The sequence below is a fragment of the Nelumbo lutea genome, chromosome 5, assembly GCF_056320005.1.
Source record: "Nelumbo lutea isolate HS-2025 chromosome 5, American lotus-T2T, whole genome shotgun sequence".
NCBI lineage: Eukaryota > Viridiplantae > Streptophyta > Magnoliopsida > Proteales > Nelumbonaceae > Nelumbo > Nelumbo lutea.
The window spans coordinates 15,198,507-15,254,290 of NC_142688.1; the positions used below are offsets into that span (position 1 = coordinate 15,198,507).

Consider the following 55,784-nt stretch of genomic DNA (forward strand, 5'->3'; position numbering starts at 1 on the left):
GCCCGGCCCGAGGTGGGCGAGGTCTTAGAACTGTACCTCTCGGCAAGCGACGAGGCAGTCAGTTCGGTACTAATAAAAGAAACAGACCGGGTCCAACGACCCATCTATTATGTTAGTAAAATTTTGCAGGGAGCAGAGGCAAGGTACCCGGAGATAGAAAAACTAGCATACGCCCTAGTAATAGCAGCTCGGAAACTCCACCCATACTTCCAGGCTCACACCGTCATCGTCCAAACTGACAAACCTCTTAGACAAGTTTTACTCAAACCCGAGGTTTCCGGTCGACTGATGAAATGGGCCATCGAACTCAGCGAATACGACCTCCAGTACAAACCGAGAACCGCTATCAAGGCCCAAGCTTTGGCAGATTTTATCGCCGAGTGCACTTTCAGCCACGAAGCCCCACAGGTCGAGCCCGAGGTCCCCAGTTCGGGCGAACCCAGATCTCCTAAGCCCATAGAGTCCGAACCCCGTGAAGTAGCAGCCAGTGTGGCATCTCTCTTGGTCAGGCAAAACGCGAACTGGGATGAGGAGCCCTGGATCCTTCACGTGGACGGTTCCTCGAACCGAGAAGGCAGTGGAGCTGGAATAGTTTTGTGCGGCCCGGGCGGCAGAAAATTAGAATACGCACTACGCTTTGAGTTCGCGGCATCCAACAACGAGACAGAGTACGAAGCACTGATCGCCGGGCTGGACCTAGCGCGAAAGGTAAAGGCTAAACACTTGGTCATCTGTAGCGATTCTCAGCTCGTGGTGAACCAAGTTACCGGCGAGTACGAAGCACGCGATCTCTCCATGATCGCATATTTGGCCAAAGTAAAAGAAGCCCTGCTCAACTTCCAGTCACACATCATCAGGAAAATCCCGAGGTCAGAAAACATTGAGGCCGACGCCCTGTCCCGGTTAGCCAGTACAAGTCACAACAATATGAGAACTGTGTACATAGAGGACTTACCTCGGCCCAGTATTCTCGGGGGGACAGAGGAGGTCGCTCCCGTCTTGGAGGTAGAGCCGAGCTGGATCGATCCACTCGCGAGCTTCTTGATAGACGGAACCCTCCCTGTAGAACGCAATGCGGCCAAGAGGGTGCAGCGCCAGGCGGTTGCCTGCGACCTGCCGAAGTCGAGTTCGTACTCCGCGACACTCATGAAGGCCTGTGCGGCGGACACTTGAGGGGCAGAGCACTCGCCCAAAAGGCACTTCGACAAGGATACTACTGGCCAACGATGAAGGCAGAAGCTGTCAAGCTCGTCAGAAAATGCAACAAGTGTCAGAAGCACGCTAATATCCACCATCAACCTGCCTCCGACCTCAAATACCTTGCCAGCCCGTGGCCCTTTGCACAATGGGGCATCGACCTCTTGGGGCCATTCCCACCAGCAACAGGCGGAAGAAAATTCTTTGTTGTTGCAGTAGATTACTTTACGAAGTGGATAGAAGCCGAACCTATGGCAACTGTTACGACTCGAAACATACAGAACTTCTTTTGGAATAACATAGTATGTCGGTTCGGGTTACCTCGGGTACTAATCTCCGACAACGGCAAACAGTTCGAGGATATCAAGTTCCAAGAGTGGTGCCAGAACATAGGGATTCGGCAAAATTTCATGTCAGTCGCGCACCTGCAGGCCAACGATCAGACGGAAATAATGAATAGAGCCATCCTGCGCGGACTGAAAGCACGTCTGGATCGAGCTAAGGGATTGTGGGCCGAAGAGATACCAAGTGTCTTATGGGCTCACCGAACTACCGAAAAAATAGCCACGGGAGAAACCCCCTTCAACCTCACCTACGGCACTGAAGCAGTGATCCCGACGGAAATCGAAATACCAACATTGCAATTAGAAACATACGACGATCGGACGAACGGAGACGAGTTACGTACCAACCTTGACCTACTGAACGAGGTAAGGGATCTCGCGCACATCCGAGCAGCGGCATACCAGCAGCAGGTAGCTCGCTACTATAATAGCAAAGTAAAGCAACGAAGCTTCCGAGTCGGCGACTTGGTCCTTCGTAAGATTATGGTGCCCGAACCCGGCATGGGCAAGCTTGGACCTAATTGGGAAGGGCCTTATAAAGTAAAAAGAGCGCTCGGGGGGGGGCATACGAACTCAAAACCTTGGAAGGCAAACGAGTACCTCGAGCGTGGAACATCGTGAACTTTAGGCGATACTACCTATAAACTACAAAGCGAAGTGGACGAAATCAGGTCCTATGTGCCACGATGCAAGCCAAGAGGAACTTCGGCAAGCAAAGGAGCATATTATCAGCTCGACAAAAAACCAGTTCGCGGCAGAATAGACCACGGAAATTTAATAACCCGGACAGTGGCAGACAGAATCAGTTCGGGGAAGAACACGGGGAAAAAGAGTCCGTTGCAAGAAACAGTACATCGGCCATAAAAAAAAAATTTACATGCCCGGAGCCACTTCTTCGCCATCGGAAGGCACTTCAACAACACTCGAAGGCCCTGCCTCTCCTTCAGAGTCCGGCTCGCCATCGGCAGCATTGGCCATCTCCTGAGTTATACGCGAAGTGTATATGGCACTTACATCGAGGTCGGGGTACGTATTCCGGATCATCCACCGGCTTAACTTGAACCCCCTCCTGTAAGAGTCCACCATCAGATCGTCAAAACGCGGAGAGGCAATGTAGTCTTCAACTGCCTTCTTCTTGGCGTCTTCAATGCCTTGGGAAAAATCTGTGTTCTCTCCCTGATGTCCTCTTGAAGATATTCGACTTGATGCTGCAAATCCAACTTCAAGTCCGCCATATGCTTGACAACTACCCCCATGGCCTCGGCGTCACGCTGAGACCTCGCCTGCCTGGCCATCGCGACGCGAGCAGCCTCTTCAGCAGCGTAAGCAGCCGCTTCAGCAGCTTGGGTATTTGCCTCTACAGCACGGAAAGCTTCAGCAGTTCGCGCCTGTCGCGAGCTCCTCTCCACTTGGGCCGCCAAGGCATGAATTGAAGATTTCACCTACCAAAAGAAACAAGTGAGCAAATAACAGCCGAAGCAACAAAATAAAAAAGTGAAGACGAAATCTAACTCACCACCATGGCATGTGTTACGGCGCGGCAAGCGACCTGATTCAAGGGAAGATCGGTCCACGCCGCGACCTCCTCAGGGAAAGTAGCGTCCCTACTTTTCTGAAGAGCGTAGTTCAGCGACAACACGCTCCTAAACTCCCCTTGAGCTCCTGAGCCTGAGGGCCCAGCCCGCGTATGAGCAGACCCAGAGTGAGCAGGAGCACTTGAGTATGCAGGAGCGCCCGTATGAGTGGTCTCAGCGTAAGGCGCCCCGGCAGTTTCATGCACCGGTGGAGTCACTTCGGGCTCCCTGGGCAGATCCTCCGGCGTATGGTCTAGAACTTGGGGCTCCTCATCCAGGGGCAGCTCGGTACGAGTTCGCTTGGCGACCCGCTTCCTCCTCTTCATACCTTGAAACAAACGCCCCCCACGAGTTCTCTCTGCGTCCATGACACCTGTAGAAATGAGTTCGACATCAGAAAAAATGAAAAGAACAGAGCAAGCAAGAACCGCATAGCTAGAAACCTACTCGAACTCAGGCCAGCTGCAATAAGCTTGGCCTCCGTTAAGTAGTGGTGGCACTTTAAGCCTTGTCGTGCCCATTGTCGGAGGCCCTTCACCGTCTCTTTATCGAGAGTTACGCCTAAATCGGGAGCGGCCTTACCCCACCCGGTCTGAAAGGGCCATCCTTGTGCACTTCGCACGCCGAAGTAGTCCCGCTTCCACGCCGGGACCTTATTAGGAAGATCGTGCAAAAGCTTAAAACCTTGGCGAGGAGAAAGGTAATACGCCCGTCTCCCCCCGGGAAGAGAACCCGCTTGTCTCTTGAGCATCAAGATAGAGGAGAATATCTCTAAGTCCAAGGAGAAGTTTTGCTCGCAAAAAAGGGAAACTGTCCCCACCAGGTTCCGAATAGAGTTTGGATGAAGCTGACCAATGGTGACACCGAAGTGGTTTATGACTTCGACGAGAAGGGGATGGAAAGGAAGTCGCAACCCCGCAGCGAGCTACTCTATAAAAATCACGATTTCGTCAGAACCGTGTTCCCAATGAAAGCTACCCGAAGGAATAAAATATGTGTACCCCCCAGGAAGATTGTAAGACAGAAGTATGGATTGAAGCCTCTCAGGCATCATGGTCGAAGGACCAAACCTGTCTAGCATTCGACCTCGGCGGGAGGTAGACGCCAAACCGCTTGATGCGACTCGGCCTACTGGTTCATAGTCCTCAAGCTCCACCTCAGGATCACTGAGGCAGTCGGGGGACACGGCTCGGTTGGTGGAACCTACGTCGGCCCTACTCGAAGAATCGTCTGAGCTATCAAAGCTAGACATTGGGGAAAAGATGGATTCAGGAAAGTATTCACCGGAAAGTTTGAAGAACAAGCCAAAGAACCGTGAAGACTGTATAACCAGCCTTGACGCGAGCTGGAAAAGACTTGGACGCGAGCTGAAAGGTTGGACGCGAACTCAGTAGACAGACCGCATAAGTGACAACCGACCGGGGTCCCCCACTATTTATAGCTACAGTAACCAAGAATCGACCGTGCAGACCGAAGATGATCCAACGGCCCACGTTCTTACTGACCGCACAATCCTTAAGGTCGAGACGTGATTGGCGCACGTCTTTCCGAAAAAAGCGAAACGTCAGCGCACGTCTTTTTGAAACCGACGTCGCTTCGACACGCGTCTTTTCGAAACTGACGCGCCACACGTCTCCCTGACAGCCGCCCGCGCACATACAGCAGTGGCGCGCCTTTTTGAAATGACCCGCTGTCACGTCCTAGCGGTGCGAATTGGTTTCAAATTTAAAACGCACGCTGTCACAACCACCGGCGTTCTTGAGTAAGCACGTTTCCAGCCTTCTCGGAAACCGAAAGAACCCTTGCAAAAGCATCTCACGCAAAGAAGGTTTGAAGGATGGGACAAATCCACCTACTACCTCGCGAAAACTCCCCGCACCATGGCAAGACCCCCGACGCAAGGAGTGGGGGGCAATTGATGGAGGAGGATTTGGCCCGACCTCTCTATTACGTGACACGTGGTAGAAACAACAGCTCGGCAAAAGGGGCCAAGCCTAGGCGGGAACAAGGGGACACGAGCGGACTAAACTCTCTACCGGGGGCCCGAACTCACCATTCGTAACAGCTCAGGATACACTTCGCCGAACTGACCCACCTTGTAACAGCTCGGGATATATTTCACCAAACTCTCTTGTAACAGCTCGGATACACTTCGCCGAACTGACCCACCTTGTAACAGCTCGGGATACACTTTGCCGAACTGACCCACCTTGTAACAGCTCGGGATACACTTCGCCGAACTGGCCCACCTTGTAACAGCTCGGGATACACCTCGCCGAACTGACCTGCCCTATAGATACCTCCGAGCTCAAGACCGCCTCGCTTAGCACTTCGCATCGCCTGACACTAAGGAAGTTCGTGCCCAAGGGCGCCGCGCCTGACTGACTTGGGATTTGACGTTTGGCGGCAGCACCCTAAACGGCCACCTGCCACCGCCATCTCCAGTTAGATGACGGTTAGGCAGTGACGGTTCTGTCTCAGCAGAAACGACGACGACAGAATTGACAAGCACAAGGGTAATCGTACCTGACCTGACAAGGGCCCCGGGACGAGTGCACGAAGTGATTATAAGAGCCCCCTGCCCCCCGACAACAGAGGTATGCAAACTTTGCGCTATCTAGTATTACCTTGCTTTTGAAGGATTCTAACTTGAGCTTCAGAGTCTCTACACCGGGTTCCTCCCGGAGCTTCCCCATCTCCTCCGTTTCAGGTTCCCTGCTACCCCGTTCAGAAGCAAGGCCGCGGACAGTTAAGACCGGCTGAATCGTGCTCCATCACCATGTATTTTATTAATAGTATGGAATATTATCATTGGTTCTATAGCCCGCTGAACAGCCATGACGTTTAGCTAATCCAACCTCCCCGGTGTATCCCATATTGATCCATAGGATGTCAATAGTCAACAAGCCGTGCTATATCACTAGATTGTCAAAGACTCAAAGCCCTAAGCCCAAGTAAAGGGTTTGGGCTGGAGCAGTTTAACTATTAACTTTCTAGATTGTTAGCTGGAGACGAAATCATGAAGATCAGGTTTGGCTACCTATCACGGTTGGATATTGTGAACGGAAGACTGATGTCTTCACTCGTCATTGGTTGCCTCACCCGATGTTTATGATTTTGTCTCCATTCTCAAGCCCATCCCGTCTGTAGCCAATCTATGCATGCATCATGAGTTTTCAATGAAACTAATGGCATACCGGATGGGAGACCGGAGAGGAGAGTCCCATTTCTTGAACCCGAAGCCTGTATTCGTGCGGTACGGTACTGTGTGTAGCAACTAATGGCATGGCATACCCCCTCCCCACAGCATATACCCAGAGTCTGGATCTACTCACAGCCTGGTGCTTCAAAACGTGAGAACACCATGCATCCTCAAACACATGTGAATTCTATACACGAGTGGAGGAGCCTAACAATCTTTAGGCCTCTCTTCCATTAGTCCCCCTCCCCCCTACCCAAGTCTTATTATTCGGCACTTTCTAGTTTTCTGTTCAATTCCAGCTTAAAGCCCTTGTCTCTCCTCTTTTTTCTCCGGCAGCAAAAGAATGAAACCCTAATGCCCTCAATCGATTGTAGTGTTTTCTCCAGCGACTGGTGATCTCACCGGGGAGAATAGATTCCGGTGACAATACCCTACGGTCATCGATGAAACGAGATTCCAGCAATTTTGCTTATTTCTCTTTTCTTGCACAAACTCTCATCCCTGTGCAACTACAACATTAGTCCATTCAGCATTTGCGCCTATGCTGAATTCAACAAACTACAACTTTTTGTTTTTGTCGAGAGAGTAGTTCTCATATGGAAATAGAACATCTAGAAGAATTAAATGTAAATCCTCAACTTGTTACTCGAGGAGATTCCGTGTAGCCACCATCAAGCACAACAGTAATATGTTAGCAGACCAGATAATTGTTTCAACCGAAGTGATTGCGTTTGCATTTGGGACATCTAGCACTCGTAAGTGGTAAGGGGACATGGAATCTCTACCAGAAGCTTGGAAAGATTGGGAGTGGAGGAAGGAATGGTCATCGGTGCCGTAGCTTGCATGTGAAAAAATAAAAAAAAAAATCCAACGGAGGAAGCCCTGGTACTGTCGTTGGAATCTTTTATAGCCGGTGAGATCGTTGGCTGCCGAGGAGAGCACTGCGACCGGTGGAGGGTGTTAGGGTTTCATTCTTTCGTTGCCAGAGAGAAAAGAGGGGAGGTAGGGGCTTTGAGCGGGAATAGAATAGAGGGAGGGGGTTGATGGAAATGAAGGCCTAACGAATGTTAGGCTCCTCTGCTCGTGTATAGAATTCGCATGGGCTTGGGGACACATGGTGTCCTCACATTTTGTGAGGAGGCACCAGGCTACGAGGAACAGACTTGGACTCACATTCTCACCTTGTATTCGGAACATCTCTTGACAATGTTTCATTATTTCTCGTACTTATTATTGGGAGATGTTCCCAATACAAGGTGAGGATGTTCTGTGAGGCGTAGATGTAAATTCTACCCCTTTCCTCTTCCAAGGTCCAACAAGTCAAAGACATAGCAGCATGCTCGTCCTAATTCTAATTTCTTACACAGAGAGGCCGTGTATAAATCCGTATGCTAGCAAGATCTGAGCCCTAGGATGCTAATATAGTTTTCTCATGTGTGTGAACACGCGAAGTCCGAGTCAATGACTTGCTACATGGGAGAGAGTTGTACAACACACAACTCACAATTCTTAAGTCATGAATTTGAAATTGTTGTCCTTGAAAGTTGAAACAACCATTGATTTTAGTTTAGCTGGACCGGGCTGCAAATAGACCCGATCGGATTTTCAAGATTATAATTTAAATTTAAATTCAAATATTTCATTGGGTATTTGATTTGATCCGAATTATTAGGATATTTAAATCTGACTCTTTCTCAAGGTTCAAAATATCAATATGTTTGATATGCCAATAGAGGCGTATCAGGCTGTATTGGTAGTTATTTATTTATTTTTTGTTTAAATCCGGTTCAGAGGAGACCGTTTAAGATTCTTCCATCCTCTGAATTGGTCAAAACCATAATACACCTTCTATAAGAGTGTATCAGAAAACTTTCAATACGTATCAATACTTTGAACCTTGCTCTTATTAAATTAAATTTAGATTCAAATTCAAATTGGATCTCTAATCCAACTTATTTACAGCCCTAGCTGAAACAAGATTTTTAAAGCAACTGTCAATTTGTCATGCGCATGGACTTTGATAGTTTTTTTTTTGATAGTTTTCTGTTTAGTAGCGCTAATGCTACAGTGGCATTAAAGGAAGCATTTCCTTCCGACTATTCTATTTGGTATTCATTTTTTTACCCCGTTTTAATAGTTCGCAGCCCACGGGTTTTTTCAATATTTATATAAATATGTGTGTGTGATGCACGGTTAACCACATGTCATCCAACTTATGTATGCCCATCTAACACCACATAAAATTAGGACAATTATTTTACACCATTAAGATTTAGGATGTTGGTAAAATCACGATTAAAAGGTATTTCATTAACAAAATTGAATTGAAAGTTAAAAAATAAAATAAAATAAAATGGTAATTCCTGCCGGGGAAGGGACCGTCATTCTTGAGAAGGAGAGGCAATGGTAGCTTGACGATCCTGTTAAAATCCTGAGATGGTCGAGCAATTTGCCTTGATCCATGAATTTATTTGAAGAGGCGAATCAGTGAAGAATATTGACTGTGACACACCGACTCCAGGGAAGTAGCAGAGGGAGTGACCCAGTAATTAGATCAAACGGATCAATGGTTCGACTGTCCAAATAAAACAGCTTTTTCACCTGATCAACGGCTTTTTATCAATTTCTAAATTTTATTAAAATTAAACATAAAATTAAGACCAAATGACAGTTCAAAAGATTCAACCAATCCAATCAACAACAGGTGAAAACACTGATCACATATGAGCATCAGGACGTACCTATGTTTCCCAATAACTCCATATCTTCAGATCTTCAAAATACCCAAATGCCCAACAACGAATATTTAATTTAATCCGCATGGAATAAATTAAACAGTTTCACCACTCACCACCTCCCAAATCCCATCATGATTCGTGGGATTTAGAAATGCCTAGGCCCAACCGCCCAGGTGTAAAATTCGAAATTGATCAAGAATTTCAGATTTCAGAGCAGGTTAGGCTAAAGATTGGTTAGGCGGGCCATAGTTTGCCGGTTTGCCCATGCCCAGACCGCTTTTGCAGCCCTGAACCTTGGCATAATTAAACTGTCCAAAAATTAGTGATCCGATCTGAATCTGATGTTGTGATTCGGGCGTGATATTGACCTGCAGTTATGTCACATTGCCACCCACCTTGCCGCCACCAGTTCATCATTTCCCTACACCGTTTGTAGGGCACAGAATATAGATATGATGGGTGGACCCTATTTGCCACTCTCTACTATTGAGCCACGTAGATATTTCTGTGAGGTCATGCACAATATATGGGATCCGTGCGACACACGGGCTACGTTGGATTGTGCGTGTAAGATTTGAAGCAATATGAACTAATACCATCATAAGCAAAGATTATAATGTTTTAATTATATAATTTATAATTTATATGAAAAATAAATGTATTTTAAATACATTATAAATTAATTATATTTATTTCTTGAAAAGTATTGATAATTAGTACATATTTTCAAAAAGTAAATTTAATGGTTATATATATTTTTTTTATTTTTGTTAATTTGTCATATTTATTGGAAATTATGTTAATCCATTTTTGGTAATTTCTCATATAATTTTTGGTAATTCTGACAAAATTATTGGTACTTTGTTTTTGGTTATTTTCTTGGCTAATTTCTGTTCATTAAATGTAATTTTCTGCTATTTATAGTTTAAATTATATTTAAATATAATTATTTTTAATTATAGTTTAAAAATTAATTATATTACTTACAATTTCAAATATATTTTAAATAATATTTAAAACACAATTTAAATTATAACTTACATTAATTACCAATTTAAAAACTGTTAATTAATGAATTAATAAAAATAGTAATATTTTTAATATATATAGTATTTTAATAAAAATTGTTAATTAATAAATACTATAATTAATAGTACTACAATTAATAAATACTGTTTTTTGATAAACTATAACTTACATTGTATTAATTAATTATTTAATACATTATTTTATTTATAAATAAGATTAATACTATTAATTAATAAAAATACTGTTAATTATTAAAAATATTATAATTATTATTAATACTATAAATTTTAAAATACATTAATTATTATTACTACTACTCCCTCCCTCCCTCCCCTCTCCCCCTCTCTCTCTCTCTCTCTCTCTCTCTCTCTCTTAAATGTATTTTTTAAATGTAATAATAACATTCATTAAAATAAGATGTATTGGAAAACCCAAAGGTCCCTCTTGTGCAACTTTATTAATCTAATTAAGATAAAGAATGATTATTTTTTATATTTTTAAAACAAAAATGCAAAAAATTGAGAAAAATAAATAAATAACTTCTCTCCAAAAAAACACATGATGACATGGACCATCCATATTTGTTATATATATAAAGGAAATTGTTTAAAAATCACCATGATTTTTCAGCATTTCTATTAAACTAACTACAACTTTTCAAAATGTCTAAAACTCACTAAGGACTGTTAATATATTACCATTTTAACCTTCATAAAAAATATAAAATATATGCAAAATAAATTAATGGGTGTTAATATATTATCATTTTAATATTTACACAATTTTCCTATATATAATATCCGATTCTTTTTTGACCAAATTTTGGTCCAAAAAATGAAAAACCGTCGGTCCAGAAAGTGCCTTTTTTTTTTTTGGCTTTGCTTTTTTTTTTTTTTTTTGGTTATCTGTGAAAAATGCTAAGCACGCGCCGATATTTCTTTTCCAGTTTGCTGATTGCTCCGTATGCCATGAATCTAGCACATTGTATGTGGGATCCACTACACCTGGTTATTTATTACTTATTACATTGCTAGTGCTACACTTCACGTTCGTGTACACTGTACAGTGCATTTACCTCACGGGAGACTCGAATCAGAAGATAGACAAGCGTCCGAAACAACGGCACACAGAGGACTGACTGACTAGAGCGGACAGAGGAGCAGTTCGTACCTGGTTTTTTTTTTTTTTTTAGTTAATATTATTTAGCCTGAGCCTTTTCGCACTTCCACTCGCAGATCTCTCCGATTTCCTTCTCTCTTCTCTGATTTCCTTCCTCACTACTACCTCTCATCGAAATCAGCAGGAGAGCAAGAGAAAGGGGGCTCTGCAATGGCGAGCGGTGGCTACGGAGATGCGAATCAGAAGATCGATTACGTATTCAAGGTCGTCCTCATCGGCGACTCTGCTGTCGGGAAATCTCAGATTCTTTCCCGCTTTGCTAGGAATGATTTCAGCTTAGATTCAAAGGCTACCATTGGTGTTGAGTTTCAGACTCGAACCCTAGTAATCCAGCACAAGAGTGTCAAAGCTCAGATTTGGGATACAGCTGGACAAGAAAGGTATAATTCCTGCAAATATCTCATTTTTCCTTTATTCATCTTCTCTTTAATTAATACCCTCTTCTATTCTGATGTTTTAAATCACATTTTTTTTTGTTTTATTTATTAAAAATATCTCTTCGAACTTTGCATTGTTTTATCTTGTGGTTCGCGATAGTATTCTTTCTACTTACTGAATCTGTAGCATTTGGTGAAGTTACTATTTTTTCAATGCTTGGTAGTGTTTTTGGGCTTATTGACTCCAAGATCTGGTGAAGTTTACTTCGCCGCAAGATACATTGTATTTCTTTGCGTACATCAACTCACTAGTTAGGAAAGACCTTTCTTTGAGGGAAGATCTGAGATGCCTTAAATTTATATCATTTGATCTGAAGATCGTTCCTTCCCGCGCTTTGCGATCCAATGGTTCATTAGAAAATTTTGAAATCTAAAAATATTATTACTGAATGCCCAATTATGGATCTCTTATTTTCAAAGGTTGTAATTATTCTGATTTATCAAAAAAGGTTGTAATTATTCTGTATCTTGTACATGTGGAGGATGAACCCCAATCCTAGGTTTCAAAGATTAAACAATTACTCAAGCAGCTCTTGCGCAGACTAAGTCATTTGTGTAAGATCACTCAACTGGATTTAATGTAGTGGTTGTAATTGGCAATACACAGACCGATAAGAGTGTTATTAGAGCTGCCAAAATGCAGTTTGATGTAGGTTGAATTCCTTTGGCTTTTACCTTTTGTAGTTACTCTGTTCCTCTTTCTCCCTCTTTCCTCCGTAATGCATCATTGTCCCACAGTTGAAAGGATTGGTGCAATGCTTTGATTGTAGTGCAAATTAAGAAATACAATACATGAATTGGCAAAAAAATTCGAAACAATTTAATAGGTTTGATTGTTATCATACTGATAAAATCAGAATAGCATGCCATTGATACTGAGAATCATAAACACTTTTTGAGAAGTTTCTGAAGCTGTGATGTAGAAAAGCAAGGTTGAGGGGTTGGAAATTTTGATTGGTAAGGAAAAATAATGGTCTTTAAGTGTTTTATTTACTAGTTGATTAGAGTTATGATGAAAATAGTGACCATGCAGTTTTGAGGTTTGTATAAGGGGGACATCTAAAGCTAGTATGGGATAGCTATATAGGTGTCAGAGTTAGAATTTTGAAGTCAAGAATAATCGGGTTACTGATAAAGTTTTACCAAGAACTATCAAAAAAAAATTCTATATAATGCTAATGAATCAAATGAAAATACAGATTCGGTTCACATGAAGTTCTAAGAATGGGATATTTCTTGAATTGTCAGGCAATAAGATAGGACTAGGTTTGCAAACTTGGTTCCATCTCAACCCTAAACAAATTAGCCTAACTTGACCTATAACATGGATTAGGATTGGGCTAAAGCAAAGGTAGAGTTGTTCTTGGATTGGGGCCTTAAGCAATGCAAGCTCAAAGTGATATGTGCCTATATATAACATGTCTTTACACATATGGCATATGGACTTAATTATTACTCCAAGTGTATATTGATTTGAATTTCTTTTTTTCTTATTTGTTTTGTTTTTTTTTTTTTTTTGCACAATAATAAGAAACTTTGTAGCCAATGATGACACATCCAGGTCTATACAATTTCTTTACTTCTTCAATATTTTTTGGTTACGTAATATTGTAGACTAAGCCCAATTTGAACCAATCTTAGTCAACCGGCCTCATCTAGGTTAAGTCCAAGTGAATTGGACTTGGTTTCAAGGTTGAAGACCTCATGACCCTTTGGTTAAGCTAGGTCAAATGTTCACCATTTCCTTTCTAGGTTTCAGCTTAGGTTGGCTGCTAAGCTGTGATGTAGGGGTGACTTCCCCACAAATCTCTTGTCCATTCAGCAGTTCTTTACCTGACATGTATTGAAATCTTTGGAAAACAAGGTTAGACACTTACGGGTATGTCTATCTTTATCTACTTCTAAAATGGACACCTATTTCAAGCTTATATAAAATAACTAATTGTATATCAGACATTACATGTCCTTTCGCCATTCATGTGCATGTATATACATACATACACATGCATTCATTCATTCATGCATGTCTCTCAGTTGGCACAGATTTATCTATTCCAATGATGCCAATTCCATGCATATATCAAATCCACAGATTCTTTCCTTAATCGTTGTATTGTTTAACTTTTCGTTGTTGTCGAAAGCTCATGTGGATGTGGGTTGGCTTTTATTTTGTGTGATATCCATTTTTTACTATAAATCTATAATCTCTTTTCTTTCCCTTGATTTTTGAGTCATTTGAGGCACTTTTACTCAATATCAAATTATCAATTGACATTGAGGTGCCAATAACAGTAGATAATCTATAATCTCTTCTTTCTTCGTTTTGCTCTGGTTGCTATATGCATGGCATTTTATGCTGCCGTGATATATTCTCTTTTGTATACTATCTATACATATTTTATCTTATCAGAAAAGAAACACTTTTTTGTTGCTCCCTTGATCTCAAATAAGAAGCGTGGACCGGCAACTCAAAATCTTATTTCTACATTGATTATCAACTTTAAGGTGGCCAAGCCTCTGATTATTCACTTGTTGGTGGCATCTTTTAATGGGCAGATACAGAGCTGTAACAAGTGCATATTATAGAGGGGCAGTTGGGGCAATGTTAGTTTATGACATAACTAAACGTCAAACATTTGATCACATACCCCGCTGGCTGGAAGAGCTACGTAGTCATGCTGACAAGAATATTGTGATCATACTGATCGGAAATAAATGTGATCTTGAAAGCCAGCGGGCTGTTCCCACAGAGGATGCTAAAGAGTTTGCTGAGAAAGAGGGTTTATTCTTCTTAGAGACATCCGCGTTGGAAGCAACAAACGTCGAGACTGCCTTCTTGACTGTTTTGACAGAGATATTCAACATCGTGAATAAGAAGAACCTGGTTGCAGGTGAGGATCAAAGCAACGGAAACCCTGGCTCCCTTGCCGGGAAGAAGATCATCATTCCTGGTCCTGCACAAGAAATCCCAACCAAGAGCAAGATGTGCTGTAAATCATCTTGATCGTTCCGACATTTTGGCTTATTCAATATTTTGTTCTACATTTTTATTATCATCTGTAGGTTATCTTTTTGTTTTCTCCTTGTAAATTTTGATTGTTGTAGTTTCCTTTTGGAGGAACCGGCTGATTACATTCTATAAGGTAGGAATTATCGAGATTGCTTTTACTGATCCAGATTCCAGACCTGGAATTGGATTTTGATAGTATTCATCCATGTACGGATTTGTGTTGCACTTATCAGGGGCATGAGCATATACTGCACTGGTCGTCTGGTCGAGCCATTTGGAGTAGCCTAATAAAACGACCTAAAATGTTAGGGCGTTATCGCTGGAAGGACAGAGTGATAGATTAATCGTTTCTAACACATGCTAGATAAGTTACCCTCCTGACTTTCAAATACATTTCTGTCAAACTTTTCAATTCCTTTGAAGGCACTTGGATCCATTACCCAAAAGAACGCACGTTAGGTATGTACAATGAGTGTAGTGAGCACTTAATAGCTGAGTGACATTTGTCCCCGTGTCTTTCATCCAAACGTTTTTATTCTGTTAGATAGAAATTATCTATTATTTTATTATTTTTGTTAAAATAATTAAAAATAAAAATAATGAAAAAGGAAAACCTAAACATGTTGGGAGTTCAGACTTATTTATGTTTTTTTTTTCATTGTTTTTATTTTTAATTATTCTGACAAAGATGATAAAATAATGGATGAGCAAAAACGTTTGGATGAAAGTTACATTATGGGTCCGGATGTAATAGGCACGTTAGGTAAGCATAATGAGTGAGCATGTAATAGTTGTGTAACACGTGTCCCGGTTAATGTGACTTTCATTCAAACATTTTTGTTTCGTTAGACAGAAATTATCCATTATTTTATTATCTTTGTCAAAATAATTAAAAATAAAAACAATGAAAAAAGAAAACCTAAACGAATCTGATAAAATAATAGATAATTTCTGTCTAACGGAACTAAAACGTTTGGATGAAAGGCACATTAACTGGGACATATGTCACACAGCAATTACGTGCCCATTCATTGTGCTTAACCAATGTGCCTACTACATACGGGTCTGCTACTACCTACACCCACCTACAACACACTAACGCAACGGCTTGAGTGCGTTCTGACATGCTCAAAACATGCGAAAGTGGAGCGCACTCCTGTTCGTATATTACATAATTCATAAGGCTCTTTAGGCATTTAATATCATAAAACAAACAACGATTGCAAGAATATAATGATACCCCCCATTCGACCTCTATCCTTTGAGCCAACTTTTCACATGTAGAGTTATTATTGTCATTATAATAATCATCTTCATTGTTGTCTATAACTATATATATATGTACTAGTAAGGATGATGATAGTAAATAATGTGTTTTTAAAATTTTTATATTTTTAAATCTATAAAAATTATTTTTATTTGTCACACTTATTTTTGTTTAATATAATGAATATATGATATTAGAAATGTGTCCAAACATCTTCTACAATTTTTTTTTTTTTTGTATTTTTATACCGTTGTGTGTTTTCATTTTTTTAATTTCTATTATCATTTAATTATGACATCAAGGTTTGACACATTTGACCTAAAAGATTGAATTGTTGACTCTCCACCAAACAAGAAAACAACTTCATTTTTGGATTGATTTTGTTTGTATTTTATTTCCCTCATTAATAAAAACAATTATTCTTTGTCACACTTGTTTCTTTTTTCAATATGATTACTTAACATAAGATATTAAAGATATGTCCAAATGTTTTCAACATAATTTTTATATTTTTATGTTTTTATCTTTTTTAACTTTTATTATTTAATATGACTCTAAGGGTTGACACATTTGACCTAAAAGGTTGAATTGTTGATCTACTACCAAACAAGAAAACAATTTCACTTTTAAGTTAGTTTTAAACTTTGTATTTTATTTCCATCATCAATAAAAAGTTAAAATAAATACTTGTTATCATGTTTAATTTTTAATAGGATTAATATAAACTATTGGAGATGCGCCCAAATGTTCTCTATAGAGTTTCTATATTTTTTACATTTTTTGTTATATATTTCTTAATTTTTATTATTTAATTATGAGATCAAGGATTAACACATATGATTAAAAATGTTAATTTGTTGACCTACCACTAGGAAAATAATTTCATTTTTTGGTCTGTTTTAAACTTTATTTCCAAGATTAATAAAACTATTATTTATCATACTTATTTTCTTTAATATTATTAAGATGAAATATTAGATAAAGTGCCTAAATGTTTTCTTTTTACAAAATTTCTGTTTTGTTTCATAATGTTTTGTGTAATTTTTATTTAATTATGATATCAAAGGTTGACACATTTGACCAAAAATGTTGAATTGTTGACCTCTACCATGAAAATAACTTTTATTTTTAGATTGATTTTCAATTTATATTTCATTCCAACATCAATAAATATAATTATTATTTATGCTATATTTAATTTAAAACATTAGAGATTTACCCAATTTTTTTTCTATTTCCTATTTTTTATTTTTCTATCTTAAAAGTTTTTATTTAATTATGACATAATGGATTGGCCCATTAACTCAGATGGTTGAATTGATTGCTCACCACCATGATGGCAGAATAGTTCTACTTTTTGGGTCAATTTAAAAAATATATTTTATATCATTGAAAGTGTTGGATATAGATCTAATTGATAAAATTATTGGTGAAAAAATAGCTCAAGTATAGGATTATTGAGAGAATGCGAACTAATGCCCTAAATATAAGGTTTAATGAGAGGGAATTAAATGAGAAGAAATGTAGTAGTTTAAGTTACATTTTGTGCCCTCATAATTAATTAAAAAAATATGGGTATTCTAATAAAAAATATGATTCAATGAATGATAATAAGTTAATTCCTTAAATATAAGACCTAATGAGAGGGAATTGAATGAGGAGAGAAATGATTGTTTAAATTACATTTTTGTACTTACAACTAAAGAGGAACCAAATTAAAAATCGGGGTATTTTAGTCAAATAAAAATTTCACTCTATTATTTGAAATTTTGGTGACAATAAAAACCAATACATATCATAAGACATAGTACTATATTTATTTATTTATTTATTTTTGAGGAGATATAGTACTATATTTATCCATACTTTGACTTGCGAGATGAGAAAATATTAAATAGGGGGAAGAAATAAATCAGGGGCATTTTTATCATATAAAAATTTGTTAATATGCCATTTAGATTAATTGTTCAAGATTAAGTTTGTCATTAAAAATAATAATGGCACACATTGATTTGCCTTATGATCACCACTATGTTAACATGAAGGTATATATGTCATAAATCAAAAGTGTCCACAAGGGGGTCAAGTCAAACTTCTATCACACGCTTCATTAATTGTTCAAGATTAACTTTGATTTTTCATAAATCAAAGTATTGATACGTATTCAGCCCTATCAGCCTATACATATCATATTGGGGGCTTTCCGATACTCCCCTACAGGGGTGTTTCAGGGTCTCGACCAGTTCAAAGGGTGGACGGACCTTAAGCTGACCCCTCTGAACCCAAGGTTCAAAGTATCAATACGTATCATATAGGGGGCTTCCCGATATACCCCTATAGGGGTGTTTTAGAGTCTCAACCGATTCAGAAGGTTGACGGGGCTTCCCAATACACCCCAATAGGGGGTGTTTTGGGGCCTCAACCAGTTCAGAGGGTGGACAGACCTTAAATCTGTCCCTCTAAACCAAATTCAAAAAAAAAAAAAACTAAAAGAAAAATAAAATCAGCACATCGATATTTTGAGCCTTGTTTGAACCAGATTAAAAAAAACTAAAAAAAAATAAAGAAACAAAAAGCTATCGACACTGTCCAATATGCCACTGCCAGCATATCGGGGGTATCAATATTTTTAACCTTGGTTAGAATCCCCTACTTAACTATGAACACAATTTTTATGGTATAAAAATTACAAGATTTAAACCTAGGTTTCTAGGTCAAAAAGCCAACGAATCCATTTCACCGTGACTCACGTAGTTGGCATAATTACATTATAAGAAATAATTTTAACTTTTAGACATTTTCTCTTCTTGGTGCTTGTTTGTCGAAGTCAAAAAAGTTCAATTTATCATTGGATTTTGATATGTATCTACATATTATTAATATAATATCAGCAGACCTCTCTCTCAACATGCACTCTTACGCTCTCTGCTAGAGGTTTTACCATTACAACAGTCAATGGCTCCTTTACCAAAATAACCCAAGCACTAATGAGAAGATGACATCCTATAATGTCCGTGACCATACATGAGATAAATTGATTAAATTCGCTTGGGATCTTCTCAAAACATTCTAAGCCTAATCTGTTGGTCTTCTACCACGTTAGCCAGCACAACAGTTGGCTTCCTTGTAGCAGTGCAGGAAGCTAATAGCCCAAGGCCACGACCACATTTCCATGAGTAACCGTCCAATTTGGGCATTCTTATGAATAAATAACTCAACCTTCTAGGCAGATTAACCATACGATACCTACTAGCAAAAAATAATCGAAAGAGAAATTTGGATGTGTTATACAAGGAAAGGTGCACTAGAAGAATGATATACTAGTTCAACCAACAATTGCTTGTGCAACTGTTTCAGACTCTCGGTCTACTTCGGCGGAATTCATGGTCTGTCCTGCCTTTTCCTGCACGATAGAGGGCTTAATTTCTTGCATTAAAGAATCCTCTTTGCCTCCAAAATGTACAGAAAGCCTTTGGAGTAGCTCTTGGCAATCTATTGCTGACACCATAACACTTACGCTTGTCCTGCCCTTCCAGCATCCAATAGCTATTGTTGATGCATCCACTTGAATGGGATCTGAACTTATTTGATCTCCTGCAGTTGATTGACAATATTGTAAGAATATGAAGGAATACAGCACAAAGCGCATATATCAACATTCCTGATTGAATACTTTTGGATGCTATAAACACCTTTATTCAGCACTACTACGCAACAACCCAACATCAGATTTGATGCCTTCTTGCCGAACTCTGCATCAACAAAATCTGCAAATTTGATTGATCTGTACTGCAAGAGGTGCTTGAAGTCAACTAGGGAAGCACATAGGATCTGTTTGGTGATATATGGAAGAAGTAATGGTAATCCCTCAGATGATATCCGAAAAGCACATGCTGAGGAGGTACCTTCCTTTGAAGTTTGGCGCTCCTGAAAAAATGATCAATAATGGAAGGAAATTATACTTCGAAAAAATTTTTTTTTTTTATCAGCAAATTACTTTGACAATTAATCTGAAACAACATTAATAAAAGAAAGATCATCTCCTTAAACATCATGCTGAATGGCTCTTCGAATGGAGACTAAAGTAGAGAACTTTTCCTTCTATTTCCTGTCTTTATTTACAATACCAGTTGAGTTGCATTATCACCTTTAAGCATGAAAATATGAGGCTGTTTTAACAGACAACCATACAATTCCAAATGTGTGGGAATGTAAATGAGGACCCCTGAATAAGTCTCACACACAATAAAAAACAATTTATCCAAGAAAAGTACCCACAACTTTTTAAGGATTATCACCAAAAGGGCAGAATTGTTAATAGCAGCCATTCATATATTGAATTGGACATTAAGTATTATTAAAATATGACAAATCTACAGAAACAATAACCACAATAAAGAACATAAAAACTAAATAGGAACTGTTAAGTGGCACTATGCTATGATAGAACAGGATATGAACCTAAGTATGTTGCTACTAATACTAATAGTCATTGTTATACCCATGATATTTTCCAGACCTATACGTATGGGAGGCACAAGAATCAGTAAGACAAATCTTAAATATAGGACACACTTACAAATGTCTTGAGGCCTACGGAGGTTATTTTAAGTTGCTGTCCAACATGGAAATTCAGTTTGAGAACATCATTAACTGACTCTGAGACATAATAAATTCGCTTAACATGATTTGTATCACTGTTTCTTGTGACAAGATGGCCATTGAGAGGAAAGGATTCTCGAATACCATAGAATTCCTTTATGCTACTGATGGTAGCTTCATCCTTGAAAAAGACAACAGGATCCACTCCTCTCCACTTGCCTTGAATCTGTAATCTTCCCTTGCCTTGTTTTTCTCTTACATGATCAGTCTCCCCACTCCCATCCTTTTGAGTTTCTTCTGGTTCATTGCCTTCTTCACAAATCCCAAGAGAATCAGGCCCTGAATCACCTTCTGGTTTATCCAGTAAATCAACATCTGAAGTTGTCTCAGAATATTGGTTATCTGCACCATCTTCTGATGGATTAATTGCCAACCCATTTGTATCTTTAATGATCTCATCAGGTAACTGCTTGGGTAAGTCAAGGTTCTCAGAGGTAAGCTGTCCATGCTGATAAGTACGATTGCCTAAAGTGGCTGCAAAATGATGAATAAGGTTAATTTTTTGGACACCATAAAAAGAAAAAAAAAAGGTACATTGAAGTACATTACACGAAATGTGTTTTCTGATGGAAGTCAAAGATTAAAGCTACAGTTCAAACACACTTTAAAACAGAAGCTAGAGCACAATATTGGTGCACAACCAAGAGAACTACCAGTATATAGATTCCAGACCGATAAGCCTGCTGAATAGTTTCTACAAGCTTCTTGTGAAAGTGCTGGCCGAAAGATTAAAGAATCTAGGAAGTGTAATTTCCGAAAACCAGTGTGCTTTTATTGGGGGAAGACAAATCTTGGACAGTGCTCTACTTGCTAATGAAGTGATTGATTCAAGAATGAGGGCAGGAAAACCAGGAATTCTATGTAAAGTGGATCTTGAAAAAGCCTATGATCATGTTAATTGGAGATGCCTAAACTTCATTCTTGAGAAAATGAACTTCAGTCAGAAATGGAGAAACTGGATGGAGGTATGTTTTTCTTCACCAAAATTTTCTGTTATAATTAATGAAAATTCATCTGGTTTCTTCAAAAGTTCAAGAGGCATTCACCAAGGAGACCCCTTGTCACCTCTTCATTCCTTTGTGTGATGGAAGTCCTGACCCAATTCATCAATTGGGCAGGACAGGCTGGTCTTTGGGGGGAATTTGAAATTAAGCCAGGGGGTGGAAGGGTCAATGTGCTCCACTTTGCTGATGACACTGTGTTTCATTGATGCTTCTTTTGCTCAATTAGAAACACTAGTGGGAATTTTTTCTTGGGAAAATCTTCTTTGATTCCAGTGGGCAGATGCTCTGGGTTGTAAAGTAAACAAGCTCCCAACTACCTATCTTGGCCTTCCGTTGGGTGCAAAGTGTTCTTCTACAGCAATATGGGAGCCGGTGTTGGAAAGACTTGAGAGGAAACTCACTTCCTAGAGGGCAAAATACCTTTCAAAAAGGGGAAGAGTTACCCTGATTAAAAGCACTCTTGCAAACCTGCCAGCTTATTTTCTCTCTCTCTTCCCCATCCCTAGCACAATAGAAAAGAGAATTGAAAATTTGCAAAGAGACTTTTTATGGAAGGGGTGGGAAGATGAAAAAAAGATCCACATGATTGCATTGGATCAGATCTGTACTCCATGGAATTCAGGTGGTTTGGGACTGAGAAGAATCAAAACTTTCAATACAGCCTTACTGGGTAAGTGGATCAGGAGATTTGGAGGGGAAGAAAACAGCTGGTGGGGGAATCTCAATGAATCCAAATATGGTCTTCAACCAGGAGGATGGGCGACTGCTATCAACTTGCCTTCATATGGATGCTCGATATAGAAAGCTATTTTGAAAACTCTTCCTAGTGTCCTAAAAGGGGTGAGTTTCAAGTTAGGAGATAGGGGAAGAATCCACTTCTAGAGGGACAAATGGCTTGATGATGTACCTCTGGAAGAGAAATTTCTTATGCTCTTCTCAGTGGCTGAGGATAAAGAGGCAATGGTTACTGACTCTTTTGAGTTAGTCCGAGGTAAAGTGGTGTGGAAGCTTAAATTCCGAAGAGGTTTCCAAGATTGGAAGGTGGTTGAAGTTGTGAACTTGCTAAGTAATTTAAATACATTTTCTTTTCAGCCCCATTCAGAAGACCAATGGATCTGGAATTGGACTACTGATGGAAAGTTCTCAGTTAGATCTTTTGCTGATAGTCTGACCATTAGAAGGGCAACTGATTTCCCCTGTAAACAGATCTGGAGCCCTCATTCTCCCTCCAAAATCAACTTCTTGATGTGGGCCTCAGCACTAGGGAAATGCCTAACAAGAAGCAACCTGGCAAGAAGAGGTTTTAGCCTAGATGACCTTAGCTGTGGGATCTGTGGTCTTGAAGAGGAATTCATTGAACATCTCTGTATCATTGCAAGCTTGCCTGGACTATCTGGTCTCACTTCTTAGAGACTGTAGGTGTTTGTTGGGTAATGTCAGGTACAGTGAAGGATATGTTTCATAGCTGGTACCTTCTGGGCCTCTCAAAAAAGGCAAATACACTTGGAGAGCCATACCAGCAGCAGTAATCAGCAATATATGGTCTGAGAGGAATGACAGTTTTCAGAAAAGAGAAGAAAGAACCTGAGGTGTTAATCCAGTGTATTGTGGCCAGACTTGCTTCTTGGCTTCCTATCATCCCTGAGTTTTGTAATCAGAACTTGTTTGTGATGCTTAGCTCAGTTAGTTTGCAAGAGTTATGATCATATCCTTTGGGGGTGAACTGGCGTGTGGTTTCCCCCATTCTTGTATGATATCTTTTCTTCATAAATAAATTTTACCTTACCTCTTTTCAAAAAGAAAAAAAAAAAAAAAAACCTACTAGTAGTGGTTAGCATAACAATCTCCTACAGAAGGGCTGTTTTTGAGTAGAATTCTCAATTGCAGTGTAGTAGATAATAAACACCTAGAAAGGGAAAATTATAGAACTTTGAGAAAATAATGATATTGGTTAATAATGATAATCTAACTGTATAGCCAAGATTTTACAATTACCTAGCGGTCTAGCTGACATTTTAGTTGGAATGTATAACTGACTGTTTTCACACCTTTAATGGCAACTTGCCTAGTAGCCTTAATATATATATTTTTCTTTTGGTTACATTTACCTTACCTTCCCCCTCCTCCAAACCTTTTTTCCCTTTTCCTTTATTCTGGTTGTTGGGTGAGTGGGGGAGCATTTAGGTTGTATTGTTATTATTATTTTTCCAGTAAGCATTTAGATTGCCTAAACATGTTATCATTCTACCAATTGTCTGGTCAAGGCCCATCCTTCTAGGACCAAGCATTCCCTGTCTGACTGATGAAAATAATGTATGGACCGACTACCAATTCTCTGATGATTATGGTATGAGGAAGATGTATGTAGGACAAAACTTCCATGCAGCCAGAATACCATGCCTTGATCTGTTAAATCCTAACCAACGGTCACAATAGATTTCATCACAAGCAACCAGAAAAAAGTCGTTACCAGGCAAAGATGAAAGCTTGCGAAGAACAGCAATAAAAAAGGCTCCTGTATTCTGATCATGAGGCACTATTCTCATGCAACGTTCTAGAGGAAAACTTGATGTTTCTTCATCTGAAACATCACTCTGATTCAGAAAACTCTCCGACAGCCTAATCTCTTGTTTGGATTCTATGTTGTTATCAGTCTGATGTTCATTTGCTGAGCTATTTGGATTTCCGGTTTCATGAGTATTGTCAGATGGAGCTATTCCTTCATGTGGACCATCAGAAACTGTCTTTTCCTCCTTGAAGCTTCTACCTGAAGGAAACATGCTTGACATAATGCCATCTCTTCTGTACTTAGGTACATCTTTGTAAGAAGCTAACCAAATGCCCTTATCTCGGACCTGCCATGTAAACACAACGACCAATGAGACATGTAAAGTTGTTATAGGGCCACATAGCGTGTTTCTTATATATGTAAACTTCTTGTATATTCACTAAGTAGGTGTTTCACATTGATGTGCTTTTTTAATCATTTCATTCCACCATAATCCTTGATGCAACAGTACCCTGATTACACAATGTTTCTGCCACAAATGTGTTTGCTAGAAACAACACACCAGTGTGAAGCTTAGAGTTACCTACTATTTATTGAAAGAAATTCGCTGCTAGTTATTCACTTTTCAATGTGTGAAATCAGAGGGGTAGTGCTTCAATTTCCCCTGATTATAAAAACATCAAGCTTGTCTTCTATAATCATAACCCTGCACATAAATATAGATAATATATTGGGTTGGAATCTTTGTATAAATGGACATCGATGAACATGAATCTTTCCTATTTAGAGGCAAGATGAGTAAAGGATTTAATACTGCCCTTATGGGAAATTGGTTTTGGTGTTTTGACGAAAATCAAGGAGGCTTGTGAAGGAGAATCACCCTTGCCAAATATGGCGACAGAAATCTAGGGTGGGACATGGGAACTGCTAGCCAGCCGTATGGATGCTCAGGGCCTGTTCGTTTCCTCTTAACTTTCAACTCTTAAGAGGAATATTTTAACTTTAAGAGAAAAATGGTTGTTCGTTTCCTCTTATCTCCCATCTCTTAAAGTGCAATCATACAACTTTTTGTTTTCCAATGATACCCCCAAAAAGACAAACAAAAACTCTAATATATGGGGTCAAAAGTTCAGAGGAAAGAAAAGTTCACCAATACCAATATACCTCTTAATGTAATTATTGCACTTTCAGATGTCAGACTTCAACGCAAACGAACAGGCCCTCAGTCTGGAAAGGAATTGAGAAGGCTTATGGTGCTTTTGCAAAAGGGGTGATGTTTTGGAAGGATGTATGGTGTGGTACAGGCCACTGGCAGAAGCTTTTCATGGCCTCTTTGAAGTGGCAGTGGACAAGGAATCCAAAGTATCTGACTGTATGCAGCTGCGAGATGGAAATATGGTGTGGCTTCCTCATTGTAGAAGAAATCTAAATGACTGGGAGGTGGATGTAATGATGGAAATGATGCATTTGCTTAATAACACATAAGTAGAAATTGAGAGGGCCAACTATAGAGTTTGGAAATGGGATAAGGCAGGAAAGTTCACAGTCAGATCTTTCACAATGTTTAACCAGCAGAGAAGAGCAGTTAGTTCTTGCCGACATCATTTGGTGCAAGATGGTTCCCTCAAAAATTGCTTTCTTGGTCTGGACTGCTTATTTAAACAAAATCGTAATCAGAGATAATCTCCTGCAGGGCATGCCTTTGGACTTGACAGATTGTGTTCTGTGAAGATCACTCAGAATCTGTGGACCATCTGCTGTTGCATTGCCATTATTCTTCTGAGGTATGGTCCAGAGTAGCTCAACTTTTTCAGGTGCAAAGCTACAGTCCAGGATCAGTAGCGGAGTTCTTAAAAGGTTGGAGGGTGGAAGGTCTAAGAAAAAGAGGAAAACTGATCTGGAACATAGTCCCAGCAGTGGTGTTTTGGTGCGTATGGCAAGAGAGAAATGCAAGAATCCTCAAAAATAAGAGTAGCTCTTCAGATTCTGTTTTTCAGAAAATTTTGGGAAAATTGCATTCCTGGCTTGTGGGCCATTTGTGCATTAAAAATACAAATTTCAGTTCCCTTTTTGTAAAGCAGGATGGGGGGGGGGATAGTGCTGCCAGGGCAGTTTGTAGATCAGTCCCTATGTACATCTAGGGGTGGACACAAGTCGAGCTTCAAGCTCAAGTCTTTAGCTCGAGCCTCGTAGTTTTTGGGTGAGCCAAGCTCGAAAAGCCAGATATTCAGCTCGGCTCGGCTTGGCTCGAATCCACCCCTACAAAATTCTTGCCTATTTGTTCTAAATGCTGGAGTGGCATGTTTGTTTAAATGAAATCAACAAGGAATACATCAACACCAAACACATTCTAAATAGTCGGTATTCTAGAAGGATAGGAACCAAGATGGTTTAACTGCATATATATATATATATATGACATGCACATATCATGCTTGTGAATGGCTCCAACCAACCGAAGGCATCTTCCCATTCAACTACTGAATTTTCCCCTGATAATTAGCAGGATTGCATAATCAATCCAAAAAATTGAGTTTAAGTATCATTTTAAATTTACCTGTATATGATTATATTGTTGTTAACATGTATTTTCTTTTCCTCATCCTTGTCCATTAACTTTTCCTATCATGGCAACCCATTCAAATAGCACCATTCTACATAGGCAATTTCTATGATGCCAAAAAGGCATGATATTAGAAGAACTTTGGTCAATCAGACCCCCCTCCCCGAATTTTGATGAATACCAGTTGATTGGTTATTGGAAGAACTTTGGTGTTTGGTCTAACCATTTTGTAATATTTTCTTATGAGTAACAAGTAAATGTAGTTTTAAAGAAGGATGTGAGCCTAAACAATTACAAGGCATAAGTAAATCAGCAAGACGCCGTGGACAACTGTAGAGTGAGGAAAAGGGATCAACAGTCCCATCATCAAATTGTATAAAATGTTTACAATCTGAATCTGAATTTTAATAAAAACACATATTTACTGATAAAAAAAAAATATCAGTAAGACGCCATGGACAACTGTAGATCATTTAAATTGGCTCCCCTATACACAAACATACAAGCACATCTATTCCCACAAAAAGGTTCCCACTCTTCATCACTTTCCCCTTTGGCAGGGTAGTAAACAACCATATTATATTGGAGGATGTAGGACCCATCTGACAGGGGTTCATGTTCAACCTGGCAACCAGGGAACAAACTTGTAGTTAGATAGTAGCCTCCAGGGGCCCATGGAGGTATTTCTCATCCAATCTATATAACAATCTAAGATTCTAAAGCTCATAGAAACATATAGCTGGATCCCTGGCTTGAACATGGAAACAACAGCTCAGCCCCTCATATCTTATACAAGTGAGGGAAAGGAAAGGATGATAGAGCCATTACCCTCCCTGATGACTCCACCAAATATTAGATGGTCCCAGATTACCCAATGAATGCCCCTCAGAGTTTGACTTTTTTGATAATTGAAAAGAGATTTATTAACGATATATCAGAAATGATACAACTTACAAGCACCCCAAGGAGAGGCACGAGGTGCAACCTCCCTTGAGATTAAAGTGTAAAAGCTACACCAAAAACATTACAATGTTGTCCAGTACAGATGTTCCCTCAAAACCCATTGTTTAGCAAGATGATCAGCCAAAGCATTTGCTAACCTGCTCACCCAATGTGAGCTAACAGATATGTTAATTGTTAACCAGCTTGCCTTTTTTAGGAAGTCATTATAGCACCAAATGACTGATCCTGGCTCTGCTAACCAGCCCACAACAATCTTAGAATCTCCCAGTGTTTTAAAAGCACAAGGCGCAAGGGTCAATTTGCGCCCAAGGCACTAGGCGAGGCGCATGCCTTTTTGAAGCAAGGCGCAAAAATAAAAAATGCTAAAAAATAAAAATGTCAGAAAAATAAAAATGCAAAAAAAAATATTAGACATAATATTAATAAAAAATAAAACTTTAAATTTTAAAATAAATGTTTAAAAAAAAATATTATCTAGCATTAAAATACATAAGCATAACATGTAAAGCATATTCAAATGTGAATTTTAAAATAAAATCAAACATATAAAACATTTTCAAGCATGTAAAACCCACGATCTCTTTTTTTTCCTCAATTGCATTACTTAAAGTAGTTAATATGATGTAAAACATATTACATTCCTGATAGGGTCCTAAATTCTTAGTTCTCACACAAAAAATAATGATTTTATAATTTTAATTGCTTTTTAAGAAGATATTTTAGTAGGATGAATGAATGAACAACATTACCAAATAGGGTGTTCTCGGAGCTTTAGGACCCTAACATGGACTTGTTTGGGCTTGCCTCAAGGGGCATGGCATGGGGTCCAGGTGCGGAGCCCCTGACCCAACCACTAGGTTCAAAAAAGGCAAAAAAGCATCAAACTTTCAAAAGGCGCACCAAGTGTGTGCCTTTTGGAAGGGTTGTACCTAGGACCTGGGCAAGGCGCCTACCCTAAAAGCACCTCGCTTGTGCACCTAGGCGTGCCTTTAAATCACTAGAATCTCCTTCAATGAGAGGATGTGTAACTCCTATTTCGTTTTCTATCTGAATAGGTTTTCTATCTGAATATCCTATAAAGCCGTCAATAATTCAACCCTGACCGAGTCTCCCACTCCCATTGGACCAGAGTATAAGGCTAAGATGTTGACTGCTTCCATCAAAATTCAACTTTACCCAACCGTAAGGTGGTGGGGTCTAGGAAACAATGACCTTTTCCTTCTCGGAGGAGTTGTTTGCCACTGTTGACCAGTTCCTCCAAAGGTCATCAAAAGTGAACAATTGGAAAGAATCTAGAGTTTAATACACCCCTTGATGAATAAAAGATGTGGTTCCTTTTCTTGGAAAATCCTTGCATTCCTTTCTTCCAAAATTGTCCAAATTGTCGCAGCTCTAATACATTACATAATTCTTCCTCTTCTGTTGGGCCACACAAAAGTTGATGGATCAAAGAGTTTGACTTAATGGAGTGCATGTTACTAAAGTTTTCTTTGGATTGAAAGAGACCCTAGTAGGGGCTGGTCCAGCAAACAAATTGAAGAAGGTTTAGAAGAGAAAAGGAACAAAGTCCAGAGGTCCAATGAAGGAGATATACGAGAAAAAAGATCCCAAGACCCAAGTGTTAGATGGTGCAATGACCCACATGTTATTTGCATCTGAGAGAAAGGCTAAGATAGTTGGAGAGCTGGAGATTCACAAAAAGGAGCAGGGAGGAGTGGAGGAGAAGAATTCCAATGAATCCATTTTAAATAGTAAGGAAGAAAAGGGAGGATTGGTGGAGGTTGAGGAATTAGCTGCAAGAGATGTAAGAAGTGGCAAGAGTTTTGGTCAATTCTTTTGGGGCAAAGAAGAATTTGCTAGACGGACTTTTGAAGCATTTGAAAGGAGCAAGAGGGAGGGGAGTTTAAAGAAGGGTTAGTAGGAGAAGGAGCAGAGGAATGGAACGAGGAAGGAGATGGGCAGGAAGAAGTGTTTGAAGGAGAAGATTAAGGTATGGGCAAGCTAGCAGAGGGTTTTGTGAAGCTGTGGACCTAGAGTTTCAAGAAGAAGATTTTATTTCAGGAAGAGTTATGGAGAGTGTGTTTTTTTTTTCCCTTTAGTTTGATGTAATTGTGTTGTGTTTGGATAGTGTTTTTTGGGTGTTGCTTCATCACCTGCAGATGTTTGTATTAAGTTTTGGAAGCCTTTAATATTTGCCACCATATTATTAGATGCATGTTCAATTTCTCCACTTCGAGATCAAAATGAAGTACATTCAAGGCTGTTTATTAAGTACATTCAAGCCTGACTTGAGGTTTCTTACAATTTTCAATAATTGCCAGATCTTGTTAAGATATCACTATCATCCTCTAAGAAGCCAACATTGTCAATCACTTTCCCATCCATTTTGACTCTTACCACTTTGAACAATTAACATCTTTTATTGGTATTATTTTTCTTTTTCTTTTTTTTTTTTTTTTTTGTGTGTGTAAGCAACATTCAAAAGAGGGAAAACATTTTATTGACCATCTTTCTCTATCTAATTCACTAAAAAAGTTACCTTTTCATCAAATAAATATTTACTCCTAAACAATAACCAAGTATTGCTAACATCAAGCAATAGAGAAATCTACCAAAAAAAGCAACAGAGAAGCAGATCCATACAAAGAAATCTCCTCAGAGTTCTCTAAATTGCCTAAACATCAAGGAAGGTTTTCAACATTTGACCATTGATTTTCTATTTTTCAATTCAATATATTATGAACGGGGGGGGAGAGGAGGAGGAATACTTAGACAAATAAGAACATTTCCCAAATCTGTCTTTGGAAGCCCCCTACAAAGACCTGTATAATCATGCACCAATCATGTTGAACTGTGGTGGTATAAGGGGAGGACGTCCTCCTTTCAGATTTGGACACTCCTGGTTTGAAGAGACAGGTTTTCTGGAGTTGGTGGCTAACTGGTGGGCTAGTTTATCTTTTGAAGGCATGGAAAATCACATTTTCAGCAAAAAACTAAAGGGGCTAAAACAAAAAATAAAAGAATGGGGTAGAGAAGTGTTAAAGAAGAGTGAGAAGAAAAAAGAATAAATGTTTGGAGGTAATTACTGAAATTGACAGAGAAGAGGAAAATGACAACATTGATAAAGAGAAAAGAGTAAGAAGGGATATGGCTAAAAGGGAGTTTGACAGAGTAGCATATAAAGAGAAAATTAAATGGAGGCAGAGGTCAAGGTGTTTGTGGTTGCGAGGTGGAGATAACAAAACGAAATTATTCCATAAAATGGCTAGTGCAAGAACGAGATAAAATACATTAAAAAAATTGTAAAGTCAGGGGGTGGAAAGAGAGGAGGAAAGACAAATTAAAATACGTATAGTGAAGTACTATAAAAATTTGTATATGGAAGAATAGAGATTCGGGCCCATGTTAGAGGGGTTTCAATTAGAATCCCTCTCAGCAGAGCAATCCAGAGAGTTGGAGAAGCCATTGACAGAGGAAGAAGTGTGGAAGTGATAAAGGAATCTAAGGGAGATAAGGCACCGGGACCTGATGGTTTACTCTGCTTTTTTACAAGAAATGTTGGGAAAATGTGAAGCAAGATGTTCTAAAAAGAAGCTTAAACCACACGCTCATCACTCTAATTTCAAAGAAAGGGGCATCAAAGCTGTCTGATTTCAGACCTATTAGCCTTGTCAGCAGCTTATATAAAATATTAGCCAAACTCTTGGCTAACAGTGGTTAAAGTGATCTCAAAACTGATTTCTGAATCTCAAGGTGCATTCATGGGGGAAGGCTGTTAGTAGATGGGGTTCTCATAGCTAACGAAGTGATAGATTCGAGGAGAAGTGGGCTTGTGGGATTGTTGTGTAAGGTGGATATGGAGAAGGCTTATGATCACATAAATTGGAATTTCTTGGATAAAAGTGTGTTTATCTTCTTCTTCTTTCTCAGTTCTTGTGAATGGGAGTTCATGTGGGATGTTTAGAAGAACTAGGGGCTTAGGACAAGGGGATCCACTTTCTCCCCTCTTGTTTATTTGCGTGACTGAAGTCCTATATAGGATGGTAGAGAGAGCACGGATGGGAGGACTTTTAGAAGGATTTGAAGTAGGTAGTGGAGAAGATAACACTACTGCTAGTTGCAGATGACACCCTTTTCTCCTGTGATGCATCCTGGGAACAAATTTGGAATGTTAAGGCAGTCTTAAGATGGTTCAAGGTGGTAACAGGCATATTAACATCCTGAAGAGTGAAAATAATGGCTGTTGGGGAGGTGACAAATTTGGAAGACTGGGCAGAAGATTGGGGATGTAAAGTTGGTAAACTCCCATCTAAAATATTTGGGCACGCCTTTGGAGGAAACTGTAAATCCAAATACATTTGGGAGCCTATCTTGGAGAAGGTGAACAGAAAATTAGCATCGTGGAAGACCAAATACTTGTCCAAAGGGGGTAAAGTCACTTTAATTAAAAGTGTGCAGTACTCCCTCCCTGTGTTCCACCTATCTCTATTCCCAATCCCAGCTAAGTGGTCTGCAGGGTTGGAAAAAAAAAAAAAAGATAAGGGATTTTTTGTGGAGGGGACGGAAGGAGGAATCAAAATGCCACTTGGTAAACTGAAAGAAAATTTGCTGCTCTAAAGCTAATGGGGGTCTAGGAATCAGATCAGTGAAAGATGTAAACACTGCATTGCTTGGAAAATGGTTGAGATTTAATGAGCAGTTAGATGGCCTGTGAATTGTAGCCAAGTATGGGTCTAGTAGCAGGGTGTGGGAAACAGAAGAGGTTAGATCATCCTATGGATGTTCAAATTGATAGGCAATTCAGAAAATACAACATCAGTTTTGAAGGGCATAAAATATTAAGTGAGAAATGGCCAGACTCCGGAGGGTTTATCTTTTGGAAGGATCATTGGTGTGAAGGACTTTTGATGTCCATATTTCCTTATCTGTTTGAGATAGCTACAAATAAGATTGCAACTATAGCTGATTACTTGGAAAGACAGAGAATATTGCTTGTGGAACCCCCAATTCAGGAGGTACTTAAACGATTGGGAGGTGACTTCTCTAATCAGCTTGCTCCAGATTTTATACGACTCAGAGATGACTGGTGTAGGGGAAGATAAAATAAATTGGATATTTGAGAAATCGGATTGTTTTTCTGTAATTATTTTTTGGAAAAGGTGAGGTTATTTTATTAGAAATCTTAAAGATACAAACAGAAACCTGCCAAGGACAGGGCAGACTGGGGTCACCCCCCATTACAAGCACCAAATCGACTGAGAACTCAACAATTGAAAAACATTTAAATGTTTGAATTCTGAAGTGACAGAAATCCAGGACAACAATTTGCTGACTACCGCCTGCCCTATCTCCTCTGGACTTTTCACTTTTTGATCGAAGATTCTGTTGTTTCTCTCAGACCAAATGGCCGAGAGAACTGCAGCAGGGAAAGTACTCCAGATTAGCTTCCCCTTTTTCTTCAGATAGCTGATCTTTCAGCTGCAGAGCAAATCCTTTATAGATTTTGGCATGACCCAACAAATCCCCACAGCCTGTAAGAAAAGGTCCCACACCTGGGCAGCAATAGGACAGTGAATGCAAAGGTGATCAGTAGTTTCTGAGTGTGATTCACAAAGAGCACAAGAGTCATCAGAAATCTACAAGCCTCTTCTTTCTAGGTTGGTTCTGGTCAGGGCCGACAGGCATTTATTTAAAGCCATAATTTAGACAAGGAAGTTCACTTTTGAGCCATAATCCCCAATGCAGCTCTGCGACGGAGTTTACTGGTCATTGATTTTACTGAGAAGCTACCCTCTTTAGACCAATTCCATGTCCACCGATCCTGATTGCAGTCAATACTCTGAGCTTGTAAAGTTTCCAAGAATTTCATAACTTCTTCCAATTCCCAATCAATAAGATTTCTTCTGAACTGTGAAGCCCAGGTCACCTCATTTCCCGAGAAGGTGTAAGAGCCAGCAAACAAAGCATTCTGATTGATGGCACGTTGATAAAGAAGAGGAAAACCTTCAGCCAAAGGGTAATCCAAGCACCAAGAATCCTTCCAGAATCTGATTCTGTCTCCTCTGCCTACTTTGAAGCTTAAACCCTCTCTAAACATGGGAAAGCATTTCATTATGCATTTCCATAAAGAATGGCCCCAGTTAGGAAGTGGATCTCTAGATCTCCAGTTTCCCCACTCTACCCCAACCTTGGCAGCTATCAGGTTTCTCCACCAAGCTCCCCTTTCTGTGGCATATCTCCAGATCCATTTACTAAGAAGAGCCAAATTAGTCACCTTAATTTTCCTTAAACCCAGTCCCCCTCCTTCCATGGGAAGACAGATTTGCTCCCAGTTGACAAGATGGATCTTCTTTTCTTCCTCCCAACCCCTCCACAAGAAATTCCTTTGAAGAGTCTCCAATCTCTTTGCCACTTTTGCTGGGACAGGGAAAAGAGAAAGGAAATAAGTAGGAAGATTTGAAAGGGTACTTTTTAAAAGGGTTCTCTTCCTCCAAAAGGCAGATATTTTGCCTTCCAAGAGGAAAGCTTTTTCTCCAATCTTTCAATTACTGGATCCCATATAGCTGAAGAAGAACATTTTGCTCCCAAGGGCAACCCCAAGTATTTCACAGGAAGATGCTCCACCCGACAAGCATCAAGGGAGGATACCACTTCTTTTCCAAGTGATATATGGATCAAAGTTGTACCATCTAAACTGGCCTTCTTTGTATGGTGAACAGTGCTGGACAAGATCCTAACCAAAGAGAATCTAGTCAGAAGAGGCTTAGAGGTGGAAGATTTGGCTTGTCCTTTATGCAATGGAAATGTGGAGTCATCTAGCCATTTGCTTATTCACTGTGAGTTTACAAGCTGGATTTGGTTAAGACTGTTAGGTCTGTTTGGTGTCAAGCTGTATTTCCCAGCTGATGTGAAGGAATTCATAGAGGCATGGTGTCTAGAAGGATTAAGTAGGGCCGGAAAGGTAGCATGGAGCATACTCTCCTTAGCAGTTTTCTGGGCTGTGTGGTGTGAAAGAAACAGGAGAACATTTCAAAGGAAGTAATCTTAAGCAAAATACTGGAGATGGCTCATTCATGGTCGGCAGTTCACCCTTTATTTAGAAATAGACATTCTAGTTCTTTTTTTTTATTTTGATTTCCTTTTTGTAAGGAATGGTTAGTTAACTTAGTTTTGTTCTGGAAATATATATCCTCTGTTCAGTCCCTCATTGTATTTTGTCATTTTGTTTTTAATGAAATACTTTACCTTACAGTTTGAAAAAATAAATAAATATGGTTTGCCAAACTATCATTATTTTATTAGTTTTCAAATTTATTGTTAATAAAAGAAACACATCAATTGAATATTCTATGTTCATAATGATGAATCTAACAGTGCCAAAAGAAATAGAGAATCTAATCATTCAGCCTAAGCTGAGATCCTATTTATTATGTTGGTATTAGAAAACTACATTGAAATATCAAAAAAGAAAGCAGAAGAATAAGTGGACATGACCATAAGATCCAAGTAGTCAACCATAATACTGTAACAAAAAAGGAAAAAAAAAAAAAAAACAAGACCCATAAATTATTATCCCAGGAGGGCTAAATGGCATCACATTCTGACCTGAATCAAGGACACAATTTTTGCTCTGGATTCCCCATAACCCAGGGCTATGGAGCCAAAGTAGACCATCAATATCCATGTTATAAGATTTGAATCTTCAACCATGATCTGGAATTCTGGATTCCCTAATAGAACATCTATCAAAGTTAAACATTGTGATGCAGATCCAGCCCAGAACCCCAATCCCAGTTCAACTGGGCAACCTTACCTTCTCCTGGGACCTAGCTCTTCTATTCAGGGCCACTCCCATCACTTAAGGCGAATGGACTTCTCACTTAGCCCAGAGTTAATGCTGCAAGTCGAAATTAGAAGATGCCAACAAAAGGATTATTCTAGAAGATGCCCAAGGATATATTGCATTTTTCTCTCTCCCTCTCTCTCCCCGGACCCTCCTCCTCAGGAATCACATTGAATGAAACCATATACCAGATCTAAGTTTATTGTGCATCATAGTCTTTCCATGAAATAATTTATTTTTCTATGCCAAAATCTAGTTACAGTTCTAGTTCTCACTTTGGATGACTATATTTGTATACAAGGTTTTAGCAACTCCAACAAACAAATGGTGAAAATTGAAAAACATATACCCAATGGTATAGATATTATTAATTGACCTTCCATTTCTTAAGACCTGGCCTGCGAACCAATTGAGGGAGCTCAGAAGAGACATCAAGAAGTTCAACAGATCCCCCACACCTCCGCAAAACCTGGATAAATGAGAAAAATGTCAAATGAATGTTGGAAATAGCATTTAAGTGAGTAAAAAGAAACTATTCCAGTAGCTGTCAACAATAAAAATGTGTATCATAGAGGTAGAAATATGACTGGAAGTGGATCACCAAATGTCCAAGAAAAAGGTTTGATGCTAGTTTCTAGTGGCTGAAAAATTCCATTCTTACATGTCTAACATACCTCAGCAACCACAGCCTCATTCTCGACTGGATTCATCGAGCAGGTTGAGTAAACCATTCTACCACCAACTTTAAGCAATGCTAAACCTGCAATATAGATAACCCTTAAATATTCAGAGTTAGATCATCCAGGGGAGAATTAGTTAGAGTCAGACTATAAATTAGGTTTTCCCTTTTATGAATAACATGACCTGTAAAGAGATGGGAAACAAAGCTGCTTTTAAACCAGTAAGGCAGAAAGCATTAAAGTGCACACCAAAAGGATGGAAAAACCAATGTAGTTAAGGCAGCCAGGACATACTGGAATGGCACGGCGAGTAGATTTCTAGGCAAATTACATATCTTGTAATACATAATTAAACATGAGTATTATGCAATTACAGTTTACACATAATCTAGATGTCTGAAAGTACAATGCACATTCCTCAGACCACAAGATGCCTTTTGTATCTATATAATTATATGCATTTGTATGCATGCTTGTATATAGCATATTTAAAGCTATTTAAAGGAAATACCTAATATTTAGAACCTCTTAATAGTTACTAAAATTCCTAGCATACTGAACTCATTTGGTTATGTGATCATTTGTTCCTTTGTGCACTTTTGTACATAAAAAAATATGCTCCTACTATGCATTTTTATACTTCTCATTTTTAGTCTATTTTTTTCTTAAAAAATCAATAAGATGAGCTTTAAGCCTCACCACTTCAGGCTTACGCTACATGCCTCTAAAGGTCCTGGCAGCTCACCACATGTGTCTTCCAAAACATTGATCACTACTTATCTGCCCCAAGTTCCAAGTAAAGTGTTTATATCCATACACCAACCTATTTGGTCATGGAAGCAGCAAGCCAGTAAGAATACAAAATTCCTAGTCAGTCACCTGGTCAACACCATGGCTTTGCATTTTAAATTTTTTAAATACACTGACAAAACCAATAGATGAAAGAGAGGGTAACTTAAGAGTCTGAAAAACCAAATTACGCTAGTAAAGAATAACCCAATATGATACAGATACCTAAATCCTAGGAAGGATTCAAGAGGTTTTTTTTTTTGAAAAAAAAAAAGGTAAAGTAAATTTTATTCAAGATGATTATGACATATCATTCCTTATGGTTCAATTTTTAGTGTAAATTCTGTATCCAATGCCATGTCCTTGCTGTATCCAGGTAACGTAGCATGTAGTTAGCAGCTGATGGACATACCTCCTTGAGTGTATAAAAAAATATAATATTAAAAAATGTTATAGCATCTGAAACGCCTGCAATAGAGGGTGTAGGGAAGTGTGTCTTAGATTAGGAGGCCCCAAGCCCCTGAATGCATAACTAAGATCTCTTCACCATTTCTTTAATCATGGTGTGTCAGCCATATTGTTAGTACTTGTCTCCTTAAGTTGAATCTTTTTGAGTGTGGTTTTTTTTGAGGAAAAGTTAACACTCCTCAAAACCAAAATGACCCCCCAATCATTTACATAGAGAAAGATGAACCACTATACAAGGAATCTCTGCCCATCCTAGATTTTGCTAGAGCATCTGTCACACTATTAAACACTCTAGGAATCCACCTAGAATGACAATTCACATGTGAAGTAATTTTCTCGATCTCATTGAATAGGCAGTTGAATCTCCAAGGGCCATCCTTCAAATTATTCATTCAGCTGATGTCAATTCAAGAGTCATGTTCCAACACCACTAAAGAGAGATTAAGAGCCAAATCTATGGTGGGCATGGATTTACATCTTTTTCCATTAATAGAGATGCATCAAAAGGAAAATGTAAAAACAGCTTATTTCAATCAGAGATGCATCAAGAGAACTACCAATTTCATGCAAATTTAATGCATTAATATGGAAGACGGAGGGAAGTGCCTTCACAAACAGCATTTAATATATGAAAATTTCCTTTTTATGAATAACATAAAAGTCTACTCATAAATAATAAAAAGAGGTATAAAGATATTTTCGGGTCCAAAAAACACAAATAATCAGACGAAACAAGTAAAAAGGAGCTCCTGGTAGGGGATCTCAACAACCACCACCTAGGCACAGCAATAGTAAGAACAGAAACCCAGTACAATACAGAAACCCCTACTCCCAAAGGACACTCAGCAACAGCAGTAAATATCCCTCATATCCATTCAGCCCTAGCCAAAGCATGAGCGAGAGAGATAGCTGATTCTTGATGCATATCTCATGCGGATGTTCACTCTGAATGCAAAATGAATTTGGCCTATCCAAATGCCTACTTTTTTTGAAGATAAAAATAAATTCAATAGAAAAAAAAAAAAAAACAGTACGATAGGAAGGTGATTGGAAATCACCCGAGAGAAGAAAGCAACAGACCAACAACAACCAACTTACACTCAACCGGGAAAATAACTAAGCAACAAACACTCAGATAGACAAAGCAAAAGCACAAAATCCTCCCTAACTCAAAAACACATCAGTCTCCCCCTTCAAATGCTTCATCCCACCTGTCTCCTTCCTCGTTCCATGCCTCTCCTCCTTCCCCTACATAACACTTCTTCATCCTTTCTTCTTTGTTGTTCCTCTCAAACACTTCAAACGCTTTCCCTGCGAACACCTTTCCACCCCAGAGGAACAGACCTAGGCTCTTGCCAACCCTAACATTCCTATCAGCCAAATTCACAAAATCCACTTTTCCTCCCTCCTCCTTACCACCTATAGGAAATTCAACATCACTCTTTTCCACAATGCACGCTCCTTCCTTATCTTCTTCCTCCGATCCCATATGGAACTCAACAGCCTTCTCTAAAACTTCAGACACCTGTGCCTCAAATGCCTACTTATCATTTGGATTCTATTAATGCAACCATTGTCAAGGAGGGATGACTTCATAACTACATCTTAGCTGCCTACTTAGCTTTATTCCCCACATTGGTGTAACAAACAGCGGTTCCTATCACATATCACACACCAACTTCAATAACCTTGAAAAGAGTGTTATGTGAGGGGTGTGGTGGGAGAGAGAGAGAGAGAGAGTGAGATTCCTCCCAGCCCTGGACACATTGCAGACAAGAAAGCACAGAGCATTTAAACAACACAAGTCCAGAAAAGAACAACAAAAAATAAGGAACTTCTAGCACTCAAAGTTCTCCATGGACTGTACCACGCATGGCTATCAGCACTTGGAGGCGATGGAGCCCATTACCCATTCCTGCATTCCTGAATACAAGAATTAGAATGATTCAGTTAGACAGGACAAGCAACTAATGAAGTACAAGATGAAAACATAACTACCATTTCCTCCAAATATCAGGGGCTTTGCGAAGAGTGCCATCTCCACTACATGGAACATCACATAAAACACGATCAAATAGGAGTTTATTAATCTTTGGATCCTTATTGTTTCCCAAATCAGATGCATCTATGCAATTTTTGTCTAAATGACAGCCAGGGAAGTTTTGGGCTTCATGATTTGTAACTATCAAGTTGGCACTACACATTCTTTTTGTCTGGTGGATGAGAAGATTACATCTTTGGACATCCACATCATTTGCTATAACCTGGACCAAGGAAAACAAAGAAGGCAATCATGATTACATATCCAAAACAATAGTAATTATCAAGATGAGAAAAAGTATTTATAACCATGTAAACAAAGAAAAAAATCTTGTAGTAAATAAAAAAAGGTTGGTACTCGTCTAAATTTCAAACATAGAAAAACCAATTGGATTAGACATGATTATAAGAAAATTAATAGAAGAAAGAAATAAAACCATTCCATCAGGAAGTGATCCAGGTTTTGTTGATTGGTGTATCATCTCAAGTAATTGGAATGTTTTTGAACCAGGAGCTGCACACACTGCATAAGCAAAGGAAACAGTCAAATAAGTAAAATCAATGTTTCAAGTAATTAATCAGTCAGCACAGCAACAAACCACAAAGATATACCATTACAAAGATCAGTACTCTATTAAACATTAACAAAGAGGATAATTTCTCAACTTTCCATTATTGAAGTGAAGCAGGTGCTAAATAAGATGAATAAGGGAAAGTCATTAGGACCTGATGGTATTCCAATAGGAAAGGCATGGGAGAGGTAGGCTTATCATGGCTAACTAAACCATTTAATAAGATAATGAAAGAAAAGAAGATGCCTGATCAATAGAGAAAGAGCAGAATGGTGCCTATATTTATGAACAAAGGGCAGCCTTGAAGTTGTAATAACTATCGTAGGGTTAGACTCATAAGCCACATTATGAAACTTCGAGAGAACAATTGAGCAAAAATTACAACATGAAAAAAGTATATTAGGAAACCTATTTGGCTTTATATAGTGTTCATTGATCTAGAAAAAGCATATCATAGGAGCCCCTAGAGGATAAAGGATAATATGTCTTGGAAAAGAAAGGGGTTCCAAATAGATATGTAGACCTATTTAAGAATATATATATGAGGGTGAAACAACCAATGTGGGAAAACCTATGGGAGATACATCAGATTTTACTGTTATAACGGATCTTCACCAAGGTTCAACATTTAGCTCTTATTTATTTGCACTAATCATAGATGAATTGACCAAACATATTCAGAAGGAGGTTCCATGGTGATTGTTGCTTGCTGATGACATTGTTTAAATTAATGAAACTAACGAAGGATTAAATGCAAAATTAAGTTTATTGACAAACAGATTAGAGCAATTATAGGAGTCCAAATCAGGGAATACTTAGGAATGGAGACCAAGAGATAACTCAATGTGACATTTTCCATTACCTCGATTCAATAGTTTATAACAAGGGAAAGATTGAAGAGAATGTTGCCCATAGAGTAGGATGGGGCAAAATGGAGGGTGCATCTAGAGTCATGTGATAGGCAAATATTACTTAGGTTAAAACGAAAATTCTACAAAACAGTTGTAAGACCAACAATCTTATATGGAAAAGAGTATTCAGCAGTCAAGAAACAAGTCCAGAGATTGAGTGTGGCAGAAATGCATATGCAGAGATGGATGAGTCGAAAAACTAGAAAGGATTGGGTCAAAAAGGAAGTCATTTAAAAGAATCTAGGAGTAGCTCCAATAGGTGATAAAATGAGAGAAAGTAGACTAAGATGATTCGGTCACATGCATAGAAGACCATCTACAGCACCTGTAAAAAGAAACAATCTATTGCAAGCTGAAGGGGCTCGGAGAGCTAGAGGCAGACCTAAAAGGACATGGGTTGAAGTAATAATTTAAGAGCTCATAATTTAACAAAGGATATGGCACTAAACAGAATGGAATGAAAAAACAGGATTAACATAGCTAACCACCCCATACGGAAGGGATAAGGCCTAGATGATGATGATCATCATCATCATGTTTGTTCATGCACAAAAGCTATGAACAAACAGCTCTGCCAATACAACATGCTAGCAGACTTAGAGTGGTTGTCAACTTACTTAATCAGGGGAGAAAGGCCTTTCCAAGGACCACATCATACAGACCAGCACCATCTAACCACATTAACTGAATCCCCTTCAATGGAAAAGGAAGAAACCTGGGCATTCTTACAAATGCCAGCACCCATAAGCAGGGTCATCACCTCCACTTCTGAAGAATTTGCATCTTAGTGGGGCCAATAAAGGCCTCCATGTAATGCAAAATACAGCTGTTCCTTTGTCACTGTTATTTACCACAGCAAGGCTTTCACTACCAGTTAGAAGAGTATTTTGAAACCACATATGAACTAAAATTTTGCTAATAATTCAAAGCCTCCTTTGGTATCAAAGATTTTCTGAAATGTACAGCTAATGGTGTACAAGAAAATCATCTTCGTTCCTTAATCATCAATATCCGCTTTTGAACTTCATAAAGAGAATCTCTAATAAAATAAATTGGTTGAATCAGCAATCGAAACTTACTATCAAGTACGAAATGATCTGGATGTGCATCTAAGAACAACGGAGGTACCTGCATCACCAGAAACAAAAGAAAATAAATGAATATTTTATTCACAAGGCAATAGAACATAAATTGAACTCCTGGATCATAGACTTCAAAGAGATAGAATAATTAAAAAGGCAGAACAAGAATGATAAATTGAATTTTCCCACCATGCTAACGGCCTCTTGTCGCGTAATGTTTCCAATTTCATTTTCTTGCTTTAAGAATTCATGGAACCTGAAATTCACTGCATCAGAAATACTGAAACAAGACAAACACCTGGCCAGCTATTGAGCAACTCAAAAGAGTTGTTTTTCTATATGAAAATATGAAGGATTACTAAATAATAGTAACAGCTCTACATCAAAGTGAAGGACAGTTGGAACTGTAAAGAAAGTGCTCTCAATATGTAAATGTTTAAGTGTACATACGTCTTTGAGTATGCAGACAGAACCTGTACATGGGCTTGGGGACCCACACCATCATTGTACATCAAAAGCTACGTGAATGATGAACAAGATTCATATTTAGGAAAGCTAAGATCCAGGAGATATTATATAAGCAAATAAAGATGATAATACACCTCCATAATATATACTTCTATAACCATACTAGAAAGTACTCTCCTAAAAACTGGAGCATGGCAATCACAAAGTAGAAATGAAATGAGTGGAGGAAAAATGGATTGGTTGATAACAGTCCAACTCTCTGACAGTAAACTAATCAAATCTTAGCTGTCTATTTATGTTCTGTTTATAGTGCAAATCCAAATGGACAAGTAAATTATCATATAAGGTAGCAGTTACCTCTCAAGGGTCTGGTTTTTCCTTAGCTGCATACGGGAAAAATTTAAATGCCAAGCAAGGTTCTCGGGATACCAAGGCAATGGTCTAATCGCCTCCACTTCTCCTTCATCAGTCACCTATGAATAATGTATGGGAGTGAAATGTGAACGTAAAGAGAAAAAAGCATCCAATGGAAGCATTGCAGCAGTATGGCGAGCCATCAAATTACAACTATGGGAATAAATGTTTGGGATTAACCAACCTCAGAAGCAAGAGATTTCATAAAGTCATTCTCTAACTGAGACCTGATGTCCTCAAAAAACTGGGTACTGCAAATGCAGAAAACAAACTACTGAAATTTTCAATTAAAGATATATAAAAATAGTAATATGAGGAGATTCAGTAAACTAATTTAAATAAAAACTCTTAAGCTTGAGCAAGGGAACTAGACTACTTGGCAAGTAAAATGGAATTCATAAAATAAGTCACTGATCATGGTAACGGTCTTCTTTCTCCTCTCTAAGTGAGACTAGAACAAATTACACATTGCATATTCTCTGATACAGTGGTGTTGTCTCCATCAAATAGGTAACACAACAAATGAATTGTCCATAATGGATGAAATCGGTTGTGTCAAGCCATGACCAAGAGGCATATTAGGTTCTCATAATGAAACTATGGGAGTAATGCATTTGTTCATGTAACATATGATGCTAACAAATCCTACATCAAAAACTCCAATAAACTACCTTCTATCTCAAACCAGAAAATTCGTGCAAGGAAATAGAGGAGTTTTCCATATGATAAGTCACCTTGTCATTCTTTGTCATCATTTAACTTCACATGAAAAGAAAAATAACCTAAAATTTGGCAGTCCATGTACCTCAAAGATTATTTTTTTGAAGACAAATAAAGAAAAAAAAAAAGAGACTTCATTGCTAAATATAAAAGGCAAATAGAACTTAACCAGGTGACAAGGGGTCACCCTCACCAATAAAAACTGCAACAATACAAGGAAAAACAAACATCAATCTTCAAAGAACAAAAGCAAAGACACCAAGACTCCATTTAAGAATTCAGAGTACATAAAAAATCAGCACCAAAGTCTTCTTTCTTTCGTCCTTGAAATTCTGGAAGCAGCAGCACCCATCCAATAACTGAAGAACTAATCATCGCCACAATCTCTTCCATCCTTTTCTTTTTATTCTCAAAAATCTTTCTATTTCTCTCCCTCCATACCTCCCAACACACAACAAAGGGGATACAGCTACGTAGAATTTTGACCTTAGGACCACCCTGAATTCTTGGCCAACAACCAAAAATTTCGGCTAAATCTGATATTGACCACATGTCCACCTTAAACATCTTGAAGAAATAGGACCAAAATGGGTTTATAAAACTGCATTGAAACAACAGATGGATAATATTTTCCTCTCCGGCCAGACACAGCAGACATCTACTTGGAAACTGAAATCCTCTGTTTTTCAAAATGTCCTGTGTTAAGATACAACCTTTTGGCTATCAGCCAGGAAAAGGCTTCCACGGGGCACTGGTTTCCCCCACACATCCCAAATTTAATCAGCCTCCACCTGATTTGTAATCAATATAGAATACATCGACTTGACTGTAAACTTCCCATCCTTGCATTCTTTCCACCACCTGATGACTGCAGCTGAGGGATTAATCTTCATTGACTGAAGTTTTGTCAGAAATTCCAACTTCCAAGCACTCCTCCATCTCCCAATGGAATAGAGGCCTTCTAAAATTTGGAGTCCAAACCACAGAAACATTAATTATTTCATAACAATCAGAAATAGGCACTCACTTCTTACAAAAATTGTATATTCTTGGGCATATCTCACAGAACTTCCCAACTCCCGACCAATCCTCCTCCAAAAACCTTATGCTAGACCCACTCCCCACCTTCTAAGAATAAAAAGGAACCATCAAAGGGTTGAAACTCATTATCCCTCTCTAAGAAACTAGTCACTTTGTAAACATGATATGCTCAGACATGAAAGAAAAAATGTTTAATAAAAATGAAGCAAGTACTTGAAGGATTCCAGGTCATAGTACTTGAAGAAATAGTATTTTAACAATGGTTCGAATCTCTTTTTTTTTTATTTTACCTTGAATTTATTCTGAAGGCAGCCGGCAATGGCTTTCGAAGCACCTTCATAAAAATATCCCATTCTTCCTCAGGAACTATCTCTTGCTCCTACAATCAAACAAGAAGAAAAGAAAAACATCTCAAAAACATACAGTCAAAAGCCTAGTAAGAAAGAAAACATTTTCTTCCTATGTTTCTTTTTCACTAGTTGCATCATGCATGGGTCAAAAAGAAAAATAAAAGTGAAACAAATCAGAGATCGAAAGGGAGAAGTAAAGAGAGAAATACTTTGTAGTATTCATTGAAGGCGATGTTTTCAGTAGCAAAGGGCTCCCAAGTAGAGTTATCGGAGGGAGGATTATCTGATTTGCTCCGCTTCCAAACATTCTCTCTGTGCTGCTTGAAATGCCTTCTCTGGGTCCTACCTCGCTTGTTCCCACCTCTTCCCCCGCCCATACTTGCTTCTGCCGCCGATCAGTGCTTACGGCGCCACACTGCCACTGACTGAGAGATGGAGCGCGAAATGTATAGAGAGAGAGAGAGAGAGAGAGGAGATGGAATTGGGGGGCGGGATGCGTTCCCACTTTTATTCGTGAGCCCGCCGTAATGGGGGTTTATGGCTCTATGCACGTCTACTGGGTTTCGCTGCTCCTCCTCATCGTGATTGGTCTTCTTCGGGCGGGCGCTACGTTATGGTTTTGAGTCTTTTGCAAAAAAAAAGGAAAAAAAGGCCGGGCCGGGATATGGGCGATAAGATCATGGGCCGGGCCGGGCTTACTGGCTTAGCAGTTAGCACCTATGATAAGGCTACAGCCCGGAACGCGACCCTTTATCCTACGATTCACTTTCGACATAGCCCAGTGAGTAGTGATTCGCTCCAACTCTCCAAGCAATGTACCTCATTGACATTGAGCTCTCACAGAGGTCCTTTGCCATTCGGCCCATTCCCACAGAGCGGAACAACGGACATCCCTTCTGGAACTAGAACAAGTGCAAAATAATGGATCTCCTAGTCTCCCTCCTTCAGCAGCTCACCAGTGGACCACTTTCGAGTTTTGACGTAGACAAACGGACTGGTATGGGCCCCGTTCACAGTCCTATCTACCGTGTCAATCAATTGTTGGATATTAGCGGTTGATGGAATCCAGACAGGATAGCGTTCTGCTATATCACCGCGATAATACTGGTTCTTCAATTCCACGAATACAGGAGGGGAGAGAGAGAGAGAGAGAAGATTCTAGTCTAGAATGTAAATAACATGGCCTCTGTTTCTGCTCTCAGCCTTCCTTCCGTATCCTCTTCCGCCGTAAATCTGAAATTTCTCAGGCTTCGTGCAGAAGCATTGTTTATTCCCAACGCCGTGAAAACGTCATCACAATTTTGTTACTGCACTCAGCCGCCTTTTAAGAGAAAAAGTGGAATATGGTCGAAGGACAAATTTTGTCACTGGCGCCGGGAAGCTTATGAGAGCGAAGAAGGGCGTTCCTTCACTACCCAGAAAGAAGAAGCAGTACCGAAGGAGGACGAGATTTCTCGGGCCACGTTGATATGGAGAGCAATCAAGTTGCCTATCTACTCTGTGGCTATTGTTCCTCTCACTGTAAGTTTTACTTACAGACTCTAGTGGTAACCTCTTTAAATGCTTTTTGAAGTTTTTGAGTTCAAACAGCTTAAATAAATCATGGAGTAAATGCGGTGTTTCTTTTTTTTTTTGTTCGCTCACAGTAAATGCAGCGTTTCTTGATACTTTACAATTGAAAGATAAAGCCGATTTAATATAATGAAGTCTACAGTTTGAACGATAGCAACAGACTATTATGGATTTTTGTCAAATGAGAACCTGATACAATAATTTTAACATTGGAAGCTATACCTACATTTAGGTTAGTTATTAACATTAGGAAATTAACCTGAATAGCAATCAAAGTTAGTCCTTAACCGCATTCTTCTTGGCTATAGAATTGCGAGATCAATATTTTGCCCATTGAGGTTTGTCCATATCATTTGGAACTGGAGGAGGTTCTGTTGCAAGTCATATACATTTCAATTTTTGTTGTGTTTACTGTCAATGAAGAATCCCACATGGGCACATCCCCAGTGAAATGGCAAAAAAAATACTATTGTTTTAAGACCTAATATACAGGTGCAACTTGTCTTTTAGATCATGTACTTTTTGACTAATTAGGTATGCTCCTATAAGAAAATGGGTACACCCCTTTTATAACAGTCCTGCTAAATTAGATTTCAACAACATGAAGGATTGAAGAAAGTTTGAGTAAATGATAGAGAGAATAAAGAAAGAAGAGTGACTATCTTGCTATATTAGAGAGAGGAGCATTGGGTTGAGCATTTGCTAGAATATGGTAACAACAGGAGAACAACCTTTGGAAGATCCTATTTTTGAGCAGACATACTACTCTTGTAAGTTTTAACCTGTGTGTGTTGTGTTGTGTATGGAAACCAGAATAAACATTGATGAATTGAAGAGAGTCTTGAAGATATGGAAATCTTAAAGAGTATTTTTGTGGAAATTGCAAATTGCATAGTGCAGGAGATGGTATTATCAGACTAACTGGTATTACATGGTAATAAATTTTGATTGTGTTCCTGAGAGCTGATGGTTACTATTTTCTTAATGCTTCTGTTTTTATTGGATGTTTCTTAATGATTCTTAGGAATGTCAAAGTGAGTAGGTTGCCATGTTATTTAACATTCTTTTTTTGCTTACCAGAAACAAAACTTTATCACTTCCTGAATTCTTTAGTTATTTCACACGTCTGTGTGCATAAATATATGCATATGCATATGTGTATACATACACATAATACATATAGATGCTGAAATGGTTATCTGTTGAATTGTTTGGTTTCTAGATGAAACTCATACTTTTAGTATTCTGGATTTGGTTGTTCTATACTTCTCTTGTTTTGTGATAGCTAGCTTCTCTTTCACTGGTAGATTCTAATGATTTCACCTTGTTGCCTCATCTAATATTGACAGGTGGGTAGTGCAGTTGCTTATTTGCAGACGGGTCTTTTCTTTGCCAGGCGTTATCTTATGCTCTTGTTTTCTTCTGTTTTTATCATCACTTGGCTCAATTTGAGGTTAGACGCACTACTTTGTTTTGGGTTTATGAATTAATATGGCAAACAGATATCTCGTAATCATGACTATGTTGCCATATATAGCTTAAGTGTGAACACACATGTGCACATACAAAGACATGTATTGTTGACTATCCTGCTTATTTCTTCCAATTGGAAGAATCAAGTGGCTGATCTAGACCATCCATCAGATAGAAGACCCTCTGTATTGACAATGTGCTCACTCTTCACTCTTCTTGTCCATATGAACCCTATATTCCATATTATATAAGATTTCTGCCAATTAGTAAAAACAAGCCAATTTTCTAATTTATGATTTAAAAATATTCCTAGAAAGGGGGATTTATATTCAACATGTGGCAATGTCTGTTTGGTTGAAATTTGTTCCACAAGTAGACATACAGAGGAACATGGGAACACATGCCAATTAATTGTAACTCATAAAATGCATATTTTCATAGCTTAAAAACTTCCAACTACACCCAGGTGATGGTCCTCAAAATTGGTCTAATATTTTCACTTTTATATAGGCATTGATTGTTATCCTTTCCCTTTTTGGTGTCCAGAGCAATGGATGTCCTTTTATATGGGTTCACATACACCTTTTCTCCGCAGTATGTTTGGTGAGAACTCTAGAAGTACCTTACTGGGGGTACAATTTGGGTTGCCCAACTTGCAGAATTTCACCTACATAGGTGTCAGGTCCATTCAAATTTTAACAAATGCTCAACCCAATGCAACCCAAGTTACATCTCTATATTGATAGGAGAACGAAATGGTCTACCAAATATGAAATGATACCCATATGCAAACTACATAGAAGGGGGTGGGGATGAGAATTCAAACTTGAAATGTTGAACATTGGATCATACTCCTATTTTCTGGTTTGTAGAGGTTTTGGATGATTGTTCTGATTTTTGGACTGTCCAACTAAAGGTCACAGGCAATGTGGAGAATTCCAACTCAGCCCTGGTAACATCTCAGGGCTGTGATTGTTGAGGGACCCCATGGATATGTTGCATATGTTGTTGATGTAACTCATGGAAATTTATCAAGTTCCTAATGGACATTTACAATTTATGCAGCAACGACGTTTATGATTTTGATACAGGGGCAGATAAGAACAAGAAAGAATCTGTAGTGAATATGGTTGGCAGGTACATTTTCATCCTCATGGTTTTATAAATGCATGTTTGGCTGGTTTTGTACATGAGTCAAATCACCAACTCTGCCTGTATTATGGATTTGGGAAGTCATACAGGGACCCTTGTTGCTGCCTATATGTTACTTGTTATTGGCTTTACGGGGCTTACCTGGGCATCTGTTGAAGCAGGAAATATACGCTCCATACTATTGTTGATTTGTGCCATTACTTGTGGTTATATTTATCAGGTATGAACGTGCTAGTTTGTTTCTCTTGAGTAATTCAAATAAATTTTGAAAGTCAAAAATAAAGCTCCATGATGATGCAGTAATCATCTAAGGTCTTGACAAATAAAAGTTGTGAGGTGTTATGAGTTTGACCACACCTTCCTTGCTAGGAAAAGAACTCAGTTCTGGCTGCCCAATTGTATTTTAGTTAGCAATAATATGAACCTCCATATTGTTTGCCTTCTCAAGCATTGCATCCAGAGGATACAAAATGACTGACAACATTTTAGTTATCCTGGAATTGCCAGGACCTAGCTTATACAAGTTCAATCTGCGTATTGACAGGGTATGATTCTTATATGGTCTATTCGAAATTTATCCATTGCAGTGCCCACCCTTTCGCTTGAGTTATCAAGGATTAGGAGAGCCCTTGTGCTTTGCAGCGTTTGGTCCATTTGCTACCACTGCTTTCTACTTATTGCAGAGCAGCAGAAGGTTGTCAAGAAATTAACTATTCCTGCCATTCTTTTGGATTTCTATATGCCTACCTCCTGACACATAAAGTTTTTGGATCCATTATGCAGTAATTTGTATCATCTTCCCCTAACTGGCACAATTTTATCCGCATCACTTCTTGTTGGTTTCACAACATCCTTAATTCTTTTCTGTAGTCATTTTCACCAGGTACCTTTGACTTGAACTCTGTCCATTTATCTACTTGTTCTTATAAAATTGGCTTATATAGATTGGATGCACCTTAGGTGGATGGTGATCGATCTGTTGGAAAGATATCTCCTCTGGTAAATAAGCTTACTATGGAAAATAGTATGTTAAAAATATAAAGTTAATTGTAAGGATTGTAAAGATTTTCTGTTTTGAGAGAAGCTCTCACTCTTTTAATACAATTACACTCTTATCTAAAAAGAAAAAGTTAATTGACTTTTAAGTTGTTAACATTGTCAGGTCAGGATTGGCACAAAAAAAGGCTCACTCGTGGTGAAAGTTGCAATTGTGACATTATACCTCCTTTTGTTTACTCTTGGTCTAAGCAAAGCTCTTCCTCTAACATGCATTGTAAGTTACTGCTAACTCTGGACAGATGAAATTATCTAGTTCAGGTTTCTCTTCCCATCTCCTTGATTCAACTATCAAATTTTGCACTTGTTTAATGTTAACTAAATCATGACCTATTTTCCAGCTTCTTTGTGCACTGACTTTGCCAATTGGAAAGCTGGTAGTCAGCTATGTTGAAGAGAATCACACTGTGGGTAACAAACACACAGAGCTTTCCTTGTCCTTGTGATTTTTTCGAATCTGTTCACTTACTGTTATGAGATTTTAACTTTTACAGGACAGTAACAAGATCTTCATGGCTAAATATTATTGTGTGCGTTTACATGCCTTATTTGGAGCTGCATTGTCAGCTGGGCTTGTGGCCACTAGAACTGTGGCAAAAGCATATGTTCCAAAGCCATTTTTCTCTTGATATGTTCCTGCATCCAAGAGCTAGGAGTAGATCTAGACCTGAGATATGCGAGTCATTGTTGTGAAGTATTTCAGTTTAACAACCAAAAGGGAAGTAGAAAACAGAAACCGTGGCTGCCCCTGTTTATGATAAAGGAATTGCTTTTTGATAGAATCTTGTTGATCAATTGTATTTGTATATTATAACAGTTCTACCACATGCAAACCATTAGAATATGTTGGAGGGAGATTGAAATTTTCAAGAATCTCTCCTCCCTCGTGTTCTTTGGGTTTTGTCTTTTCCTCTTACCTCCTTTGAATGCATGAGAAGACTCATTGTCCCACATTGTTTGGAAATGGAGTTGAGATTGATTATATCTATAAACTTGCTCTCTTTATGGGTAGGAACCCATAGGAGGAAAGCACTATAGATGTTCACATGCATGTAAGGAGGGGTTGGGGGTTATTTTCACATGTGCATGCTGAGCCGACCTAGGTCAGGACGGGACAGGATGTGGGTGCGGGTATTGTGTATGTGTACATGTATATGAACGCTCCACCGAATCGAGTGCATGCCTACCAATGGCTTATGGGTTGTTTTATCTTGACAACCGATTTGCAATCATCCAGTTGCACCGTATGGGCCAATGCGGTTTTAAGGAAAGTGATCAAGAGGCACGACTCTTCCTTCCTCTCTACAATTTCTCAAATTCATAGTTTTGCAATACTACAGTTTTACAAATTTTCAGATTGGAAAAGGATTACCGATAAGTTCCATTATGCATTCTTTATCATTTTCCATAGAATATAAGAAGGCATGGCTCATCAAAAGCCTATGAGGCTCGATTTCAAGTTTGAGTTCAAAGTTGGTTTACATATTACTGCAATGTGATTTGCCCAAGTGGTGGTGGGAACAACAGTATCCACAATAGGTTAAGATGTCAAGTACACATTGGACAAATACTTGACCCCTAGACAAAACCCTTTTGATTGGTTTATAAATTGCCAATCATCACCCCTAGTTGATTGGAATATATCCTTAAAGGGGGCAAAACTATTTTACGTATGCAGTTAATGAATTCATGGTTCACCTGGTATAAAGAGTTTCGTGCCCCAATGATTCAAAACTTCAAGAGAACAACAGGTTGCAGATGACAAATTGGCGATACACTAATTACACTTTACAAATGCATCTGCCGTCCAAGTGAAATGTCATTTCAATTCCCAACCAACAACTTTATACAATTTAGTTAACTGTTAGATCAGAGAAACAAGGGGCACAGAACAATATTGAAATGTCATAACAATAGAAGTTTGTTATGTGCCTTGGGAGAACTCACCCCTAAAAACTAGCTGTTAGAGGGAGGGAACCCAAACACATATGGGATACCTCACATTAACATCACATACTACCAACATGGGACAAATGGATTGTAACAAAATTCATACAGCTCTTGGTCACATTTCAAATTGACTAGTTGTGCTGAGGATAACTAAGGGGCATAGAACCTCGCAAATCACAGACTGATTAGCTGCCAGACAGGCCAAGAGATAGGTAACGTAATTGCCTTGGGGGCCATTTGATAACAGTTGAAGCGGCTGAACTGTTTTATTGCTCGTCTTTAGATTTGGTTTGTTTAAAGTGCAATTTGCACTCCTATACATTTATGCTAGTGTAAATGAATTTATACTGAACCTCAATAACCAACCTCACTTCAACTTCAGTCATTGAAGAACTTAGAACCTCCTCAATAACTTATTCAAAGAAGAAGCAATAACCAACAAGTCAATCAATTTGAGCACTTCACTTTTCACTCAGATCAATGCAAAGGCAGAACACATGTAGGACTTGTATGAAAAAAAATAAAAAACGATCAGCTTCACCGCTGAAGCTCAATCAGAGCTTTAAAATGGTAATAGTCACTCAAATAAATCCAAGTTAGAAGATAAATTCACGCGGGCTTTATGAGAAAAAAAATGATGAGCTTCATCACTACAGGACTATGGGTCTTTTTGTTTTCAGCGCAAATAGCACTAGCATCAATGCATGGGAGTGCAAATTCTAATTTGCTTGAGGTTTAAGTTAATTTTGTTTTTGCACCAATGCAAATGAAATTGCACTTATGAGACTAAGGATAATGAAGATGAGCGAGCGAGAGAGAAGTTCCACTCCCTTTTATTATAGGAAACAAGAGAAATGAAACGAAGGGTGTTGCATAGAAACTGATAATTCAACAGGGTTCGCATGCAAAAACTTACAAATTTGAATGAATACAAGTTGAAACAACAATTCCAACGTAACCCAGAATTACAAACTGAGAAGCAGGCCAAACCTTCAAACAAAAAGAGGAAGAACGAACGTTACAATAGTACTGTGAGTGGCTTACCAATTCCAGCTTCTTCTCTAACAGAATTAAGATGATAATTTATTTGGACGAGGAAACAAGATCCACAACGACATTGAATAAACCATAGATGATATAACATGATTCATATTTAGAAGATTACAACACTAAAAATTGACAAAATGCATCATATCACATCCAGAGAGAATCTAGAGTAGCAGAATTGAAAAAGTAGATGCTTCACCATTATAAACTAGAAAAAAAATAAGCATAAAAAAGATGTATTATATATTCATCATTTATTATTTTTCTTAAAGTGGTGAGAGATCCATCATATGGATAGCCGAACCCTGCAAGAAGGTAGGGCGAAATTTCAAAAATTTCTCTCTCTTCCATGTGGGAATCGCATTCCCTATTTTAGAAAAACTGCATTTTTTAAGGATCAATCTTGAACCAAGAACCGAATCAGATCTGAACCAAAACAGCAGGAGAGGAATATACTTGATACGAAGATGCAATATCTCCCAATGAAGGTGTTCACGCCCAAAGAAAAACTCCAAAGATTGCTCTCACTGAAGATGACACAGTGAATGGTGGAGTAGAATCAGCAGGGTCCGTCCAACGAACCGAATTCTTCAGCAATAACTCAATGGAGGCAATGAGCATGACTTCTTATCAGCCTTTCTCCAAAGACTGATATCAAGACTCTTCTTGATCGCTCTTACAATGGATGGAGATTGAACTGGCTGTGGCGACAACTAGAGGAAACCACAGGGAGAAGATGGCGCAGTCACACTGTTGCTGTCTTCTCTCTGGGTGCTCTGAGATCTAATCTCTGAGATTTCTGGGATGGTGGGATGAATTGAATGGTTCGCCCCTTCCTCCTTTTATAGGTTTAAAGAGAGCTCTTAATCTCATTAGGAGTTTCTTAATCCAAATCTGTATCTGGATAAGGAGTTCTCTTCAAAAGATAAGGATAAGTCATTATCTTATCTGCAGATTAGATCAGCTCTCTCTTTAATCTCATTAGGTGGTTTCCAGATCTGAATTCAGATCTGGACTCTCTAACTGGATAGGGTAAGACCCTATCCTATCTGCTAATTTAATCTTAGATCCGCCCCCTTATTCAACTAATCAAATTAGGTCAGTTCAAAATGGGCTTTAGGCCCAATAAGTCTAAGTGCTCAAACTACTTCCAAACTGCTGCCCAGTTGGGCTTCTTTGTATGGCGTGGGACCAAAACATTGATCTACACATCAGCCACATGGATTCAGCCCAGCCTCTATTACAAGGCTTGGCTGAATTCACTGAAAAGACAGTGAACCCCGTGAAGCCCATCACATGGACTCCTAATGGGCCCAACATTTACACTAAGTGGTCCCTATGCCAAGCCATCTTATAAAACCCAGGGACTATGGGCAGATGCAAGATTAGCCCATCAAGCATTACCCTCAATGGTCTTACACTGCCTGACAAGAGAGGACCTCTCCCTTGGCTACAAGTAACAGTGTTGCACTCTCTACTCACATGGATCATGGGAAACCATAATATATATATATATGTGTGTGTGCATATCTGTATATAAATATATTTTATAAAACAAATTTCAACGATTGAAATCGGCTGTCAACAGTCTTGGTTTCCATCAGAGAGAGTGCATCCCCGATCATTACCTTTGTCCGACAAAGGGGCTAATCCTGTTACTATGATCACTCACTCAGATGAATTCTCGAACAGTCCCAACATACCCAGGTTTTGACCCCGGCTAAGGATCTCACTGATTGGCATATCAAAGACAACCCAATCTGACACTTAGTGCAGTATCATAATCGAGTCTAGAGGTCAGGTGTAACTTTCTAGTTTTGCCCACTAATCACCAAGGTCCAGGGCAATACTAGAAATCTGGTCTGGTTCAGGGTTTCAAGTAAACCTACATTGCATGTACCTCGGGTCTCACCCTGGCAGCTGAGACAGGCCACCCCAACACTTGGCGGCACATCAGTGTCAGCCTTAACAAGATAAATCTCCCAAGACTTATCCAACAACTGTGAACATTTTAAACTATCGCGAGTCTCATAAGTGTTTATTTTAAGGGTATTACACAAAAACACACCACTATAATAGCTAAGGGCATACACTGTCTAACATTTTTAGCATATTCATGTGGCAGATAGTCAAGAGTAAAGTGGTAAACTTTCTAAATTAACTTAGGGCAATGTGGTTGGGCAACCAGTTTAATACCATTGAAAGTGGAAATAGGTGGTGGCCAAGTAGTTCATAGATTTCTTGAATCCAAATAAATAAACCAATGTACATCAGAAGTGTAGAAACCCTAGTGGTTTAATTAATACTTGACACAACTTACACACCTTAGTCAATCCACATTTAGATGTTCACTCTAATTGCACTTCAATATTTATACCAACTTGAGATCATATTGCACCCCTATAGTCAAAAGGAGCCCAAGAAGCAAACAACTAGAGATTCATAAAACATATCAACCCCTCAATTATGTAAAGCCTG

At 38.8% G+C, this 55,784-nt stretch overlaps 3 protein-coding genes across 6 annotated transcripts; 2 read left to right on the top strand and 1 right to left on the bottom strand.

The window, feature by feature from the left end:
• The first annotated feature begins 11,074 nt into the window (after positions 1-11,074).
• Positions 11,075-14,905, top strand: LOC148850548 (ras-related protein Rab11A). Of its 3 annotated transcripts, none has more exons than XM_088943377.1 (3): positions 11,075-11,246; positions 11,385-11,643; positions 14,257-14,905. In XM_088943377.1, exons 2-3 carry the CDS (start codon positions 11,414-11,416, stop codon positions 14,702-14,704), a joined length of 678 nt encoding a protein of 225 aa, XP_088799503.1. In that variant the 5' UTR covers positions 11,075-11,246; positions 11,385-11,413; the 3' UTR covers positions 14,705-14,905. The 3 variants fall into 3 exon arrangements, with proteins under 3 accessions (XP_088799503.1, XP_088799502.1, XP_088799504.1); XM_088943376.1 differs by having other exon boundaries at positions 11,114-11,246; positions 11,320-11,643; XM_088943378.1 differs by having other exon boundaries at positions 11,125-11,257.
• Positions 14,906-19,144: 4,239 nt separating this feature from the next.
• Positions 19,145-45,971, bottom strand: LOC148850549 (uncharacterized). Its single transcript, XM_088943379.1, has 15 exons — positions 45,266-45,971; positions 44,997-45,085; positions 43,130-43,196; positions 42,889-43,004; positions 42,253-42,319; positions 42,061-42,109; positions 39,936-40,021; positions 39,457-39,722; positions 39,326-39,381; positions 36,196-36,281; positions 35,898-35,990; positions 24,114-24,498; positions 20,557-21,113; positions 19,670-19,904; positions 19,145-19,571 (listed from the first exon to the last, which is right to left on the bottom strand). The coding sequence occupies exons 1-15, from the start codon at positions 45,431-45,433 to the stop codon at positions 19,303-19,305; spliced, it is 2,589 nt and encodes an 862-aa protein (XP_088799505.1). The 5' UTR covers positions 45,434-45,971; the 3' UTR covers positions 19,145-19,302.
• On the top strand, positions 45,909-51,115 carry ABC4 (UbiA prenyltransferase family protein). Of its 2 annotated transcripts, XM_088943380.1 has the most exons (10): positions 45,909-46,577; positions 47,978-48,081; positions 49,167-49,238; positions 49,335-49,473; positions 49,841-49,947; positions 50,037-50,136; positions 50,214-50,252; positions 50,416-50,526; positions 50,651-50,716; positions 50,804-51,115. In XM_088943380.1, exons 1-10 carry the CDS (start codon positions 46,236-46,238, stop codon positions 50,936-50,938), a joined length of 1,215 nt encoding a protein of 404 aa, XP_088799506.1. In that variant the 5' UTR covers positions 45,909-46,235; the 3' UTR covers positions 50,939-51,115. The 2 variants fall into 2 exon arrangements, with proteins under 2 accessions (XP_088799506.1, XP_088799507.1); XM_088943381.1 differs by lacking the exon at positions 50,214-50,252 and having other exon boundaries at positions 46,153-46,577.
• The last annotated feature ends 4,669 nt before the right edge of the window (positions 51,116-55,784 follow it).

What these genes read in the sequence shown, in the direction of transcription:
- LOC148850549 (XM_088943379.1), bottom strand. Translation starts at nt 45,433, where the DNA reads ATGGGCGGGGGAAGAGGTGGGAACAAGCGAGGTAGGACCCAGAGAAGG. An exon ending in CCTGATATTTGGAGGAAATG is followed by an intron (nt 39,382 to 39,456) that starts GTAGTTATGTTT and finishes TCTTGTATTCAG; the next exon opens with GAATGCAGGAATGGGTAATG. An exon ending in CAGGTCTTAAGAAATGGAAG is followed by an intron (nt 24,499 to 35,897) that starts GTCAATTAATAA and finishes TTTACATGGCAG; the next exon opens with GTCCGAGATAAGGGCATTTG.
- ABC4 (XM_088943380.1), top strand. Translation starts at nt 46,236, where the DNA reads ATGGCCTCTGTTTCTGCTCTCAGCCTTCCTTCCGTATCCTCTTCCGCC. An exon ending in ATCACTTGGCTCAATTTGAG is followed by an intron (nt 48,082 to 49,166) that starts GTTAGACGCACT and finishes CAATTTATGCAG; the next exon opens with CAACGACGTTTATGATTTTG. An exon ending in TTGGAAAGATATCTCCTCTG is followed by an intron (nt 50,253 to 50,415) that starts GTAAATAAGCTT and finishes TAACATTGTCAG; the next exon opens with GTCAGGATTGGCACAAAAAA.
- LOC148850548 (XM_088943377.1), top strand. Translation starts at nt 11,414, where the DNA reads ATGGCGAGCGGTGGCTACGGAGATGCGAATCAGAAGATCGATTACGTA. An exon ending in GATACAGCTGGACAAGAAAG is followed by an intron (nt 11,644 to 14,256) that starts GTATAATTCCTG and finishes TTTAATGGGCAG; the next exon opens with ATACAGAGCTGTAACAAGTG.